Here is a 72,089-nt window from a genome sequence, read left to right on the forward strand (position 1 = left end):
ATGCAGTGCCAGAAATGCTCACTTGTCTATGCCAAAAAATTTGGAAGACAGCTACCTGTCCAACCTGCTGGAAGAGACCCATATTTATGCCTATTCCCAAGGAAGGTGATCCAACCGAATGCCAAAATCATCAAACAATATCATTAATATCACATGCAAACAAAATTTTGCTGAAGCTCATTCAAAAGAGTTTGTAGCAGTATATCAATAGGGGACTGCCTGAAATTTAAGTTGGATTTAGAAGAGGATGTGGAACCAGGGATATCATTGCTGATGTCAGATAAATTCTGGCTGAAAGCAGAGAATACCAGGAAGATGTTTACCTGCATTTTATTGACTATGCAAAGGTCTTGACTGTCTGGATCATAACAAATTATGGGTAATATTGCAGAGAATGGGCATTCTGGAATACTTAGTTGGGCTAATGAGGAATCTGTACATGGATCAAGAGGCAGTCATTCAAACAGAGCAAAGGGGTAATGCATGGTTTAAAGTCAGGAAAAGAGTGTGAAAGGGTTGTATCCTTTCACAATACCTATTCAATCCATATGCTGAGCAAATAATCCAAGAAGCTATAATATATGAAGAAGAACAGGGCATCATTAACAACCTGAGATATGCAGATGGCACAATCTTTCTTGCTGAAAGTGAAAAGGACTTGAAGCACTTACTAATGAAGACCAAAGACCACAGCCTTCAGTATGGATTGCACCTCAACATAAAGAAAACAAAAATCCTCACAGCTGGGTCAGTAAGCAACATCATGATAAATGGATAAAGACAGAATTTGTCAAGGATTTCCTTTTACTTGGATCCACAATCAATGCCCATGGATGCAGCAATCGAGAAATCAAAAGATGCATTGCATTGGGCAAATCTGCTGCAAAAGACCTCTTTAAAGTGTTGAAAAGCAATGATGTCACCTTGAGGACTAAGGTATGCCTGGTCCAAGCCATGGTGTTTTCAATGGCCTCATATGCATGCAAAAGTTGGACAATGAATAAGAAAGAATGAAGAAGAATTAATGCCTTTAAACTGTGATGTCAGCAAAGAATATTGAATATAACATGGACTGCCAAAAGAACGAACTCATCTGTCTTGGAACAAGTACAGCCAGGATGCTCCTTAGAAGCAAGGATGGTGATGCTTCCTCTCACATACTTTGAATTTGTTATCAGGAGGGATCAGTCCCTGGAGAAGGACATCCTGCTTGGTAAAATAGAGGGTCAGTGTAAAAGAGGAAGACCCTCAAAGAGATTGATTGACACAGTGGCTGCAACAATGGGCTTAAGCATAGCAACAATTGTGAGGATGATGCAGGACCTGGCAGTGTTTCCTTCTGTTGGAAGCAACTCAAAGACACATAACAACAATGATATTAATAAGGTGGAATAGACGGCAGTTAGGTTTAAGAGGCAGGACTCAATCTATAAGAGTGAACTGTGTCTTGAGCCAATACCTTTTGAGATATATAATAGAGAAGCGAGCAGAGAGACAGGGGGACCTCATACCACCAAGAAACCTCATACCACCGGGAGCAAAGCACATCCTTTGGACCTGGGCTTCCTGTGGGGAAAAGTTGCAATTCCAGGGGAAGATTGATGAGAAGGACCTTCCTTCAGAACTGACACAGAGAGAAAGCCTTCCCCTGAAGCTGATGCCCTGAATTTGGACTTCTAGTCTACTAGACTGTGAGAAAATAAATTTCCCTTTGTTAAAGCCATCACCTGTGATAGTTCTGTTATAGCAGCACTAGATGGCTAAGACAATGGGTATCAAACTCTATAACTTATAACAAAAATGATGAGCTGGTCCTTTAATCAGCATGCCTTGCATTAGTGAAAACACATAGTATCAACCAAAAAAAATTCAAAGAAGAAAATAATCGGGTCTTGTAAAGGTTAAAATGAGCTAGTGAGTAACATCAGAAGAACATGAATAATTTTCTTAATATACAAACACCCAGGCTTCATCAGTAAACGCCCCAGTTCAGTAGGTCTATGCTATCTGTCCTATACAATCCAAGTTAAAATCTACTACAAAAGCACATAGATTATTTATTATAAAGATGTTATTTTATTTTGGAAATGGAAAGGAAAAGTATAGAAAAAAAATTCCTGATATTTTTTCAGATTATATTTAAAATAAATTTTCATATTTATAATTCTCATTTGATATTCATATACACTTTTCAGTTATGAAAGACAGAGACTAGATTATAATTTCATTTTTACTAGTTACGTAAGAAAGTCCAAGAGGATCTCCCTTGAAACAAAATTTAGGTGACGTTTTTGCAAGGGTATGGTTGAGTTGGAAATCAAGATCATAATTTCCTGGAGTAGTTTACTAATCATCAGGACTAGTAAGTGTTTATCTACAACCTAGATATTGACTAGTTAATTGATTCCTTCATTTGACTCCATTCATTTATTCATTCTTTCAACATGTTGACATTGAGAGCCCACTAGACATTAATCTTGTGTTTTCTACATTATTCTCTTGACTATAATTAAAGGTACTTATGATGAAATATTTAAAATACCTTAAGAAAAAAAAATTTAAACAATGCAATAAATTTTTGATTAGAAGTCATCACTCCTATGATCACATAAGAAAAAAGCTGAACAAACTGAAAATCAGAATCTTTTTCTAAATCTATCAGAGAATTGAAGTCACAGAGTAAACTGCCACCCTCAATACTAGAAAGAAAGGCAACAGAGATAATCACAGAAGAAATCAGCCTACTGGAGCAGAAGCCACTGGAGCCAGTAGCAGGTAGAAATAGTAATTGATGAATTGCAGGAGGCTGAGTGTGGACTAGCTTGAGAATTTAAAAACTCCTGTAGGTCCATTCTTAGGTGAGACCTACATTTTCAAGGTTTTAACTACAGGAACCACAGAGATTCTCGAAATGGACACCAGAAAAAGATCTCTTGTTTCAGAGAGAGTGGGGAAATAACCAATCTCAAACATACCTAGTTGTTTCTCCATAATAAAAGCCTGAATTACAGGAAAACTACTTCACTAGAACCTTATCTGACATCAGGTAAAGGGAAGGCAATTGGATGACTCTAGCCCCATTTAGCCTTCCTGTCTCACAAAAGGAAAAGAAAAAAAAGAAAAAGACTAAGACTAAGAAAATCTTCTGAAAGTCATAACCCAGAGACTCAGGCCTGCTAAAAATTCTGATATATAATCATAAGATTATATAACACTTCCCTTCCCCAATACCTTACAGCCACATTAACAGGGGTCCAGTTATAATAATAGAGGGTAAAAACTGAAGAACTGAAAGACACATTCAATTTAAGAAAGGTTTCTTAAGGAAATCCAAAGAGAATAGGAAGAAAAGCAAACAAACAAAAAACAATGAAACTAGAGGAAACGACGTTCTGGCACCTACAGCTACAGCAAACATTAAACATAGCTTAGCTTCAGTCAGATGAACATAAAACCTTACACTAAAAGACTGAGTACCTGAGTTCTCATTACCAAATACAACCTGTCAAACATTCAACAAAAAAATCACAATGTGTACTAAAAGGTAAAAAAAATATATTACACACACACTTTGAAGAGACAAAGCATCAGAACCAGATTTAGATATGACACAGATTTCAGAATTATTAGACAGGGGACTTAAAATCACTAATATATAAGGGCCCTAGTGGTACAGTGGTTAAAGGGCTCATCTGCTGACTGAAAGGTCTGCAGTTTGAACCCACCAGCTGCTCTGTGAGAGAAACATGTGGCAGTCTGCTTCTGTGAAGACTTATAGCCTTGGAAACCCTATAGGGCATTTCTACTCTGTCCTATAGGACCACTATGAGTGGAAATTGACTTCATGGTAGCGGGTTTTGGGATCATTAGTACATGGAGCTGGGGTAGCACAAGTGATTTGCAATTGGCTATTACCGAACACTTGGCAGTTTGAACCTACCTAGAGGCTCCACTGAAGAAAGTCCTGGAGAACTGCTTCCACAAAGAAAACTCTATGGAGCAATTCTACTCTGTAACACATGGGTCATCATCAGTCAAAATTGACTCAATGACAACAGATTATTTATTTATCTTTTGTTATCATTAATACATTAAAGATTCCAGTGGTAAAAGCTGGCAACATGCAAACACATATATAAGCAGAGGTATAACTCTAAGAAAGAATCAAAAGACAGTTGTAAACATCAAAAACATTGTAACAGAAACAAAGAACACCTTTAATGAACTCATGAGTAGACTATACAAAATTGAGGAAAGAATCACTGAGCTTGAAGATGTGTCAATAACAAAATCTAAAACCAACACACAAAGAGAAAAATAATGAAATAAAAGAATATCAAAGCACTTTGGAACAATTATAAGAGGCATAACATACATGTAATTGGAGTACTAGAAAATGAACAGAGAAAAGAGCATAAAGAATAATTTAAGTCAAAATGGCTGAGGATTTTCCAAAATTACTGACAGACACTTAAACCACAAATCCAGGAAAATTAGAGAACACCAAGGGGAATTAATGCCAAAAATCTAACTGTAGAAAATCTAAGACAAAGACAAAAGTTTTGAGAGTAACCAGAAAAAAAAAGCACCTGGCCTATAGAGGAACCCTGGTGGCATAGTAAAGAGCTACATCTGCTAACCAAAAAGTCAGCAGTTCACATCCACCAGGCACTCCTTGGAAACTCTATGGGGCAGTTCTACTCTGTGCTATAGGATTGCTATGTGTTGGAATCAACTTGATGGCAACAGGTTGGGTTTTTTTTTATTTTATAGAGGAACAGTGAAAGGGATCACAAGGCTATGGACTTCTCCTCAGAAATCATGCACACAAGAAGAGATTGGAGTAAAATACTAAAAGTGTTGAAAGAAAAAAGCACCAACATAGAATTCTGTATCCAGTGAAATTATCCTTTAACATAGTTTAAATACAAAGACAGAGATTGATAAAAAGTAATGAGAAAAATATACTGTGCAAAAACCCATTTAAAAAAGCTGTATATTAATTTCAGGCAAAGTTGATTAAGAACAAAGGGAATTATCAGGAATATATAGTAGAATTGCATAATAACAAAAGAGTAAATTTTCTAAGAAAACACAGCAACACCTAATAGGTAATCATCTAAAACATTTTTAGAAATTAAACTCTTATTTTTGTTGTTGTCTAGTTCCCTGGAGTTGGTTCCAACTCATGGAGACCCTATGTACAACAGAATGACACACTGCCCTGGACTGCACCATTCTCACAATCATTGTTATGTTTGAGCCTATTGCAGCAGCCACTGTGTCAAGCCATCTCATTGAGGGCTTTCCTCTTTTGTGTTGACCTTCTACTTTGCCAAGCATAATTTCCTTCTCCAAGGACTGGTCCCTCCTGGTAACTTGTACAAAGTAAGTAAGATGAAGTGCTGCCGTATTCACTTCCAAGAACACTCTGGCTGCATTTTTTCTAAGATAGATTTGTTAATCTGGCAGTCAATGGCATATTCAATATTCTTTGCCAACAGTATAACTAGAATGCATCAATTCTTTGATCTTCCTTTTTTATTATCCATCTTTCACAAGCATATGAGGCCGCTGAAAATACCATAGCTTGGGTCAGGTGCATCTCAGTCCTCAAAGTAACATTTTTGTTTTTTAACGTTTTAAAGAGGTTGTTTGCAGAAGATTTGCCCAATACAATACCTCCTTTTATTTCCCGACTGCTGCTTCCATGGGCATTGATTGTGAATACAAGTAAAATTAAATCCTTGGCAACATCAATATTATCACCATTTGTCAGGATGTTGCTTATTGGTCCAGTTTTGAGGATTTTTGTTTTCCTTATGCTGAGGTATAATTCATACTGAAGGCTGTAGTCTTTGTTCTTCATCAGTAAGTGCTTCAAATCCTATTCACTTTCAGCAAGCAAGGTTGTGTCATTTGCATATTGCAGGTTGTTAAGACTTCCACTAATCCTGATGCTCCCTTCTTCATATAGTCCAATTTCTCAGATTATTTGCTCAGCATACAGATTGAATAAATATGGTGAAAAGATGCAACACTGACACACACCTTTCCTGATTTTAAACAACGAAGTATCTCTTGCTCTGTTCAAATGACGGCCTCTTGGTCTACGTACAGGTTCCCCATAAGTAGAACTACCTGTTCTGGAATTCCCACCTTCGCAGTGTTATCCATAATTTGTTATGATCCACATAGTTGAATGCCTTTGCATACTCAGTAAAACACAAGTAAACATTTTCTAGTATTCTCTGCTTTCAGCCAAGATCCTTTTGACATCAGCAATGATATTCTTCCTTCCATGTCCTCTTCCGAATCCACGTTGAATTTCTGGCAGTTCTATGTTGATGCAGTCCTGCAAGCACTTTTGAAAGATATTCAACAAAATTTTACTTGCCTATGATATTAATGATACTGTTAAATAATTTTCACATTCAGTTGAATCACCTTTCTTTGGAGTGGCCACAAGTATGGATCTTTTCCACTTTGTTGGTCAGGTAGCTGTCTTCCAAATTTCTTGGCATAGAGAGTGGACACCTCCAGCGCTGCACCAGTTTGTTGAAACATCTCAATTGGTATTTCCTCAATTCCTGGAGCCTTGTTTTTCACCAATTCCTTCAGTGCAGCTTAGACCTCTCCTTTCAGTAACATCAATTTTTGATCATATGCTACTTCCTGAAATGGTTGAAGGTCAACTAATTCTTTTTGGTACCATGACTCTGTGTATTCCTCTCATATTCTGTTAATACTTCCTGCATCATTCAATATTTTGTCCATAGAATCCTTCAGTATTGCAACTTGAGGCTTGAATATTTTCTTCAGATCTTTCAGTTTGAGAAATACTGAGTGTGTTTTCCCTTTTGGGGAAGATCTTTGCACATTTCATTATAATATTTTACTTTGTCTTTTCAAGCCGACCTTTGAAATCTTCTGTTCAGCTCTTTTACTTTATCACTTCTTCCATTTGCTTTAGCTACTCTATGTTCAAGAACAAGTTTCAGAGTCTCTTCTAACATTCATTTTGGTCTTTTCTTTCTTTCCCACCTTTTTAATGCTTTTTTCATGTATGATGTCCTTGATGTCTTTCCATGTCTCATCTGGTCTTTGGTCATTAGTGTTCAATATGTCAAATCTCTTCTTGATAGTCTAAATTCAGGTGGGTTATACTCAAGGTTGTATTTTGGCTCTTGTGGGCTTATTTTAATTTTCTTCAGCTTCACCTTGAACTTGCATAGGAGCAGTTGATGGTCTGTTGCACAGTCAGCCACTGACTTTGTCCTAACCGACGATATTGAGCTTTTCCATCATCTCTTTCCACAGATGTAGTCGATTTGATTCCTGTGCTTCTTCCATCAGGTGAAGGCCACGTGTGTAGCCGTCATTTATATTGTTGCAAAAAGGTATTTGCAGTGAAGAAGTCTTTAGTCTTGCACAATTCTATCATGTGATCTCTATCACCAAAACCATGTTTTCCAACTACCAATCTTTCTTCATGTCCAACTTTCACATTCCAATCATCAGTAATTATCAATGCACATTGATTGAGTGTTTGACCAATTTCAGACTTCAAAAGTTGGTGAAAATCTTCATCCTCATCTGTGGCATTAGTGGTTGATGCATAAATTTGGATAATAATTGTATTAACTAATATTTCTTATAGGTGTCTGGATTGTACTTTAGGATAAATCTTGAAATGTTCTTTTCAACCATGACTACAATGCCATTTCTCTTCAATTGTCATTCCTGGCTTAGCAGACAATATGACTGTCTTATTCAAAATGGCAATAAAGATTGATATCCTAGGCATTAGTGAGTAGAAATGGACTGATATTAGCTATTTTGAAACTCTATTAATAAATACTAAAGGAGACTCAATGGCACTACTACTGCTAATCAGTGGTTCAGTGGTTCAAACCCATCAGCCACTTCATGGGAGAAAAATGTGACAGTCTGAGTCTGTAAAGATTATAGTCTTGGAAACCCTAAGGGACAATTTCACTCTATCCTAAAGTGTCGCTATAAGTTGGAATCAACTTGACAATAGTGGTTTTCTGGGGGGTTATTAATAAATAAATAAATAATTCCTAAAAAATGTGGTAATTTTTTTTGTTCCCATTTTTCTATTGAAAATATAAAATGCTGTCACATGAGTTGAATGTCATTATGCGTTAGACTACTTTCCCTTCAAGCCAACAGACTTATCCAGAATATCATTTCATAGTGTCGTTGCATATACATGTAAACCTAACTATATAAAGTGTTTTACACCATTTACATAGTTTCAAATTTTATATAATGCTACTATGTGCATTTATTCTTCTCTAACATACTGTTTTCATATCCAGAGTTGTATATGCTTATATATGTACATATATGTATATATATATATACCCTCTCTTTGTCTCTGTATATAAAAAAATATATATATTCTTTTTTTAGACTAAACTTCATTGATATATATATCTCGATTTTATTCAATATTACCGGAGTCGATATTTTACTGTATAAACAGATTATGGTTTACAGATCTATTCTCCCATTGATGGATGTATGGAAGTCATATATCTCAATGAGCCTTTTAAAACTCAAAACTTTTGGTTTGTCAGATTAGTTAAAGTTGTAAGGGCAGCAAAAGTTTTATCTCTATCTTTCCATGCTGGTTTTGGCTACCACTTTGTTTTTGGCCCCCCTGTATTTTCCTCACATTAATAGGATTTTACCTGTTTTAAATGCCAGTTTATGTAATTTACCTATCAAACAATATTTTTAATTCTCGGGTCTCATTGATGTTCTGTTGTTGTTGGTAAGTGCCATTGAGTCAGTTCCAATTCATAGTAACCCTATGTACAACAGAATGAAACACTGCCTGGTCCAGCCCCATCCTCATATTCATTGATATGATTGAACAAGTCATTGTTGCAGCCACTGTGTCAATCCATTTCATTGAGGGTCTTCCTCTTTTTTCCTGACCCTCCACCTTACCAAGCATGTTGTCTTTCTCCAGGAACTTGTCCCTCCTCATTACATGTTCAACATATGTGAGACGAGGTCCCACTATCCTCATTTCTAAGGAGTACGGATGTTTTAGACTTCCTTTTGTCATAGCATGCAAACATAAAACCTTACATAGGTTAAGGGTCATTCAAGTGTCTAGGACCAACTCTGAGGTGCAAGCCTGGGAGGCGCAAGTAGCACAAACATCATCTTCTAACCAGAAGTTCGAAGATTGTAATCCACCCACCGGCTCCACAGAAGAAAGGTTGGGCAAACTACTACTGTAAAAATTGTAGCCCAGAGAACCTTATGGAGAAGTTCTACACTGTAACATATTGGATCATCATGAGCTGGGGACTGAATCCACACAGCTAACAAAGGTATGTACTTATACATACAAATATAATAGATTCTGAATATAATATATTTTGATATTTATTTAGGAATATATAATATATTGGAAACCCTGGCAACGTAGTGGTTAAGAGCTAAAGCTGCTAACCAAAAGATCAGCAGTTGAAATTCACCAGGCACTCCTTGGAAACTCTGTGTGGCAGTTCTACCCTGTCCTTTAGGGTCACCATGAGTCAGAATCAACTCAATGGCAACAGGTACGGTATATAATATATATGTTGTTGTTGTTAGGTGCTGTTGAGTCAGTTCTGACTCATAGCGACCCTATGCACAACAGAATGAAACACTGCACAGTCCTGAGCCATCCTTACAATCATTGTTATGCTTGAGTTCATTGTTGCAGCAACTGTGTCAATCCACCTCATTGAGGGTCTTCCTCTTTTCTGCTGACCCTGTACTCTGCCAAACATGATGTCCTTCTCCAGGGACTGATCTGTCCTGACAACATGTCCAAAGTATGTAAGAAGCAGTCTCGTCATTCTTGCCTCTAAAGAGCATTCTGGTTGTACTTCTTCTAAGACAGATTTGTTCGTGCTTTTGGCAGTCCATGGTATATTCAATATTCTTCACCAACACCAAAAATTCAAAGGCGTCAATTCTTCTTCAGTCTTCCTATTCATTGTCCAGCTTTCACATGCATATGATGCGATTGAAAATACCATGGCTTGGGTCAGGCGCACCTTAGTCTTCAAGGTGTCATCTTTGCTTTCCAAAACTTTAAAGAGGTCCTTTGCATCAGATTTGCCCATGGCAATGCGTCTTTTGATTTCTTGACTGCTGTTTCCCTGGGTGTTGATTGTGGTTCCAGGTAACATGAAATCCTTGACAACTTCAATCTTTTCTCCGTTTATCATGATGTTGCTCATTGGTCCAGTTGTGAGGATTTTTGTTTTCCTTATGTTGAGGTGCAATCCACACTGAAGGCTGTGGTCTTTGATCTTCATTAGTAAGCGCTTCAAATCCTCTTCACTTTCAGCAAGCAAGGTTGTGTCATCTGCATAAAGCAGGTTGTTAATGAGTATTCCTCCAATCCTGATGCCCCGTTCTTCTTCATATAGTCCAGCTTCTCAGATTATTTGCTCAGCATACAGATTGAATAGGTGTGGTGAAAGAATACAACCCTGGCGCACACCTTTCCTGACTTTAAACCAATCAGTATCCCCTTGATACCACCTCTTGATCTATGTAAATGTTCCTTATGAGCACAATTAAGTGTTCTGGAATTCCCATTCTTATAATATATATAGTATATAACATTTGCAGCCCTGTTGGCCCAGTGGTTAAGAGCTCAGCTGCTAACTAAAAGGTTAGCAGTTCAAATCCTCCATGGGCTCCTTGGAAACCCTATGGGGCTGTTCTACTCTGTCCTATAGGGTCACTATGAGTCCGAATAGACTCAGTGGCAGTGGGTTTGTTTTTGTTTTTGTTTTTTTTATATAACATTTATATTACAGCATTATTTATAGTATGTGTATTATATTATATACAATTTTATAGAAAACCGAAACCAAATCCATTGTCATTGAGTTGAATTAATGTGAGTTATTGTAAAGTTGCAATATTTGGTATAAGATGGGATTATTCCATACTATTGTTTCTATTTCACATTGTCCTTGAGATCTTGGCCATTAAAAGAAGACACAAATGGCCTATAAGATTTGAAAGGTGTGTCACAATGATTTTTTTTTAAGGTATAATGACTATTTACAAGAAACATTTCAAATAATTTACAGGAACGGTTACAATATATAAGGCATTTTTAGCAAAGTTGTTGCATTCAAGATGAAACAACAAAACTCAATTGAGTTTACATATATCTTTGATAACCAATTAGAAATAATTTAAAAAATCACATACTAAGTTTAAGAAAAATTATGCAAATTCCTCATTGAATAAATTAAAAATATTCAAAAACAATAAATCCATAAAGGGAGAGCTATGTTATAAACAAAGATCGTGAGCATGGCACTGGACCAGGCGGTGTTTCCTCCTATTGTACGTAGGGTTACTATGAGTCAACACTGATATGCTGGCACCTAACAACAACAACATTTTAAGTTCATAAGTGAACAGAATCAATTTGTGAAAGAATATTGATTCTCTCCAAATTAATATAAAAACTAGTTTTGATAAAACTGGATAACGTGATTCTATAATTTTTATTGAAAAGTACAGAATGAGAAATACCCAAAAACATCTGGATGGAGAACAGGATGGGTAGACATAATATGTGTACACAAAGGACTTCAACAAAGTAAGCTGTTTCGTTTTTAAGAAAGATGAAACGGGAAAAAGGAAGGAAGAAAGGAAGGAGGGAGGAAAGAAGGGTGGGAGGAAAGGAGAAAGAAAAAAAGGAGGGAGGGAGAAAGGTGAGAAGGGAGGGAGAAAAGGGATATGGGAAGAAAAATGAAGAGAAGGAGAAAAAGGAAACAGGCGAGTGAAGGGGAGGAGGGAGGAAGAAGTAAATTTATGCTCTTAGGTGTTTCATACATATAACTTGTGCTCTACCATTCCTTGTTATTTTTTTAAATAAAATTTCCACATAGTTTTCTATATTCTTAATACAATGCAATGCTGTAGATTTCCTAAAAATTTATGCAGCAGAACATTTGATAACATCATACTTACCAGAAAAATCTATAGAGTACATTATGCATTTTAGCAAGATTCAGCTTCTGGAAATTTGATGGTGACTCATGGTATTACAAGAAGATATTTGACTGTATAAATTGTTTAAATTACCTAATCTTTAGTTTTTGTATTTTTGAAATATACCTTCCCATCTAATAAAAATCCTATGAATAGTAAATCAAACATATTATTTTTCTTGTAATTTTACGTCCATAAAACAAAAGAGACACAGCTGTCTACTATAGTTTTCTGTTCAAAAAAGGGTGAGAAATGTGCAAGGATCACTATCAAACTTTTTATGGCTTTATTGGAGTAAAATTGCTGTATATATAACAAATTGCATGCATTTAAAATGTACAGTTTGGTGAGTTTTGACATAGGCATACGTCTATGAACCATTCTCCACAATTAAGTATCTTTTAAATGAGTCGTAATAGCTCTCACTTATTATTGCCTTTGTGTGAAGGGGTATACGAAGCAGAAGTATTACATTTCTAAAATACACAACTGCACTACAAAATGATTATTGCCTTCACTATTTTACAAGAGAAGAAACTCTGCCTGAGAAAAGCTTGATAGGTTGTTCCTGGTCAAAAGGCTTTCAGTGTTGGAGCTGTTTCCTACCCAAATTTGTTTTATCTTGAAGCCACTGCTCTTTCAATTACATAAACTATCTCATTCAAGTAACAGTCAAAATTAATACCCAGTTGGTCTAGATAGACACAAATCAGTAAAAAAAACCTTTCATTTAAAAACATTAATTAGCTCTTTTTTCCTGTTTATTTCTTTGAAGTCATATTAAATAGGTGTTTGAAATTCATATTATGCTGTTTATTTTTTTTGCTTGTATCCCTTAATATGGTAGTTTTGAGTGACTATTATTCATTATATAAATTTAAAACTTTTTTGATAGAATATGCATCCAGAGGTAATTAAGTTACGTATTTTTTTTAATAAGAAACAAATGGATCTATACAACGCTTGATAGCTTTTTATCTACATTTCAGTGTGGCTTCATGTAGATTGGTTAACATAAAATTTGTAAAGTTGCAAAAGTTTAAAGCAAAATATAATTTTAAGGGTACAATTATTGACGTTCCAACTATTCAGCATGATAACATGATTAGTTATCATAAAGTGTCTAGGAACTTTTGAAATAGTCTTGTGTATTCATGAGTATCTAAGGATGTTATAGTTGTTAGGTGACATCAGAAAGTTTCTGACTCGTAGAGACCCTATACACGTCAGAAGGAAACATTGTCCCATCCTGTGCCATCCTCACAATCATTGCTATGCTTGAGCTCATTGTTGCAGTCACTGTGACAACCCACCTCGTTGAGGGTCTTCCTCTTTTTCGCTGACCCTCTACTTTACCAAGCATGATGTCCTTCTCCTGGGACTGGCCCTTCCACATGACATACCTAAAGTACATGAGACAAAATCTCACCATCCTCACTTCTAAGGAGCGTTCTGGTCGCACATATTCCAAGAGATATGTTTGTTCTTTTGGAATTCCATGGAATAGCCAATATTCTTCATCAACGCCATAATTCAAATTCATCAACTCTTCTTCACTCATCCTTATTCATTGTTCACCCTTCACATGCATATTAAGCAATTGAAAAAACCATGGCATGGGTCAGGCATACCTTTGTCTTCAATGTGATATCTTTGCTTTTTAAAGAGGTCTTTTGCAGCACATTTGTTCAATATAATACATTGTTTGATTTCTTCCATGGGTGTAGATTGTGTATTGAAGCAAAATGGAATACTTGACAACTTCAATCTTTTCGCCATTATTATGATGTTGTTTGTTGGTCCAGTTGTGAGGATTTCTGTTTTCTTTATGTGGAGGTGTAAACCATGCTGAATGCTGTAGTCTTTGATCTTCATCAGTTTTTCCTTCAAATCCTCTGCTCTCAGCAAACGAAGATGTGTCATCTGCATATCTCAGGTTGTTAATAAGTCTTCTTTCAATACTGGTGCTGTGTTCTTCATATAGTCTACCTTCTCAGGCTATTTGTTCAGCATACAGATTGAATAAGTATGGTGAAAGGATACAACCCTGATGCACGCATTTCCTGACTTTAAACCATGAAGTATCCCTTTGTTCTCTTCGAACAGCTGCTTCTTGGTCTATGTACAGGTTCCTAATGAGCACAGTTAAGTGTTCTGGAATTCCCATTCTTTGAAATGTTATTCAAAATTTCTTATGATCCACAAAGCTGAATGTCTTCACAAAGTCAATAAAACACAGGTAAACATCTTTCTGGCATTCTCTGCCTTCATCCAAGACCCATCTCTCTTCATCAGTGATATTCCTCCTTGGATGTACTCTTCTGAATTTGACTTGAATTTCTAGCAATTCTCTGTGATGTACTGCTGTAGCCATTTTTTAATTACCTTCAGCATAACTGGGTTTTCAACATAACTTTACTTGCATTTGGTATTAATAATATTTTGGGTAATTTCTGCATTTCATTGCATCAGCTTTCTTTGGAGTAGACAACTATATGGATCTCTCCCATTTGGTTGGCCAGGTAGCTATCTTCCAAATTTCTTGGCGTAGATAAGTGAGTGCTTCCAGCACTGCATTCATTTGTTGGAACTTCTCAATTGGTATTCCTTCATCTCCAGAAGCCTTGTTTTTTGTCAATGCCTTCAGTCAGGTTGGATTTCTTATTCTAGTACCATTGGTTCTTGATACCTTCTGAAATGTTTGAATGTCAACCAATTCTTTTTGGTACAGTGACTCTGTGTATTCCTTCCATCTTCTTTTAATGTTTCCTGCATATTTCAATATTTTGCTCACAGAATCCTTCAATACCGCAAACTGAGGCTTGGATTTTTTCTTTAGTTCCTTTAGCTTGAGAAATGCCAAGTGTGTTCTTAATTTTTTTTTTTTTTTTAACTCCAGGTCTTTGCACATTTCATTATAATTCTTTACTTTGTCTCCTGGAGCCACCCTTTGAAATCTTCTGATCAATTCTTTTACATAATCTTCCTTTCACTTTAGCTACTCTAAGTTCTAGAGTATGTTTCAGGTTCTCTTCTGACACCTATTTTAATTTATTTTTCTGCCTATTTAATGATCTTTTGTATTCTTCAAGTATAATGTCACTGATATCATAGCTCAAGTCATTTGGTCTTCAGTCATTCATGTTCAATGTGTCAAATCTATCCTTGTGATGGTTACTAAATTCAGGTGGGATATACTCAATTTCATACTTTAACTCTCATGGACTTCTTTCAATTTTCAGCTTCTACTTGAATTTGCATATGAACTATTGATGTTTATTTCTGCAGTGGGTACCTGGCCTTGTGACTAATGATATTGAGCCTCTCCATCGTCTCTTTCCACAGGTATAGTTAATTTGATTCCTGTGCATTCCGTTTGCCAGAGGTCCATGTGTATAGTTGCTGTTTATGTTGTTGAAAAAAGGTATTTTCAATAAGTAAGTCATACCCACCCAGTGCCGTCGAGTCAATTCCAACTCATAGCGACTCCATAGGATAGGTGTTGCCAAATTCTATCATGTGATCTCTGGCATCATTTCTATCACCAAGGCCATATTTTCCCACTACTGATCTTGAGTTTGGTTTGGGTTTGGGATCCTTCTTTGTTTCAAGTTTTGGCATTCAAAACACCAGTAATTACAAATTGCATCTTGATTGCATGTTTGATCAATTACAAACTTCAGAAGTTGGTACAAATCTCCAATTTCTTCATCTTTGTCCTTAGCAGTAGGTGCTTAAGTTTGAATAATAGGTGTATTAACTTGCCTTCCTTGTAGGCCTACATATATTATCCTTTCACTGACAGAGTTTTATTTCATGATAAATCTTGAAATGTTCTTTTTGCTGATGAATGCAACACTGTTCCTCTTCAACTTGCCATTCCCAGCATAGCAAACTCTGTGATTGTCCAATTCAAAATAGCCAATACCAGTCCATTTCAGCTCACTAATGCCTAGGATATCGATCTTCAATGGTCACATTTCATTTTGGATGACTTCCAAATCTCCTTGATTCATACTTTGCACATTCCACATTCTGATTATTAATGGATGTTTGCAGCTGTTTCTTCCCATTTTGAGTTGTGCCACATCAGCAAATAAAGGCCCCTAAAGCTTACTCCATTCACATCATTAAGGTTGGCTCTACTTTGAGAAGGAAGCTCTTCTCCAATAGTATTTTGAGTGCCTTTCAGCCTGATGAGCTGATCATCTGGCATTATATCTGACAATATTCCCCTGCTATCCATTAGGTTTTCAGTAGCCAATTTTTTTTTTTTTTTTTTCTGTAGTAGATTGCCAGGTTCTTTTTCCCATTCTATCTTTGTCTGGAAGCTCCACTGAAACCTGTCCACCATGGGTGATCCTGCTGGCTTTTGAAATACCAGTGGCAAAGCTACCAGCATCACTGCAACATGCAGGCTACCACAGTTCAACAAAATGACAGATGAGCGGTGGAAGGATATGCTATAACTTCCATTAACACTACAAATCTGTTTCTTTCATTCTGCTCCTACATTCCTCTCTTGTTTACCAGTATTTTGACCTTTGAGTCAAGCACTCTCAGGTAACTAGATGATGAAGCTCTAAGGACAAGTTGCCTACTTGACGTTTTGTTAGTGCTCTGCTTTGGTGCATCATTATGTCTGCTAAAACAGCTCAGTGTTTTATAACATTTTAAATATTAAAACTCTGTTTTGCTGACTCACAGGGAATTCATTGTTCATCGTGAGTATCACATAATAGACAAGTGAAACAGAGCAGAGAGTTCTAAAAAACTATGATGGTAAAACAACCTGCCACGGGAATATCATGCAGAATGTATTTTTACATTCCTCTTCAGACCCAACCCTTGGTTAATACCATTTTGTCTTAGTTATCTAGGGCTGCTATAACAGAAGTACCACATGTGGTTTGCTTTAACAAACAGAAATTTATTTTCTCACACTTTAAGAGGCTAGAAGTCTGAACGCAGGGTACCAGCTCTAGGAGAAGTCTCTTTCTTTGTGTTAGCTCTGGAAGATGGTCCCTTTTTTCTTTTCAGCTTCTATCCCTCAATTATTTGGAGATCTTGTGGCTTGTATATTCCCCATGTCTACTTTTTTGCTTCCTTAATCTATTCTCTTATATCTCAAAAAAAAAAGAAAAAAGACTTAAGACACATTCCACACTAATGCCACCTCATCACTTAACAAAGAAATCCACATTCCCAAATAAGATTATAAACACAGGTATTATAAGACTTACAACACATATTTTTTTTGGGGGGGGGACACAATTCAATGACTAATACATATACAACATTCATGTCTTTTCCTTTTTTTTTTTTTTAGTGTTCTCAACATTCACAGCTTCTGTATGTCCATCTGTCTACTGGAAGCTGGGAAGTATATGAAGTTATAATTGTCCAATTGAATAAGGCTAATAAAAGAAGTAAGTTTCAGAGATACAACCCAAATTAAAAGTTACTAGGAAATTTCCTGCTTGATTTAGACTTACTTCTCAACTAAATTTTGTTTTGCTTTAATATTGTACCAAATGCACTTGAGTAGCTAAAGTGAAAGGAAGATTATGTAAAAGAATTGATCAGAAGATTTCAAAAGCTTTTTATGCAAACAGATTTTACATTCAAAACAGGATTAATAGAAACACTAAGAAAAAATAACAAAAGGCATTTTATCTTAATTATTAGAAGTGTTTATATTTAATTTTTTCTATTTAGGATCCTTTTTATTTACATTAGAAACCGTGGTGGCATTGTGATTAAGAGCTATAGCTGCTAATCAAAAGGTCAGCAGTTTGAATCCACCAGAGACTCCTTGGAAACCCTGTGAGGTGGTTCTCTCTGTACTATAGGATCGCTATGAGTTGGAATGGACTCTGCAGCAATGGGTTTGGGTTTATTTATTTGGTTTATTTACATCATTTTTTCTGATAAAATATTACAACAATACCAAGAAGATAACAAATGCAAAGGTAACTAAAGGTTTAATCATAATAAAACCTTTGTTTTATTTTTACTTTGCCTGTATTTTTTTTTTATTTTGTTGCTGTTGTTATTGAGAATATACACAGCAAAACATACACCAATTCAACAGTTTTTACATGAACAATTAATTGGTACTGATTATATTCTTCTTTGAGTTGTGCAACCATTCTCATCTTCTTTTTTTTTGAGGTGTCGTCCCTCATTAACATAAACTCACTGGCCTGTATATAATCTTTCCAGTTGTTTTCAATTTGATCCCACATCGATAGTTTTTTAAAAGAGCATAATGGTCAAAGCAGACATTTTTTTACTAGCTAATATAAATTATTAGTTGGTTTTAAGAAGATTTCAGGGAATATTTTTTGGTTTAAGGCTTAAAGATTATCTCTGGGCAATAGTTGCAGTGGTTCATTCAACCTCCATGGCTCCAGAAAGTCTGAAGTACATGAGAATTTTCCCACTTTTGATCAGGACTCTTTTACAGAATATTTGAACAAAATGTTCAGTAATTGAATTTATCATTCGATTCTGGTCTCACTGCGACGGAGGCAGTTGTTCTTGGAGATAATTAGCTACACATTCCATTTCCTCCTCCTGTTTCTGATTCTCCTTCTTCCTTTGTTGCTCCAGGCAAATAGAGATCAGTAGTTGTCCCTTGGATGGCTACTTGAAAGCTTATCCCAAAAGACTTGAAAGCAGCATCTGGTAAAGAGAGTTGTACACCAATGTTCATTGCAGCACTATTCGCAATATTCAAAAGGAGGAAACCTAAATACCCACCAACAGTTGACTGAATAAACAAAATGTGGTACATATATACAATGGAATACTACTTAGCCCGTAGGAGAAATGAAGTTTTGATACATGTTGCAGTGTGGAATAAGTCTACCAAAAAAGGACAACTATTATATGAACTCACTTATGTAAAAAGACCAGAAAAAGCAAACGCATAGAGACTAAGGTGTATTTGTGGTTACCAGGGGCAGGAGGGAGGGGAAAATGATGGGTTATGTCTATTGAGTGCTGAATTTCAGTTTTCAGCGATGGAAAAATCACATTGATTAAGGGTAGGGTTGCTTAGGGATTAATGTAATTGCTGTCAATATGTTGTACACCTATAAAATATTGATTGACAAAAGTTATGTGTTAGGCATATTTACAACAATTACAAAAAAAGAGTAGCTACTGTTTTTTTTACTAAGGCTGGTCATGTACAACCAAACACCTCATAGGATTTGGCTCCTTGGTTTGGAAGTTTAGGGTTATGATTTCACGAGACATCACAGTTAATTGGCCTAATAACATGTTTACTGCTTCTGTTCTGCTTCCTAATTCATTGCATAGCTCCTAGGGTCTTAAAAGCTTGCCTGTGTTTTATTTCTGGAAAGCTATCGTATTTGTTCCAGCAATATCGCATTTTTATTTGGCGAGTTTTAACTTTTCTAATCAGATTTGGTGTAGAGGAATGTCATATTGACCTCTATTCATCTCTAAAATAAACTGTATTTAAAATGCTCCAGATCACCCAGTGGAAACACTTAAAGCATTTATTGGCATAGCTACATCTGTCACAACATTACCTAGATCCAGCAGATATTATGTGATTTATCTATCACTTATCTAGTAAGAGATTCTTGTACTCAGTAGAAATCTCTGAGCTTCAGTATCCAGAAGCACGCATCCATACTCTCATTCATTCATCTTTCCTTAACATTTCAGTTAGGCTGGTTTCATTCCTGCAAGGTACTCATTTTAATCCTCTCTAACTAAGAAGCAAACTCTTTACAATACTAAGAAACAAACTCTTTACAATATTGGATTTTGTAAAGCTGAACAAACTTCTGAACATTACCCTTATTAAAATAATGAGAGAATGTTGTGATAAGTGAAAAATAGCAGTAAAAAATAATATGTATATATATATTTAAGAGGTTAATATTTAGCGATATCAAGTCAGCTCCAAAAAAACATTATATCCAAGTAAATAGTCATACCTGCGGCCTTAGAAAATTTTGAGCTCTGAAGTTAAAAGTACACTCAAGGGAAACGCATTCTCTACTACTTAAGATTGAAATTTGGTATCGAGTTATAATGCAGTGTTTTTATTTATCATCATGAGGGAAACCAGATAACCATAATCAAAACCACTTAAAGGAAAAAAAAAAGACATTATTTTTTAACAAACCATATTGGATATGTGAAAATAAAGGACAGCTCCATTAAAAATAATAATAATAATAACAGAGTAAAATCCACTGCTGTCGAGTTGATTTTGACTCATAGCAACCCTAAAGGAAAGAGCAGCACTGCCCCATAGAGTTTCCAAGGAGCACCTGCTGGATTCGAACTGCTGGCATCCTGATTAGCAACTGTAGTGCTTAACCACTACTGCTCCAGGGTTTCCAATAGCAGAATAGAGACTAGGAAATAATCCAGGAGACTTTTCTAGAGGTAAATGAGGGAGGAATTCAGACTGAAAAACAAGAATCAGCAAACACTGCCCAATAACAGAGGAAGAGGAAATAGTGCACAAAGAATTTGTAAAACATGCATCAACATTGAAGAAAAGATCAATTAAACTGCAGAATTTCAGGAACTAAACAAGTTAGATTAAAAAGGGACTTATTTGGTGAACAGGAAACCCTGGTGGCATAGTGGTTAAGTGCTACAGCTGCTAACCAAAGGGTCGGCAGTTAGAATCTGCCAGGCGCTCCTTGGAAACTCTATGGGGGCAATTCTACTCTGTCCTACAGGGTTGCTATGAGTTGGAATCAACTCCATGGCACTGGGTTTGGTTTTTCTGGAGAACAATTCCACAAAAGGTACCTTGCTGCACACGATACAGTTGCCCTCTTCTCAAGAAACACTGACAATCACCCATCTGAAAGAAGATTGCATTCATTGCTCTATAATAAATGGAACTTTAGACATACATCCAAGAGCAGGGTTCTTTATAGGGGAAAATACCTCCTGGTGTTGAGTAAAAGTGGAACTAAAATAGATGAAGATATGAACTAAGCCTACCTGATGGCACAAGGGTTAGGGGCTAGGCTGTTGACCAAAAGGTTGGCTGTTGGAACCTACCCAGCGTTCCACAGGAGAAAGACCTGGAGATCTGCACTTGTAAAGATTATAGCCTAAAAAAGCCCTGGGGGTAGTTCTACGCTACCACATGTGATCTCTATGAGTCAAAAGAGACAGGATGGCAGCTAACAATCACAACAATAACCCTTGGATAAGAAGAGTCAAGCATGGAGGTAGGGAAAAAAAAATTTGGAACTTCTAGTGTAAAAGGGCATTAATGATTATAAATCACAGATTCTCACTCTCAGATTATTTAAAACTTCTGTTACAGTTTTGGTTGTTATTATTTTAGTGAAATTTTTTATTGATCAACAGAAAAATGCTTCAAATGAAAAAGAAAGCCCCCCCCCATACACACAAACACAAGCAAAAACATCGTGTGTACTTTTTCCCAGTCTGTCAAGAAAGAAAGTCTTGAAGGAAGCGTATACCATTCTACCTCTGGTTTCGGGTAATTTGAGAGAAAAAACACATGGGTAGATACAGCAAGTGGAATCAGCTCCTTGGATGGGAGGTAGTCAAACTGAGGTTCTGAGACTTGCTTCAGTAATGAAGACTAAAGAAAAATCTAAAGAATATAGGATAAATGTGATAGATGTGTGTGCTTTGGTTTACTAGTGCTGATGTTAAAAAAAAAAGTGGCTTTAAACAACAGAAATTTATTTTTTCACAGTTCTAGAGGCCAAAAGTTCAAATGTAGGGTGTCAGCTCTAGGAGATGACCCTCCTTTGTCTCTTTCAGTTCTAGCCAAAAAAAAAAAAAGAGAGAGAGAAGAAACATTGCATTCGAGTCAATTCCAACTCATAGTGACCCATAGGACAGAATAGAACTACCCCACAGAGTTTCCAAGGAGCCCCTGGTGGATTCAAACTACTGACATTTTGGTTAGCAGCTGGGACACCTAACCATTGCACCACCAGGGTTTCCCAGCTTCTAGTAGCTGCTGGTAAGCCTTGGTTTCCCTGGACTTGTAGATTCATCTGCCTCCATCTTCACATGGCCTCTTCACCAGTGTGTCTGCATCAATTCTGCACTTTTTATAAGACATCACTCAGAAGGAATTAGATTTAGGACTCACCCTGCTCTGTATGACCACATTAACATAACAAAAGATGATCTCTATTTCCAAATAAGATCATATTGATAGGGACTGGGGTGAGCTTCAACATAACATTTTGGAAGATGCAATTCAATCCATAACTTGCGTAATGGAGTGGTACCATTTGGATCTCTCTTCAAGAAAGAATTTTCCAACCAACTGCAAAGAGTGCATTAGTCAACAGCCTACTACTATAGAACCTTGACAGTCCACTGCAGTGTTTAATCTGAGATCATGTTATTCCCAAATAGACCTAAGGCAATGACTGCTCAAGATGATGTTACTAGGGTCTTGACATTTTTCCCTAGTGTGATACTCCTCTAAGGCAATCTTTACACCAAACATAAAATGATCATAGAAACAAACACCTTTTCCAAATGCAAGCAGTTATGCTTCTAATCCAAGCCAGAACCAGGAAATACAAAGACATATGAATAAAGCAGAAAAGTAATGAAGAAAGTTAACCAAACTTTGAGGTTCTCAAACTTGATTTAGGTCACCCTTGAATTTTAGAAGAATAATTGAATCACAATTCATCTAAATTAGGTTATTTATCCCTAGTGACGTGTCTCAAAAATTAGCATTGACTTTCAAGTAACTGAAAATGTTCCCATGAAACTTTTGAAGAGGTTCAGAGAACTAAATATCTGACTTCTAATTTAAATAAGAATTAGAAGACTGTATTCCAGGGATTAAAAAAAAAAAAAAGTCTTTTGTATATATGTCAAAGTGTAATAATTTCATTAATCACACAATGAAATTAATGCTTAGTACTCTGAATTATATTGCTATATTTATTAGGATCTTGTTTTAAAATGGGGTAAATTATGCTTCTTCTCTTCACCTTTATTTTAGGGAGCAATGATTTTTTTTCAAACCCCTCATGCTGCTAATATATTGTGGGAACACTTAAACAAGTGTTTTCATGTTTCTATGTAATAGTACCCTCCTGGCTTTTCACCCACTCCTCACTAACTCTGCTACCAGAGAGGAGAAACAATTTGTCTCATTGGTGAATTTGGGAGAGGACACTGAGGCTAGTATCCATTCCCTTACCATGCTGTTGAGGTAAGTCAGCTTGCACAGGGGGAAGTCTATTCAGCTCTACAGTGGGTTAGGCTTAGTGGGGAGACACTCTTGCTATAAACAGAAATCTAGCTGTCCAGTTCCGTGTCTGATTATGTGTGAGAATCTCTCTACTTTAGATGGAAAATTCAGAGAAGTTTATTTTACTGCATAAGTACAACCATATTTTCCAAAGCTAATATCTTGACGTCAATTTGTTGTTCCAGCATTATTGTTCACACGGTTTTGAAATCAGGTTGGAAAAAAGATGCAGATCTTCACAAACACCAGGAATACAGAATAATTTTAGGGAAAAGGAAAATGTGATAGGGAGAAGGGATGGATTACCCAATAAGCAAAGGAAGCACTGCATAGGGAATCTCAACAAAACAGGCACGCCAGTTGTCCAAAGCGAAGACCTATAGACACCAAGCAGACAGGACACAAGAAAAAGTGAGTGCCACAGTGGAAGGAAGCTGGCAAGGTACTAAATAAGTTGATAACAGCTCCAGTGTGTGAGAATGTGCTGGCTGGAAATAAAGTTCACACAGGTCACGAGGGCACCCATGTGCAAGGTTGTTTAAGATATGAGGCCTCTATCACATCAAAATCTTCACTGATACCTGTCTCCTATGGTCCTCTCCTGTGTAATTGAAACTCCTTATCTTGGTTGGTCTTTTGGGAACATACTATTTCTTTCTAATAAACGAGAAATGGGGGTGGACCATAGTCTAACTCTTGCTACTACCACCCAACATGCAACTGAATCCAACATGAGCAATTACTGAGCAAGGACAGATTGTAGTAATAGATAATAGGCCTCTGATCCATTCTGAGAGAACCATGTTGTACATCCACTTCTGCTGATCCAGCAACTTCATCAAGGAAGGCTGCAATGTTCTTTGCTGTGAAACAAACACAAGAGTATGCTCTTGCACACACCCTGGTAAACATCCAATGGGAACTCCAATCCCAAATGACACACAAAAGTGAGGACACTCAAATAGGCAGACCAGTGCAAAGAATTCTGCTGAATTACTTTTTAACTGTATAGCGCTTATGTACAGTTACGTCCTAAGTTTTGTAAACAGTGATATTTATAACTTTAACTTTAAAATATGTTTGACATACATTTGAATGTAATCTAGCATGCATTTAATATAATACCAACACGGGTAATAATTTAATGTAATACTAACATGGCAAATGTTCAAAAAATACTGGAAATATTAATATTTAACAGGAAGAGTTTTACCCCTTGTATCCAGTGAATTTCTTTTTTTTTTTTTTTTGGTCTGTTGCGCAGTACACAGTGCTTGATATTACTCTATACATGCTAATAAATGAGGTATTAGGCACATTAAGAGGATAAAAAATTCGACATTTATTTATCATACCAAATACGTTTCTGTTTTGCAACAAGCGTGTGCCTAAATTCTTCTTCCAAGAAAGCAAAAACGGGCATTTATCAGAAAATTACTTTTATAATTTATCAGAATATGTATTTCTATGTATGGAAATTGGACAATTCCTTGACAAAATAAATTAATATTTACATAATAATTATTGTATAAATGTATTTTATTTCCCATTTCTTTCCAGATTGACTTTAAGAAATTGATATTGTTATGACTCAAAACACAAACTTGCTTGTCCAGAAGTGGAGCTATTATTACATCAATTATGTATGTATCTCCGAATATTGGAGTTGAATAATTTCACAAAGAAATAAAAAGTAAATTTTAAAAATTTTGTGTAACAATTATATTCTTTTTTTTCATTTCAGACAAAATAGGTGTAACCTCACATTTAGTGCTCTCTCATCAACCACATAAGAATGGGCCAGTGGCACTATAATCACATAACTCATGATGTATCTGGTCTTGTCCTGTACAAGCGAACCAAAGCACTTCTTCAGATTGAGCATACACTTGTATTTGTATCATGCTCTTTACCATCACTCCTGCCCCTGTCAGTTATCAGCAGTAGTTCAATGAACTGTGAAGACACAGTATCAAAGTAAAGAAAGTGAATGCCCAAGTTTTTAAGTATTATTTCAAGATGAAAAACACTCATAGAGATCTTCGAAGGGCCACCAGCAAACATTGCGTGACGAACAAATGAAGTTATTTCTGACTGTCTCATAAGTACTATTTCTTTTGACCCTTGCAGAACTGAAGAACAAAATCACAGGTTCAAAATCATTTTTTTTTTTTTTTTTTACTTACTGATTTTGAAATATATAAATATACCATGGACAGCCAGAAGAATGAACAAATCTGTTCTGGAAGAAGTACAACCGGGATGCTCCTTAGAAGCAAGGATGGCAACACTATGTCTCACATACATTGGACATGTTACCAGGAGGGATCAGTCCCTGGAGAAGGACATCATGCTTGTTAAAGTACAGGGTCAGTGAAAAAGAGGTAGACCCTCAACAAGCTGGATTGACATAGTGGCTGCAACAATGGGTTCAAGCATAAGAAGATTGTAAGGATAGTCCAGGATTGGGCAATATTTAGTTCTCTTGTACATAAAGCTGCTATGAGTTGGAACAACTTGGTGGTACCTGACAACAACAGCAACAATTTTCAAATATAAATTTTGTATTAATGTCCAAATTCGAAAGTAAACTTTATTTCATAAATTTTACCTGTTTCATAAATTTTATTTCTTTTTAATTATTCAAATGTGTTTGCTAGAGTAGAACCAAATTTAAAAAGTGACATAATTTTATATCCAGGTAAAATGAAATGGTAACAACAAAGTGGAGCACAAAAACAAAATCGCCCAGAAGATAAAAAGAAAAGGATTTGTAAATCCCTAAAGACAATTCAAAATTAATTTCTTTTTAAAAAAATTAATGAATCAGAAGAGACTTATTCAGTTGAATGCTCAAGTTTAATGGGTGCAAGTCACTGCATTAGTACCTCTAGTGCTGAAATTACTAATTGAAATACAAATATAACAGAATTAGTTCCAAATTTTGCATTCATTACTTGCTGTAGTGAAAAAAAAATTAATGGTGTAGAAAATGAAACTGTTTTAGAATCTGAAAATTTCCCATATACAGATGCCATAAGTAACAGAAATACAATTTTTCTTCTAATGATGTAAATTATTGGATCAGAAGTAGGCCAATTGATTGTCAAAATAACAGTGAACCACTTCACAATTTGTGTCGAAAACTAATGGATGGCAAGCAACTGGCTGGAAGAGATTCACATTTTGCCCATTCCAAAGTAAGGTGATCCAAGAGAATGTGGAAATTATAAAAAAATATATCATTAATATCACAAACAAGTAAATTTTTGCTGAAGCTTATTCAAAAGCAGTTCTAGCAGTACATCGACAGGGAATTAGCAGAAGGTCAAGCTGGAACAAAGAATATCATTTCTGATGAAAGATGGATCTTGGTTGAAAGCAGAGAATACCATAAAGTGTTTACCTATGTTTTATTGATTATGCAAAGTCATTTGACTGTGTAGAGCATAACTAATTATGGATAACATTGTAAAGAATGAGAATTCTAGGACACTTCATTGTTCTCATGAGTAACCTGTACATAGACCAAGAGGCAGTCATTTGAACAGAACAATGAAATACTACCTGGTTTTTAAAGTATGCATCAGGGTTGTATTCAGTATGAATTGCACCTCAACGTAAAGAAAACAAGAAATCCTCACAACTGGACCAATAAACAACATCATGATAAATGGAGAAAATGTCAAAGTTGTCAAGGATTTCTTTTTACTTGAATCTGCAATCAACATCCATGGCAGCAGCAGTCAGGAAATCAAAAGATGCATTGCATAGGGCGAATGCGCTGCAAAAGTCCTCTTTAAAATGTTAAAAACAAAGATGCCATTTTGGGGACTAAGGAACGACTGAACTAATTTTTGGTCTTTTCAATTGCCTCATATACATCTGAAAGCTGGATAATGAAAAATGAAGGCTGGAGGAGAATTGAGGCCTTTCAATTATGAATTTGGCAAAGAATATTGAATATACCGTGGACTGCAGAAGGACAAACAAACCTGGTCTTAGAAGTGCAGCCAGAATACTCCTTAGAAAAGAGGACGGCCAGACTTCATATTTCACAGGGCCTGCAACAATGGGCTCAGGTATGCTGTGATAATGGCTTAGGACCAGGCAGTGTTTACTTCTGTTGTACAAAATGTCCCTGTGAGTAGGAAGCAACTCACCGGCACATAATAACAACAACAAACAAGATATATTCTGTAGCCAGAATATATTTCTAGGGTGCAAAGCTAACGGTAAAATTAAAAGAGCAAGTGGCTACTATATTCTCCTTCAGTTGGCTCTGTATATCATTGTGTTTGCAAACTATTCAGTCCTAAATAATTTTATTCTTGATTTGCAATGGATGGATTTAGTGATAGGCACAACTTGAATATGACTGATAAATATGAAAACAGTTCAATTCACAGAAATTATATGTTGCCATATTTAAACTAAAGACTTAGTTTTAGCTTAGCTCATGAACTGCAAGCAAATTAAGAAAGACAGTGTTGGAAAGCTGTTTTGCTGTGTATTGTTGCTGTGATTATAACAGTCAATAGAAACAGGCTATCTTTTCCAGGAAGAAACGAAGTGTTTAGGTCTCCACAAAATGGAAATTTGAGGGGTTTACTTGAACTTGTTGCTCAGTTTAGTCCATTTTTTTACAGACCACATCTCAAAATATGAAAACACAGGAAAGAGCAACCCATCGTAGTTGTCTAAAAAATATGTGAAGAATTAATAAACTTAATGAGTGATGAAGCTCAATCAACTATTTTCAGTGAAATAAGTATAGCTTGATATTTAAGGTTGTCTTTAAATTCTTTTTTTTTTTTTTTAATTCAACTCCTGGTATTTCTCATACAGATTAGCTAAATATTGTTTTAAGATATGTCTCTCCAACAGAAAGAAAACCTGTAGAGTAATTTATCACATTTACTAGCTTAAAAAATAATACTGGTGAAGAACTTGCAAATCAAGTGCCTCACTATTTACATGAAGTTTGCAAAACTAATTATTCTGAGTGTAGAAGCTAGTCCTATGACAATGCTGACAATGTGTCAGGGCATTGTAAAGGCATCCAACAGAAAATTTTAGGATAAAATGAATATGCCATTTTCATACTATGTGCTGTACATTCACTTAATCTTATAGGATGTAGTACAGTGAATTCTTGTCCAGAAGCAGTTCATTTTTTTTCTATTGTTCAGTTACACATTTTTTGGCACCTCTGATTACTGATGGGAATGGGCAGTTCTTAGAACATGTTTAGGCAATGATTGAGCATTAAAATGCCTTTCTAATACACACTGGGAAGTGCCTGCTGTGGCAGAAATTGCAATCTTGGAATCATACACCTAGATTCTAGATACCTTAGAAAATATTTCTGAAGACCAGACACAAAAAGGAGATACCAAAAGAGAAGCTGAAAACATCACCAACAAATGCAAATACTAGAGTGTATATTTATTTTGGTTATGTGGAATAATACATTGCAGCATTTTTATCACATGAGTCAAGCTCTCCAAGATTCAGAAGTAAATTTAAGACATGACTGATCTCTACCAGTCATTAACAGGGTATTTACATAATTTAAGATATTTTTAAAATACAACAAAACAAATACCTCTGCTCCTCACTTATCAACTGTCTTGTCATTCAACATTTTTCATTTACAATAGTGAAAAATCTGCTATCCTACTATTTCATGCATCAACGAGGAGGTGGGCATGACAGCAATGGCTGCAAAACATCCCATCCCTAGAGGAGGGTCACCAGACAGCCTCTGAAAGCTGAGACACACTGCCCGGAGCCCTCTGTTCCTTCCTGCAGGTGGGGGTGCTGTGTCCAGCTGTCACCAGGGGCCAACCTCCTCCATGGCCATGACCTCCTGGTGGATGCACAGGCAATACTGAGCCATCAGGTGCCTGCTCTAGGTTCCCAGGTCCTATTCAGTCTGAGGCCCTGTAGCTCAAAATTTCTGTGGGGTAGGAAGTGAGAAAATAAATAGGCATTGGAGAAGGTCTTTGTAAGAAATTGCATGTGAGTTTAATGACTTCCCAAAGTGAGTCGAACTAGGCCTGAAGCCTTGGTGGGGCTGGGTGCACAGACAGGCTCCCAGAGCCCTCACAGGATGCCTTAATTGTCTATGACTTGCCTGGCCCAAAGGGCAGAGCAAGCTCTGGGATCATTAACACAGGGCTTGCAGAGGTGGGAGTGGAGTACTGGAGGTGGACCTGCAACGGAAGCTCTGACCCAGCACAGGAGGAAGGTGAAGTGGTTAAGCCATGGGCCCTCCAGCCACACAGCCCGGCTTTATGCAGCTTTGCCTTCTCCAAGTCTCCCTCTTTACAGAGGTATAATCCAAAACTGGACTTGTCACAGTGATAAGCACATCAGTAAATCTAAGTTGTTATTATTTCTATGATAATATTTTTTAAATACAAAAAAATCGGACAATGAAAACAGAAAAAAAAAAATCCTTCATTTTTTGCATAAAGACCCAGTCTTTGGAACCTAACCACATCTGTAAATGAGGAGTGGGTGTACTGCCAAATACTGATTATCAAGCAGTTCATCATCGTAGAAGCATTAAAAAGAAACAAATAAATGATGGAAGTGCTTCAGAAGTCTTGTTGAGTGCCAGGGATCAATTTTGCATAACCACGTATTATACCATCATTGACACATTTGAATTTTGCATGAAAAGAAGGGCAAAAGTATATAAAGTTCTTTCAAATAGATCTTACTTCTTAAACAATGTGAATATACCTGATGAAGAATGCATGAGGCTTCTAAGAAATGAGTGCAAGCTTATTCTGATGACTTAAACACAGACCTTTACAGAGAAGTGTAAACATTTCATTCTTCCATGAGAACTAAGTTTACAGATTCAGGGCATCAGGACTGGAGGTAGGCTCATTAACAACCTGCGTTATGCAGATAATACAACCTTGCTTGCTGAAAGTGAAAAGGACTTGAAGCACTTACTAATGAAGGTCAAAGACCACAGACTTCAGTATGGATTGTACCTCAACATAAAGAAAACAAAAATCCTCACAACTGGACCAATGGACAACATCATGATAAATGGAGAAAAGGTTGAAGTAGTCAAGGATTTCATTTTACTTGGACCCGCAATCAACAGCCATGGAAGCAGCAGTCAAGAAATCAAAAGATGCATTGCATTGGGCAAATCTACTGCAAAGGACCTCTTCAAAGTGTTGAAGAGCAAAGATGTCAGATGCTCCTGACCCAAGCCATGGTATTTTGAATCACATCATATGCGTGTGAAAGCTGGACATGAATAAGGAAGACCGAAGAAGAATTGATGCCTTTAAATTGTGGTGTTGGCAAAGAATATTGAATATACCATGGGCTGCCAAAAGAATGAACAAATCTGTCTTGGAAGAAGTACAACCAGAATGCTCCTTAGAAGCAAGGATGGTGAGGCTGTGCCTTACATACTTCGGACATGTTGTCAGGAGGGATCCGTCCCTGCAGAAGGGCATCATGCTTGGCAGAGTACAGGGTCAGCGGAAAAGAGGAAGACCCTCAACGAGGTCAATTGGCACAGTGGCTGAAACAATGAGCTCAAGCATAACAATGGTTTTAAGGATGGCACAGGACCAGGCAGTGTTTCGTTCTGTTGTGCATAGGGTCACTATGAGTTGGAACTGACTCAATGGCACCTAACAACAACAACAACATGCTAATGAGGCAGAACTCAATCTATAAGATTAGGTTGTATTTTGAGTCAATTTCTTTACAGATATAAAAGAGAGAAGTGAGCAAAGAGACAGGGGGACCTCCTTACCACCAGGCAAGAAGATCCAGTTTTGCACATCCTTTGGACCCAGAGTCTCTGAGCTACAAAGCTCCTAGACCAGGAGAAGATTGATGACAATAACCTTCCCCAGAGCTGACAGAGAAAGAAAGCTTTCCCCTGGAGCTGGCACCCTGAATTTGGACTTTGGTCTCCTAGATTCTGAGAGAATAAATTTCTTTTGTTAAAGCTGTCCACTTATGGTATTTCTGTTATAGCAGTATTAGATAGCTAAGACACCTACTATTACATAGTTAATTAGAGGGAATTGTATACAAGAATCAAGGTGTGTATGTTGAATCCAAAAAAAGCTATCTCATTTTTCCTATAAAGGTCGTTATATAAATGTGACTTGCAGAACCAAGTAAGTAAAATGGCCAGTAAAATGGATTTCTGATGACACCAAACGCTTTTCCCTTCTTTCACACCTGCTTCCCACTCCCAGGCATTCCACATACTTTTGCTCGCGTAAAAAATAAATAAATAAATTTTCTTTTTTTTTTCCATACTTATGAAAAAAATTAATGCCTCAGTGAAAGAGGTGAAAAAGTCATTTGAAGATGTCAATATTTAGGTTTTAGTTTGTTACCTCTATTATGAGCATTTGCTCTGTATGTTCTAAGGCTGGAAACCCTGGCGATGTAGTGGTTAAGTGCTACGGGTGCTAACCAAATGGTTGGCAGTTCAAATCCACCAGGTACTCCTTGGAAACTCTAGTGGTCAGTTCCGCTCTGTCCTACAGGGTCACTATGAGTCGGAATTGACTCGATGGCACTGGGTTTGGTTTGGTTTTGGGATCTAAGGCTTATAAAAAGTCCCTGGGTGGTGCAAACTGTTCATGCTTGACTACTAAACTGAAGGTTAGGGGTTCAAACCAACCCAGCATTACTTGGGAAGGAAGGTCTGATGATCTGGTCCCATTAAGGCTACAGCCAAGAAAATCATATAGAGCAGTTCTGTAACACATGGGGCTGCCATGAGTCAAAATAGACTGAACAGAAAAGGGTTTATAAATTTTAACACAGTTGACTGATTGCTCGATCTTCATTAAAAAATTGTTTTCCGAAAGAAAAACAAAATTTCACCAGCTTCTTACACCCTTCTTCTCTTCAAGTTGACTGCCTCCCATGTTGTTTTGGCAGCTGTCATCAAGTCAGTTTCAACTCATAGTGATTCTATGTACATCAGAAAGAAACACTGCCTGTTCCTGTCATCCTCACAATCATTGCTATGTGTAAGCCCGTTGTTGCAGCCACTGTGTAAATCCATCATGTTGGCAGTAGTCTTTTTTTTTTTTTGCTGACCCTCTGCCTTACCAAATGTGAGAGATGTCCTTCTCGAGAGACAAGTCCCTCCTGATAACACGTCCAAAGTTCATGAGACAAAGTCTCACCATCCATTATCCCTTCCAAGGAGCATTCTAACTGCGTTTCTTCCAAGGCAAACTTGTTCATTCTTCTAGCAGTTCATGGTACATTCGATAGTCTTGGCCAACACCATAATTCAAAGGCATCAATTCTTTGGTCTTCCTTGTTCGTTTTCCAACTTTTGCATGCATATGAGGTGATTGAAAATATCATGGATTGGGTCAGGTGCACCTTAGTCTTCAAGGTGACATCTTTGCTTTTTAACACTTTAAAGAGGTCTTTTGCTGCAGATTTGCCAAATGCAATATAACGTTTGATTTCTTTTCTGCTGCTTTTGTTGGCATTGATTGTCAATCCAAGCAGAATGAAATCCTTCGCAACTTGCATTTCTTCACCATTTATCATCACATTGTTTATTGGTCCAGTTGTAAGTATTTTCATTTTCTTTACATTCAGATAAAATCCGTACTGAAGGTTGTAGTCTTTTAGCTTTATCAATAAGTGCTTCAAATCCTCCTAACTTTTGGAAAGCAAGGGTGTGTCATCTTTCTATCTCAGGTTGTTAATAACTCTTACTTCAATCCTGATGCCATGTTCTTCTTCATATAGCCCAGGTACTGGGATTATTTTTTCACCACATAAATTGAATAAGTAAGGTGAAATCACACAACCCTGCTGCATATCTTTTCCAATTTTAAGGCTCATAGTATTCCCTTGTTCTATTCTAATGACTGCCTCTTGATCTATGTAAAGGTTCCTCATGAGCACAATTAAGTGTTCTGGAATTCCCATTCTTCACAATGTTATCCATAATTTGTTATGATCCACACAGTCGAATGCTTTTGCATAGTCAATAAAACACAAGTAAACATCCTTCTGGTATTCTCTGCTTTCAGCCAGGATCCATCTGATGTCAGCAATGATATCTCTGGTTCCACGTCCTTGTCTGAAACTGGCCTGAATTTCTGGCAGTTCCCTGCCGATATACTGCTGCAGCCTTTTTTGAATGATCCTCAGCAAACTTTTGCTTGCATGTGATATTAATTATATTGTTCTATAATTTCCACATTCGCTTGGATCAACTTTCTTGCTTTTAACCCTGCCTCATTAACATCATAGAGGTAGGATTTACAACACATAGGAAAATCATATCATATGACAAAACGGTGGACAATTGTGCAATACTGCGAATCACGGCCTAGCCAAGTTGACAAATGTTTTTGGGGAACACAATTCAATCCACAACAGTAGATAAGTGTTATCTCAGTGTGAGGATAAAATTACCTATCTAATGATATTTATATTTGTGTGCATGTGATGTCATAGTGCTCAGAGCCCTCAGCTACTAACTATAAGGTGGTTGGAATGCACCAGACGCTCAGTGGGAGAATGATGTGGCAGTCTGCTTCCATAAAGATTTACAGCTGTGGAACCCTATAGGGCAGTTCTACTCTGTTCTATAAGTTCAGTATGAGTTGGAATTGACTTGACTGCAATGTGTTTGGTTGTGTGTGTGTCTGTGCACAAACTCTTACCATGGGACTAAAAGCCAGATGTTATCCTACACATTAAGGTCCATATTGTAGGTGAAGAACACTGAAAAAATGCCTGTGGCTGTTTATCTGCATGCTGCCCCACTTCCCTCCTGAAAGGAAGGAGAAAAACTCTTCCTCCTTGTTCATGTCATGGAAGATTAAGATGGTGTTTTCCGAGTATGGGTCACAGTAGCCAGCTATAGCCCATTCAGCAAAGAGCTGTTGTTCCTTGTTAGTTGCCATCAGGTCTATTTCAGCTAATGGTGGCTCCATGTGTGCAGAGTAGAACTGCTCCATAGGGTGTTCAAGACTGAACTTCTGAAAGCAGATTATCAGGCATTTCTTTTGAGGAGCCTTCGAGTAGGACTGAACTGGCAACATTTCGGCTAGCGGTTGAACACTTAACAGTTTGTTCCACCCTTTAATATGGGAGTCCACCAGGACCTCTGCACGTCCTTGGCCATAGTCAGCCACCTGTTCTTTACCAGGGCAAAATACCAGCAGCAAACAGGCCATCTTAGATTCACAAGCTCCCTCTAGAGGGACTGGTAGAGGTGATCAGTGTTTTCCTAAAGCCAGACCGGTAGATGGCACATGCCATTTGTGCCATAGAGTTAGCACCCAGGTAGACCCTATTCCAGCACATGGTGGAGTGTCTTTTCTCCCACTTGGAGTAGGTTATAGGTATTGAGCGATATGATGTGGGCCTCACGGAAGTCCTTGACAGTGAGGCTGCAGTACACGCAGTCGTAAGATGTGAGATTAAGTTGGTGAATGGACTCCCTCTTCTTGATGATCTGAATGATGGTGATGATCATGCTCTCTTTGGTCACCTTGTAGACTTGAACTCCCTGTCATTCCTGCTCTCTGCTTCTCTGCGATCAAGCCCAACTGCATGGTGATCTTTCTATGAGATATCTATCTACATCACATTAAATAACTTCCGGATTTCCTCTTGATGTACACCTAGGTTGCCTCCACCTTCTTGGGCAGTCAGGTGTACTCTGCCTCCTTCAGGGCTAGCCCAGTGCTCATGGCAGAACCAATGATGTGCCTGTTGCCTACAAAAAGGCCACAGCCACCTCCGGCAGGTCTTTCCTCAGGAACTAATAGCTGTTCAGCATTTGTTCCATTTCCTCCAGTAACAAGTCCTCAATAACAGCACGCTGTGGGTCCACACTAATCACCTCACACAAGGAACACTAAGTGACTACAGCTGCAAAGTAGAGGTTTTGGTCAATGACCTTGCTTTCAAGCAGTTTATTAACAAACAACAGGGCACACAGGCCATTAAAGCAAAGCTGAATCTTCCGCTAGTACTCCTGGACCACAGTGATGACAAACACAATGCCCCTCAAACCAAAGGCCTATTTAACATCATCTTTCTTTAGTAGCTTGTTATTTTAAAAAGCAAAAGCAACCACAAATGACGAAACACAACATAATGGATTAAATTGTGTTTCCTCAAAATATGTTTTGGAATCCAAACCCCTATATCTGTGCGTGTAATTCTGTTTGGGCATAGGGTTTTCTTTGTTATTTTAATCAGATCACACCCAAGTGGTATACTTAAATCTAATCACTTCTGAGTTATAAAAGGAGCAGATTAGATACAGAGATTCACATACATGTGCAAAGACAGACACCTTTGAGTGTTGTCAATACGCTAAGGAACTATCTAAAAGGAAGAGAGCACACTGTAGAGACCCTCCCTGAATTGGACATTCAGCCTCCAGAACTGTGACGAAATAAATTTCTATTTTTTAAAGCCAGACTGCTTATGGTATTCGTGTTACAGCATCACTAGGAAACTTAGACAGACAGCAGCAAAACAAACACACACATCTTCTCCTTCTAGAAAGAAGCAAACACACCAATGCTTTCCTTCTTCTAGAAATAGACATTCAAATAGGTTTTCAACTAATTACTTTTGGTAAAGACAAGATATTAAAACAAAACAAAATAGGGAAAACAAAAACAACCTTGTTAAAATTGGAAACACTTTCTGCTATTTTGTATGAAGCTGAGTTTCTTCATGCATAGAACCAAATACATTTTGAATCTGAATGTCTGTGTATAAAGGCCTGAAAAAGAGATAGAATAGAACCAAACACAAAAATCGTATTTTAATGATAGAACATTTTTTTTATTTATATTTTTCCAAGGTAATGAATTTCCTACAATTTCAAAAGAGACTGAAAGGTTACTTTTGCTTTCTTTCAACTGCATTTTCTCCACAAGTCACAATTACAGTGTTTGTAATTTGTAGCAGAGATTTGATTTTGAAAATGGGACCTGACTTATGGGGAGTTTTATGCAGCAAAAGTAGGGTGATGTTCAAACTGAAAAAAATATATATTTATATATACACACACATACTAAAAAGATGAGAAAAATAAAGCATTCTACATTTTTAAGGTTTTCAGAAAAGCAGAATCAAATGTATCCCATCTCAATCTAAGTAAAATGAATTGTTGTGGAATCCCAAGAAATAGTCTCCACAACAACTCTATAAATGATGGAGGGCAGCTATCACATTACACAAATGGAACAGCTGAGGATTACAAAGGACACATGAATTGGGTTAGTAAAAGCTGGAGCTAATAATAAGTGCCTGAGGGATTCATGATTGAGTCATCTGAGTAGCTCTTTGCGACAGAATCCTTTTTCAAGGGACAAAGATACACCTCAAATTCATGTAAGAAAATAAAGAAAACTATTATTTTATATAAATAAGAATTCTAGGTCCAGATTTCTCACGTGGCTGTATCTGGTTGTAAAAACAGCATGGGGGCAGTGTCTGATGTCCCCTAACTTCACGAGAGGGAAGGAGAACCAAGATCAATAGCCCAAGATTGATTCCCAGGAGGCAGGGTTCAGACATACCTCCTCTCGCCACTATCTTTACCAATTCTGACATCAACCATCCCTCCACAGCACTGTCTACTGGGCTCAGTAATTCATTGCAGTGGCCACACAGAACTCAGAGCCAAAACTCATGATTATGGGGTTTATTAGGGAAGTAATACAGTTACAAATAGGCTCAGGAACACTCAAGGGTACAGTTTTTTCATCAAGACAGCCTCTTCCCAGCCATGTTCACAGGCATGCCTCTCTCCCTGGCTCTTGGTTTCTGCCCAGAGGCACTCAGCTTTCCTGCCCTGTGAGCCAGGAAGCCTTCTGGTGGCATGATGGTTAAGTGCTACAGCTGCTAACCAAAGGGTCGGCAGTTTGAATCCGCCAGGTGCTCCTTGGAAACTCTGTGGGGCAGTTTTACTCTGTTTATAGGGTCGCAATGAGTCGGAATCGACTCGACGGCACTGGGTTTCTGGTTTACTGGGTAATTCTGTTCATTGCAAAATACCCTTTCTTTAGCAACATACACATACATACTTACATATCCATGAATGTGCATACATATATGTTTGAAATCATTAACAAGCTTCAATGTCTCCACAATGATTAGATTTCTGGATAGTCTTTCTAAACCACTAGCCTCCTTTGTAAGGAAAATGAAAATGAGAAATAAAATTTGAAGGACAGAGCAAAGTAAATATAAGACAACCTCAAAGTAACTTTTTAAAAAACAGAATATGCTAATACTTCTCTGGTAATTTTATTTTATTAGTGTCTTTGAAAATTATCTTTCTCCCCATGCTTTCTTTCAAAAGCTGCTCTTATAATATTTTAACACATCACATTCATATGTTGTTTATCATTTGTCTGCTTTCTGCAAGAGAACTACTAGTTGTGCAGATAATGCTTCAAATAGAGAGCAGCAACAAGAACTAGTAGTTTTTTTTTCTTTTATCTCCCCAAAAAACCTTTTAATTTTCTTAGCATCCTATATCTCTCTATCCAGAATTAATCTCCCTTTCACACCTCAAAATGTCAACACTGTCTGTTTTAAGAGCTGATGCAACACTAAAAAAAAAAAAAGTTTATTTTATTGTTTTTTTGTTTCTTCTAGGCAGAGAATGAATTTAGGCCTTTCAGAAGAAGAATGTTTGTTTGTTTTTTTTTTTTATAATAACTTTTATTAAGCTTCAAGTGAACGTTTACAAATCCAATCAGTCTGTCACATATAAGTTTACATACATCTCACTCCCTACTCCCACTTACTCTCCCCGTCTTGAGTCAGCCCTTTCAGTCTCTCCTTTCTTGACAATTTTGCCGGCTTCCCTCTCTCTCTATCCTCCCATCCCCCCTCCAGACAAGAGTTGCCAACACAATCTTAAGTGTCCACCTGATATAATTAGCTCACTCTTCATCAGCGTCTCTCTCCCACCCGCTGACCAGTCCCTTTCATGTCTGATGAGTTGTCTTCGGGGATGGTTCCTGTCCTGTGTCAACAGAAGGTCTGGAGAGCATGGCCGCCGGGATTCCTCCAGTCTCAGTCAGACCATTAAGTTTGGTCTTCTTATGAGAATTTGGGGTCTGCATCCCACTGATCTCCTGCTCCCTCAGGGGTCCTCTGCTGAGCTCCCTGTCAGGGCAGTCATCGATTGTGGCCGGGCACCAACTAGTTCTTCTGGTCTCAGGATGATGTAGGTCTCTGGTTCATGTGGCCCTTTCTGTCTCTTGGGCTCTTAGTTGTCATGTGGGCTTGGTGTTCTTCATTTTCCTTTGCTCCAGGTGGGTTGAGACCAATTGCTGCATCTTAGATGGCTGCTTGTTAGCATTTAAGACCCCAGACGCCACATTTCAAAGTGGGATGTAGAATGATTTCATAATGGAATTATTTTGCCAATTGACTTAGAAGTCCCTGCAAACCATGTTCCCCAGACCCCCGCGCTTGCTCCGCTGAGCTTTGAAGCATTCATTTTATCCCGGAAACTTCTTTGCTTTTGGTCCAGTCCAATTGAGCTGACCTTCCATGTATTGAGTGTTGTCTTTCCCTTCACCTAAAGCAGTTCTTATCTACTGATTAATCAATAAAAAAACCCTCTCCCACCCTCCCTACCTCCCCCCCTCGTAACCACAAAAGTATGTGTTCTTCTCAGGTGTACTATTTCTCAAGATCTTATAATAGTGGTCTTATACAATATTTGTCCTTTTGCCTCTGACTAATTTCACTCAGCATAATGCCTTCCAGGTTCCTCCATGTTATGAAATGTTTCAGAGATTCGTCACTGTTCTTTATCGATGCGTAGTATTCCATTGTGTGAATATACCACAATTTATTTACCCATTCATCTGTTGATGGACACCTTGGTTGCTTCCAACTTTTTGCTATTGTAAACAGAGCTGCAATAAACATGGGTGTGCATATATCTGTTTGTATGAAGGCTCTTGTATCTCTAGGGTATATTCCTAGGAGTGGGATTTCTGGGTTGTATGGTAGTTCTATTTCTAACTGTTTAAGATAACGCCAGATAGATTTCCAAAGTGGTTGTACCATTTTACATTCCCACCAGCAGTGTATAAGAGTTCCAATCTCTCCGCAGCCTCTCCAACATTTATTATTTTGTGTTTTTTGGATTAATGCCAGCCTTGCTGGTGTGAGATGGAATCTCATCGTAGTTTTAATTTGCATTTCTCTAATGGCTAATGATCGAGAGCATTTTCTCATGTATCTGTTGGCTGCCTGAATATCTTCTTTAGAGAAATGTGTGTTCATATCCTTTGCCCACTTCTTGATTGGGTTGTTTGTCTTTTTGTGGTTGAGTTTTGACAGAATCATGTAGATTTTAGAGATCAGGCGCTGGTCGGAGATGTCATAGCTGAAAATTCTTTCCCAATCTGTAGGTGGTCTTTTTACTCTTTTGGTGAAGTCTTTAGATGAGCATAGGTGTTTGATTTTTAGGAGCTCCCAGTTATCGGGTTTCTCTTTATCATTTTTGGTAATGTTTTGTATTCTGTTTATACCTTGTATTAGGGCTCCTAGGGTTGTCCCAATTTTTTCTTCCATGATCTTTATCGTTTTAGTCTTTATGTTTAGGTCTTTGATCCACTTGGAGTTAGTTTTTGTGCATGGTGTGAGGTATGGGTCCTGTTTCATTTTTTTGCAAATGGATATCCAGTTATGCCAGCACCATTTGTTAAAAAGGCTATCTTTTCCCCAGTTAATTGACACTGGTCCTTTGTCAAATATCAGCTGCTCATACGTGGATGGATCTATGTCTGGGTTCTCAATTCTGTTCCATTGGTCTATGTGTCTGTTGTTGTACCAATACCAGGCTGTTTTGACTACTGTGGCTGTATAGTAGGTTCTGAAGTCAGGTAAGGTGAGGCCTCCCACTTTCTTCTTCTTTTTCAGTAGTGTTTTGCTTATCCGGGGCTTCTTTCCCTTCCATATGAAATTGGTGATTTGTTTCTCTATCCCCTTAAAATATGACATTGGAATTTGGATCGGAAGTGTGTTAAATGTATAGATGGCTTTTGGTAGAATAGACATTTTTACTATGTTAAGTCTTCCTATCCATGAGCAAGGTATGTTTTTCCACTTAAGTATGTCCTTTTGAATTTCTTGTAGTAGAGCTTTGTAGTTTTCTTTGTATAGGTCTTTTACATCCTTGGTAAGATTTATTCCTAAGTATCTTATCTTCTTGGGGGCTACTATGAATGGTATTGATTTGGTTATTTCCTCTTCGGTGTTCTTTTTGTTGATGTAGAGGAATCCAAGTGATTTTTGTATGTTTATTTTATAACCTGAGACTCTGCCAAACTCTTCTATTAGTTTCAGTAGTTTTCTGGAGGATTCCTTAGGGTTTTCTGTGTATATAATCATGTCATCTGCAAATAGTGATAACTTTACTTCTTCCTTGCCAATTCGGATACCTTTTATTTCTTTGTCTAGCCTGATTGCCCTGGCTAAGACTTCCAACACGATGTTGAATAAGAGCGGTGATAAAGGGCATCCTTGTCTGGTTCCCGTTCTCAAGGGAAATGCTTTCAGGTTCTCTCCATTTAGAGTGATATTGGCTGTTGGCTTTGCATAGATGCCCTTTATTATGTTGAGGAATTTTCCTTCAATTCCTATTTTGGTAAGAGTTTTTATCATGAATGGGTGTTGGACTTTGTCAAATGCCTTTTCTGCATCAATTGATAAGATCATGTGGTTTTTGTCTTTTGTTTTATTTATGTGATGGATTACATTAATGGTTTTTCTGATATTAAACCAGCCTTGCATACCTGGTATAAATCCCACTTGATCAGGGTGAATTATTTTTTTGATGTGTCGTTGGATTCTATTGGCTAGAATTTTGTTGAGGATTTTTGTATCAATGTTCATGAGGGATATAGGTCTATAATTTTCTTTTTTTGTAATGTCTTTACCTGGTTTTGGTATCAGGGAGATGGTGGCTTCATAGAATGAGTTGGGTAGTATTCCGTCATTTTCTATGCTTTGGAATACCTTTAGTAGTAGTGGTGTTAACTCTTCTCTGAAAATTTGGTAGAACTCTGCAGTGAAGCCGTCCGGGCCAGGACTTTTTTTTGTTGGGAGTTTTTTGATTACCGTTTCAATCTCTTTTTTTGTTATGGGTCTATTTAGTTGTTCTACTTCTGAATGTGTTAGTTTAGGTAGGTAGTGTTTTTCCAGGAATTCATCCATTTCTTCTAGGTTTTCAAATTTGTTAGAGTACAATTTTTCATAATAATCTGAAATGATTCTTTTAATTTCATTTGGTTCTGTTGTGATGTGGTCCTTCTCATTTCTTATTCGGGTTATTTGTTTCCTTTCCTGTATTTCTTTAGTCAGTCTAGCCAATGGTTTATCAATTTTGTTAATTTTTTCAAAGAACCAGCTTTTGGCTTTGTTAATTCTTTCGATTGTTTTTCTGTTCTCTAATTCATTTAGTTCAGCTCTAATTTTTATTATTTGTTTTCTTCTGGTGTCTGATGGATTCTTTTGTTGCTCACTTTCTATTTGTTCAAGTTGTAGGGACAGTTCTCTGCTTTTGGCTCTTTCTTCTTTTTGTATGTGTGCATTTATTGATATAAATTGGTCTCTGAGCACTGCTTTTGCTGTGTCCCAGAGGTTTTGATAGGAAGCATTTTCATTCTCGTTGCTTTCTATGAATTTCCTTATTCCCTCCTTGATGTCTTCTATAACCCAGTCTTTTTTCAGGAGGGTATTGTTCATTTTCCAAGTATTTGATTTCTTTTCCCTCGTTTTTCTGTTATTGATCTCTAGTTTTATTGCCTTGTGGTCTGAGAAGATGCTTTGTAATATTTCGATGTTTTGGACTCTGCAAAGGTTTGTTTTATGACCTAATATGTGGTCTATTCTAGAGAATGTTCCATGTGCGCTAGAAAAAAAAGTATATTTTGCAGCAGTTGGGTGGAGAGTTCTGTATAAGTCAATGAGGTCAAGTTGGTTGATTGTTGTAATTAGATCTTCCGTGTCTCTGTTGAGCTTCTTACTGGATGTCCTGTCCTTCTCCGAAAGTGGTGTGTTGAAGTCTCCTACTATAATTGTGGAGGTATCTATCTCGCTTTTCAGTTCTGTTAAAATTTGATTTATGTATCTTGCAGCCCTGTCATTGGGTGCATAAATATTTAATATGGTTATGTCTTCCTGATCAATTGTCCCTTTTATCATTATATAGTGTCCTTCTTTATCCTTTGTGGTGGATTTAAGTCTAAAGTCTATTTTGTCAGAAATTAATATTGCTACTCCTCTTCTTTTTTGCTTATTGTTTGCTTGATATACTTTTTTCCATCCTTTGAGTTTTAGTTTGTTTGTGTCTCTAAGTCTAAGGTGTGTCTCTTGTAGGCAGCATATAGATGGATCGTGTTTCTTTATCCAGTCTGTGACTCTCTGTCTCTTTATTGGTGCATTTAGTCCATTTACATTCAGTGTAATTATAGATAAATAAGTTTTTAGTACTGTCATTTTGATGCCTTTTTATGTGTGTTGTTGACAATTTCATTTTTCCACATACTTTTTTGTGCTGAGGCGTTTTTCTTAGTAAATTGTGAGATCCTCATTTTCATAGTGTTTGACTTTATGTTAGTTGAGTCGTTACGTTTTTCTTGGTTTTTATCTTGAGTTATAGAGTTGTTATACCTTTTTGTGGTTACCTCATTATATACCCCTATTTTTCTAAGTAAAAACCTAACTTGTATTGTTCTATATCGCCTTGTATCACTCTCCATATGGCAGTTCAATGCCTCCTGTCTTTAGTCCCTCTTTTTGATTATTGTGATCTTTTACCTATTGACTTCCATGATTCCCTGTTATGTGTATTTTTTTTTTAAATTAATCTTAATTTGTTTGTTTTTGTGATTTCCCTATTTGAGTTGATATCAGGACGTTCTGTTTTGTGACCTTGTGTTGTGCTGATATCTGATATTATTGGTTCTCTGACCAAACAATATCCTTTAGTATTTCTTGTAGCTTTGGTTTGGTTTTTGCAAATTCTCTAAACTTGTGTTTGTCTGTAAATATCTTAATTTCGCCTTCATATTTCAGAGAGAGTTTTGCTGGATATATGATCCTTGGTTGGCAGTTTTTCTCCTTCAGTGTTCTGTATATGTCGTCCCATTCCCTTCTTGCCTGCATGGTTTCTGCTGAGTAGTCAGAACATATTCTTATTGATTCTCCCTTGAAGGAAACCTTTCTTTTCTCCCTGGCTGCTTTTAAAATTTTCTGTTTATCTTTGGTTTTGGTGAGTTTGATGATAATATGTCTTGGTGTTTTTCTTTTTGTATCAATCTTAAATGGGGTTCGATGAGCATCTTGGATAGATATCCTTTCGTCTTTCATGATGTCAGGGAAGTTTTCTGTCAGGAGTTCTTCAACTATTTTCTCTGTGTTTTCTGTCCCCCCTCCCTGTTCTGGGACTCCAATCACCCGCAGGTTATCCTTCTTGATAGAGTCCCACATAATTCTTAGGGTTTCTTCATTTTTTTTAATTCTTTTATCTGATTTTTTTTCAGCTATGTTGGTGTTGATTCCCTGGTCCTCCAGATGTCCCAGTCTGCATTCTAATTGCTCGAGTCTGCTCCTCTGACTTCCTAGTGTGTTGTCTAATTCTGTTATTTTATTGTTAATCTTTTGGATTTCTACATGTTGTCTCTCTATGGATTCTTGCAACTTATTAATTTTTCCAGTATGTTCTTGAATAATCTTTTTGAGTTCTTCAACAGTTTTATCAGTGTGTTCCTTGGCTTTTTCTGCAGATATCCTAATTTCATTTGTGATATCATTAAGCATTCTGTAAATTAGTTTTTTATATTCTGTATCTGATAATTCCAAAATTGTATCTTCATTTGGGAAAGATTTTGATTCTTTTGTTTGGGGGGTTGGAGAAGCTGTCACGGTCTGTTTCTTTAAGTGGTTTGATATGGATTGTTTTCTCCGAGCCATCACTGGGAAACTAGTTTTTCCAGAAAATCCACTAAAAAAAACTGCAGTCAGATCCCTATCAGAGTTCTCCCTCTGGCTCAGGCTCTTCAGATGTTAATGAAACCGCCTGCGTGCAGTCCAAATCCCTGCGGGACGGTTCCCTGGCTCAGATGCTGCTCTTTCTGCTCCAAGATCAGTCACTGCCTCCCGGGGACTTCTCCTACCGGCTGCGTCCCACGCCGCCCGTGGAACCGGCTGGTCCCCCTCCCGGGGTTAGTTCAGGGGGGTGGAGCAGGTCTCTGTGCTTGTGCCGTACCTGACTGGTACGCTGGCTCCAGGCTCTGGAAACAATCGCTGCTTCCCCGTATTAGTTCGTTCTCCGTCTCTAAATCTGTGTTTGTTGTTCAGGGTTCGTAGATTGTTATGTATGTGATCGATTCACTTGTTTTTCCGTGTCTTTGTTGTAAGAGGGATCCGAGGTAACGTCTGCCTAGTCCGCCATCTTGGCTCCGCCTCTCCAGAATGTTTGTTTTGATGTCTACTTCCTGTCTCTGTATTTCTGGCATTTGATATCTAATTTAAAATAGAAGTTGGCTAAATTTAAATTTCTTTTTTTGAGTAATATCCATGCCATTTTTTCTTTTCTGGTACTTTACACACAACAATCCTTGTTTACTCAGATCCTCCCCTGCAATCATGCCAAGTCTTTAAATCTTAGCTATACACTTAATGTTGAACCAGACAATGAGAAAATAACTTACAGAAGACACTCAGTATATTGGAGGAGTCAACAATGAACACTAAAGGCTAGGTAGAGTGAGACTGACCTATGAAATATTAAGTGGAGTAAAAACACTATGTTCTAAGCCCACCTGCTTAGAGATCATCTCTTCAAATTAAAAAAAAAAAAAATCCTACAGAAGAAAGTATACTGGATGAAATTAAAGAGTCTATATGAGTAAAGATAAACCTAAGACTTTAAGTCCAAATTCATTATGTAATGTATAAACAAATCAAAACAAAATATAATGCAGTGATGATGTCTAATATTATTTAACAATGCTTTGTTGAGAAGAATGGGATACATATATATGCTAGTTAGGTTTAAGTAACAACCTGTTAGCATTTGAAGTACTTTAATCAGGAATTCACTTTCCAGGGATGATTGGTTAGCATTTGAAAGACTCCAACTGGGAATCCATATTCCAGCCCTTTGCCTTCAACTCAGTTCAAACTCACCCCGCATAAGACACAGTAGGATTTCCAAGGCTATAAATCTTTATGAGAGCAGACTGCCACATCTTTCTCCAGTGGTGCAGCTGGTGGGTTCAAACCACCAATTTTTGGTTAGCATACGAGCGCTTAACCACTGCACAACCAGGGCTCCTTCCATACTCCAAAGGTTACGGCAAATCCCTCAAATAGCTTCATTTAACTGCACAGCAGAACCCTGGAGGTGCAGTGACTAAGAGCTATGGCTGCTAACCAACAGGTCAGCAGTTTGAATCCACCAGCCGCTCCTTGGAAATTCTATGGGGGCAGTTCTACTGTGTCCTATTGGGTCAGTATGAGTCAGAATCCACTCAAGGGCAATGGGTTTGGTTTTAACTGCACAGTGCATTCAGTAATTAGCATATGTAATGTTGGTCATGCTTTTTCATTGGTGAAATAAATTCACCAAAATAATTAATTACAAAATCCATATGAACCCTGCCACTTTTGTCTAAAAGGGCATAAGAACCTAGCAAACCCAGCAGATTGGAAATTATGAAACAAATCTCTAGGTTAAGATATCTGATTGGTTCGGTATCTACCTTCCCCATTTTAGTGGAAGATTGCATTGCCTGACCCTACCAGTTATTTGTGTGATATGCCATTAGAATACGGTTCTTTCTGACTCAGACTGACATAATGCTTTCAAAGTACTTGTCAGAATGCCTGAGGACAGAGAGTAGATGAAGCTGAAGGAAACTTATTGTGATGGATTTGTGTTTTGTTTTGTTTTCCGCTAGGAGTGTTTATTTATGCATTGATATCAATTTGGGACTTGTTTCCATGTAAAACTATCACCTGGTTAGGAGGAGATTTGTCCCATCTCCATCTAATTGTAGGAAACCCTGGTGGCATAGTGATTAAGAGCTATGGCTGCTAACCAAAAGGTTGGCAGTTCGAATCCACCACACGCTCTTTGTAAACCCTATAAGGCAGAGTAGAACTCTGTCCTATAGGGTCACTCTGAGTTGGCATCTACTGGGCAGCAATGGGTTTGATTTTGGTTTTTTTATATCTAATTGCAGGAAGTGATGATATTTACCAATAGGACCATATACTTGTTTATACGATTATTTAACTTAGTCATTTTAAAATTATTTGTAGAGTATTTAAAAGTGAAATATGTTTCATGTTTTGCTTTGTTTACATCAATCTTGTTTAATCTTTTTCAAAAATGTAATGATCTAAGTTTATTACCTTATAAGAAGACAAAATGTGCTCAACAACTAAGGAGATGATTTTATTTGGACTATCTTAAAAGAGGTAATCGTAGTTCAGTGGTAAAATTCCCACTTCTCAGGCTGGAATTGAGAATTTTCAATCCAGGCCAATGAAAGCCACCACCAGTCTGTCAGTGAAGGTTTGCATGTTGCTATGATGCTGAACAGGTTTCATCAGAGTTTCCGGACTAAGATAGATGTTAAAGAAAATACTGCCTCCCCCGCCATTTAAATTTAACCCTTCCCAGAATTTAAAAACTGCTCATAAAGACAGTTCTAGGAATAGTTTAAATAATTAGATAAACTATAACCAGGTTATAGAATGTCATCACACAAACTTAATAAAACGATCCAAGCAGCTTCCTGCTGATTAAGTGAATACTGACCAATGATTTTAAATTTCCCTTTTGGGAAATCCTCTAACAGTTGGTACTGTATGGCAATATGACAAGTTCATCTCTCTGGAGCTGTGCTCCCTGCTCCTGAACAGTTTTTACAACCCAATAAAATCTTTTAACTCTGATTTACTGACCAGATTTTTCTTTCCATACAGACTAGGAAGAAAGGCTGGCAATATACTTCTGAAAATCAGCCAAAGATAAAGCCCTATAGATCATAATGTTGCAATTTCCAACCCATCATGGAGATAGTGCAGGATGGGGCAGGGTTTTCTTACATTGTGCATGTTGTCACCATGAATGGGGCACCAATTGAAAAGAAGATAACAACAACAATTGCAAAAGGAAGAATGTTCATTAACGAGGAAATTCTCAAAGAAAAGAAATGTGGTCTGCGGTTTTATAAAGTTAGGTAAACAAGTGAGTCATCCTGGAGATTTATCAGAGTCATGTGGAAGTATGGAAAAGAGTCCTTGGAGAACAGTTGAAATGGGTTTTCTCTTGGAAGATGCAGAGCTAGGATATTCCTTTCTGGGACACACATGCACACATAAAATTTTGCCTTTGAGTGGATTTAGACACATACAGACACTACAGGACAGAGTAGAACCGTCCCAGAGGGTTTCCAAAGCTGTAATTTTTATGGAAGTAGACTGCCAGATCTTTATCGCACAGAGTAGTTGATGAGGTAGATTCGAACGACCCACCTTTCGGTTAGCAGCTAAGCCCTTAACCGCTGTGCAACCAGGGCTCTTTGTGGAACACAGAAGCTTGGTAGATTTTAACTGTCCCTGCTTTTTTCTGTTTTCTAGGAGTACAATCCTCAGGTAATGTTCAATTTTGTCAAATTTCATGGAGAAATGCCAAAAGCAATTCAGACTTACGTAAGGAGATACGTACATGAAACAATTATATTAGGATAGAGAGCTGTTGCAATAAGTGGAGGGAGACTATGACAATAGTGAGAACTCTCTGACTATAAGATTTGCAAGTGTATCAAAGATAGGCAAAAATAACTTTTCTTAGGTAGGGGTGATCTGGGTGTGGGAAACTGAGTTGAATAGGATTAATAGGTGGAAATGGCAGTGATTGGACAGTAGATAAGAAAATGTTTTACCTGAGGTCAGCCTGTTCTAGTGAGAAACAGTTTTAATTCTCCTGCAGTCCAGGTTTCTGGAGTATATGAAGTTGGGGTAACCAACCTAGGCCACGGCCCTTAGTTGTTCTTCTGAATTTTGAGTCTTAAAGAAACTAGTTTCTCCAAAAGAGACTTACATAACTGGAAAAACGTACCTTGCTCATGGATAGGAAGACTTAACATTATAAAAATGTCTATTCTACCAAAAGCGATCTATACATTTAATGCAATTCTGATCCAAATCCCAACGACATTCTTTAATGAGATGGAGAAACAAATCACCAACTTCATATGGAAGGGAAAGAGGCCCCAGATAAATAAGGCATTACTAAAAAAGAAGAACAAAGTGGGACGCCTTACTTTACCTGATTTTAGAACCTATTATACCGCCATAGTAGTCAAAACAGCCTGGTACTGGTACGACAACAGATACATAGACCAATGGAACAGAATTGAGAATCCAGACATAAATCCATCCACATATGAGCAAAGGATATTTGACAAAGGCCCCAAAACAGTTAAATGGGGAAAAGAAATCTTTTTAATAAATGGTGCTGACATAACTGGATATCCACCTGCAAAAAAATGAAACAAGACCCATACCTCACTCCATGCACAAAAATGAGGTCAAAATGGATCAAAGACCTAAACATAAAATCTAAAATGATAAAGATCATGGAAGAAAAAATAGGGACAATGTTAGAAGCCCTAATACATGGCATAGACAGTATACAAAACATTATTAAGAATGCAGAGGAAAAACTAGATAACTGGGAGCTCTTAAAATCAAACACCTGTGCTCATCCAAAAACTTCACCAAAAGAGTAAAAAGACTACCTACAGACTGGGAAAAAGTTTTTAGCTATGACATTTCTGATCGGTGCCTGGTCTCTAAAATCTACGTGATACTGCAAAAACTCAACTGCCAAAAGACAAATAACCCTATTAAAAAATGGGCAAAAGATATAAATAGACACTTCACTGAAGAAGACATTCAGGTAGCTAACAGATACATGAGGAAATGTTCACGACCATTTGCCATTAGAGGAATGCAGATCAAAACTGCAATGAGATTTCATCTCACTCCAACAAGCCTGGCATTAATGCAAAAAACACAAAAGAATAAATGTTGGAGAGGCTGTGGAGAGATTGGAACACTTCTACACTGCTGGTGGGAATGTGAAATGGTACAACCACTTTGCAAATCAATTTGGTGCTTCCTTAAAAATCTAGAAATAGAACTACCGTACGACCCAGCAATCCCACTCCTCAAAATATATCCTAGAGAAATAAGAGCCTTTACCTGAACAGATATATGCACACCCATGTTTATTGTGGTACTGTTTACAACAGCAAAAAGATGGAAGCAACCAAGGTGCCCATCAACAGATGAATGGATAAATAAATTATGGTGTAGTCACACAATGGAATACTACACATCGATAAAGAACAGTGATGAATCTGTGAAACATTTCATAACATGGAGGAACCTGGAAGGCATTATGCTCAGTGAAATTAGTTGCAAAAGGGCAAATATTGTATAAGACCACTATTACAAGAACTTGAGAAATAGTTTAAACTGAGAAGAAAACATTCTTTTGTGGTTATGAGAGCAGGGATGTTGGGAGGGTGGGAGAGAGGTATTCATTAATTAGTTGGTACATAAGAACTACTTTAGGTGACGGGAAAGACAGTTCACAATACAGGGGAAGTCAGTACAATTGGGCTAAATCAAAAGCAAAGAAGTTTCCTGAATAAACTGAATGCTTCGAAGGTCAGTGTAGCAGGGGCAGGGGTTTGGGGACCGTGATTTCAGGGGACATCCAAGTCAATTGGCATAATAAAATCTATTAAGAAAACATTCTGCATACCACTGGGGTCTTAAATGCTAGGAAGCAGCCATCTAAGATGCATCAATTGGTCTCAACCCACCTGGATCAAAGGAGAATGAAGAACACCAAGGACACAAGGTAATTATGAGCCCAAGAGACAGAAAGGGCCACATGAACCAGAGACTACATCATCCCGAGGCTAGAAGAACTAGATGGTGCCCGGCTACAACCGATGACTGCCCTGATGGGTGAGGGAGCAGGAGAGCAGTGGGATGCAGACCCCAAATTCTCATAAAAAGACCAGACTTAATGGTCTGACTGAGACTGGAAGGACCCTGGTGGTCATGGGCCCCAGACCTTCTGTTGGCCCAGGACAGGAACCATTCCCGAAGCCAACTCTTCAGACATGGATTGGACTGGACAATGGGTTGGAGAGGGATGCTGGTGAGGAGTGAGCTTCTTGGATCAGGTGGACACTTGAGACTATGTTGGCATCTCCTGCTTGGAGGGGAGATGAGAGGGTAGAGGGGGTTAGAAGCGGATGAAATGGGCATAAAAAGAGAGAGTGGAGGGAAAGTGCAGGTTGTCTCATTGAGGGAGAGTAATTGGGAGTATGTAGCAAGGTGTACAAAAAATTTCATGTGAGAGACTGACTTGATTTGTAAACTTTCACTTAAAGATGATAAAAAAAAAAAAGCTGGTTTCTAAAAGTCACCTTTAAGTCAGACAATGATCTAGATAAACTAGTAAAGACCATTGTGCCTTAGATAGTATGCTCTTTGAAGAATTATCTATTTGCAGTCACACAGGGAAACAGAAACTCCAAAGGTCACACCAGAGCTATGTGTTAGGTTTATCAGTAGTTATTTTAATCGTTCTTTAAGACAACGTTGTATAAAATTTTCCAGACCACAATTGTTTTATCAGCTTTGTTCTGGCCCTTCTTCCACGGCAATGTAGATAAGATGGGATATAAGAATCTTTAGAGGCTTTGTCATCTTCAGAACACTTTTGCCTCCCTAGTTGAAACATTACCCCTATTCTCAAATCATACATTAAATAAAGTTCAATCAGCTTCTATTGTTGTCTTAATATGACTTTTGTTTTAACAGTAGGAAGGGGGTCAGTAGTGAAGGGTTGTATGCTGGCTCAGGCTGAGGGTGGACCAAAGTTCGTTCATCTGGAAAAAAAAAAAATCTTAACAAAAGCATGGTTAGCAACCACTTCGTTTCCACGGATCAGTGGGTACAAACCAATTCAGCTCTTTATTTATTTTGCAAAGAATGGGAATTTATAGGATGAGTTTTGGTAGAGTGACAGATAAGCAAGAGAAGAATCTTTAAAGCCTTATCTAAATCATATGGGGAAATACTGCCCTTTGAAATAAACTATTTCCTGGAACTCAGAAGGTTGCTGAGGTGGGGTGGAGGGGGGAGATTTTTAACCATTGCTATTTTCAAGGATCACAAACTTAGGGCAAAGTTCATTGTCAAAAGAAAACTGAGACTTATGCTTGTTAGAATCGTCTCAAAGGTTTATAGATATCGAATGGAATAATTATTTGAACCCTAACCACTATACTCTACTACTGTTTTCATCAGTAAGAAAGATGGGAATGAATTTTTATCATTTAATGGCAAGACCGTATGGAACAGACAAATAGCCAAAATAAGTATTCTTTTGGTAGCATAGATGCAATCTCTCAATCACAATGGTGATACAGTCAGGAACAAGTTTTTTTCCTATCTTTTACTGTCCGTATATCTTTAAGACACAGGAGTGGATTAATCAGTAAGCACAGTACCCACTGGTTTACAGTAAACAAGGTATGCATAGGCTTACAATAAGGAAGTATGCATGGGCTTAATTCTATTTACTTAGTAATCTGTAGTGTGTAGTTCCGCACGGGTTTCATCACATCTTCCATGTGGTAAAAAAACAGGTGAAGTTATGCACTACAGAGGCAGTGCATACTCATGTGTTCCTTGCTTATTGGGTAATCTGTCCCTATTAAGACATATCACTTTAATAGTTTATTATGCTGTCTTGTTTAGATGTCACATTTCTTCTTATAAAGTTTGAAATCTTCAAATATAGGAGCTTTATCAAATTCTTTTCATACCTCAGCATGATTTGTAGGGCACTGAGTGAATAAAACCTTTGCACAGATGCCCACAGTCAAAGGGAAGTTGACTAGTCCCGGTACTTCCCAGTTCTTGGACTCTATGATTTCCCAAGATTCTGATAGACAGTTTTACTACCTCATGGAAATCTGCCTACAATTTGTGAGAGGGAAACAAACTTTCAGTCCTTTAAAGTCCCTAGCGTATTTTCTGTTCCTGTAGTTTAGTATTTATGAGACTCTGTACCAGTAAGGGAACCCTGGTGGTATAGTGGTTAAGTGCTACGGTTGCTAACCAAGAGGTTGGCTGTTCGAATCCGCCAGGAGCTCCTTGGAAACTCTGTGGTGCAGTTCTACTCTGTCTTATAGGGTTGTTATGAGTCAGAATTAACTCGACGGCAGTGGGTTTGGTTTTTTGGGGGGCTACCTGTAAAGTTTGATGTGTTTCTCTCCCAACTAGGTTTTGAGTTATTATAGAACAGAGATTATATATATATATTTTTTTAAAGAATGTCTTGATGAAAAGCTCTCATTAAGTCCACAACTTCAGCAAAGGCTTCAGCACTGCCAGTTCTTATTTTCGTCAGTCAGGTACCTTTCTTTCTCCTCAGTAACAGTGCAAAATCTTCAAAATTCTTGACTCCTATATCATCACTTCTACATCTCTCTTTGATTAACATCTCCTCTTCAGCTTTACTGAGAACATTGTGATCCTTCATCTTTTACAAACGTCTGTTTATGTGCATACACACATACCCCTTTCTTTTATATAGCTCTGTATTTCTATCCTAAAAAATAAAAATAAATAAATAAATGATAATTATGCTTTTCATTTTCTCTCACCTACTGTATTATTAGCCCAATATCTCTTCTCAACAAATATTTCTCAAAAGGAAGTGAGTGAGAGAGTGAGTGAGGGAGGGAGGAAGTAGAGAGAGAGAAGAGCAGAGCACTAATGTCATGACACATTAAGTCTACAATAGAAGAAAGACTCAGAAAAGGCACTTTTTATAAAATGGATAGAATTTCAACAAGAATATTGGCAGATGAAAATTTTATAAAAATAATAACAAAAAAGAAGAAATAATAATAACTATGATAATATTTCTCCAACATTGAGAACCTATCTATGATCAAGGAGTCAGGCAAGCACCCTGTTGAGTACTTAGCTTACATTAACACACAGGTGGCAGCTGACAGTTAATTGACAATAGAATTCATAAAAATTGGCTACATATTTTTTAACCAGAACTCTGAGAGATGAAAGAGAATGTTAGGCTGTTTCTGCCCCCCAGAAACTATAATCTATTTAGGGAGACACAACTAATATTTCAGAAACAAATATAGACGGCTGTGAACTTTAGTAATTCATCTGGAATTTCTTGGACCAGATTCCAGTTTCTATAGAGTACTTGGGGATGTAGCAGACAATAGAATAGACAGAAGCAATTTCACTAGAAATAAGATAAATGATTTTGATGAATTAATGTGATTTACTTAGACAATTTTAGAGAAAATTCAAGATGAACACAAAGCTTGAGTTTGAAAATGAAAGCAGGAATGAATCATCAGAACCTACCATCTTTGAGTTGGGTGTTAGCCTATCTGAAGCTGAGGCATTTGAATGAAGGTGAGTGAGGCCAGACTGTAAAGACATTTAAAAATGCACATAACATTTATTGCTTATGGATGTCAGACAAAACATCAAGACTTGTGAACTTGTTTTCAGACAAGCTAGAACTAACTTGTGTCAATTGGAAATAGTGCCAAGATACGATTCATAGATTTTCAATAAAATATGGCTGGAAAATAACAAATAGGAAGAACTCAGAACACAGTTTTTTAATTTGTCAAAAGAAAAGAAACATGGGAAAGAATTTTTATTTAGTAAATCAGATTTTTATGATTTTATTACCTACCAGACAAGTACACTACATTTTTCAATAAAATATAACTTAAATTATAAATGATCTTAAGTTTTGCTTCCCTAGAGTAACTAGGAATCAACTCGATGGCAATGGGTTTGTTTTTGTTTTTATTTTTTTGGGACAGTAAGTACAGATGTCAGTATGGAACTGCATTGTGGGTCATATACATATTTTAAAAAAATTAGTAGGTCTTTGGTATTTCCAGCTTATGTAATATAAGAAGACTAGCAACAAAAATAATTTTTGAATTTTCTTGGTTATATTTACCTTTCCTTATTTTAAGGAATACGAAAGGGAAAGATTAAATTATAATTAATTATTTAGATCAGTGGGGATAAGAATTAATTATAAAGAATCAACTATAAAACAAGGCATCTGACACATTTAATATTTAAATTATACTTTAATTTTTTTAAATACTTAAAAATTAATTCTACAGCCTAACCAGCCTAGTCAAAATTGAATGTGTAACCTGAGATAAACAAATAAATGGATATATTTTTTTCTTTCAAAATAATTTTGTGGCTTTTAACTAAATACTAAACTAATTTTGAAACTGATAAATGACATTAATCCTTATGCAATCTACTGCATAAGCTATATTCTATAAATTGAATGTCTTATTGTTGAGAGATCACTTTAATCAACAAATAATGTTACTAAAATAACCCTTTTCAAAGATGGCACCAAAGAAGAATACTATTATATACTTGGAATTGCCTAAACATATGCAGGTTATTAGTATTCTCTTCCTTCCAGGGCATAATTTATATAAATATATGTATCAAAGTATGGCTATGAGGGTTGAAACAATAGATAAAAATTCTTTAAATTTCCTTACTGCTTTTTTTGACACTGTTAGAAAATAGGCAATAAGAACATATACCTTCATGCACCACCCTGACCTCTCTCATCCTTCTTATTGCTATGCTACCATACAAAACCTTTAGAGTAACTTGTGCACATGAGATATAGAGTGGATTCAAAATCTTCAGATGCTTTCAGGTAGAAAAAGTAGGAGTCAGGGGATCTAGAAAAAGCTAAGAAAGGTTGAGATTGGAGAATGATTGAGTATGTTGGGAAAATTAATGAGAGACTATTACTTGTACAGTTTTGATATAATACTAAAGAATAAAGCTCTCCTGTTTCCAAACACATATGTGTATGAGGCCAGATTTTCTTAATATATTCCCACCAATATAACATATCACAACAAACTGAAGGCAGAACTAACCAGGGTAATCCAGCTTCCTCTATTATAATACAAACATTACATAGATTTGCTAAACTGTAAAATCACATCATCCTTCTCACTATATTTGTTCCAGAAAATACAATTGTTATTGATAAAAGTAAATCTTCATGTTAACATGCAATCATGCAAACTGTTTTATTATTATTTTAATTAATTAATAAATGTTTATCAAATGTCTAACTTTTAATTTCTAATACAGTAAAGTTCTAATTCTTGAACATGACCCGTATATGTATATATGTGTAAGTGTTTTTAAATATATATGCATTTATTTAAATATATATTTATGTGGTTTTTTATGCATATGTACCAGTATAAGTCAAAAAGTACTACTGCAAAATCATAGAAACCTTTATTAAACAAAAATATCAAAATATGAAGCTGTTGTTTCTCGACATGTCCTCTGTCTAGGTCTATACACTTCTGAAGGTGGTGTTTCTATCTCTCTAACACTTCTCTGAAGAATTCTGTGCTCTTCATTTCATACCAGGTCAAAACAGTGGTTTTAACATCCTCTAGGAACTTAGATCATGTTCCTTGTAAATGTTCTTTGAGTTTTGGGAAAAAAAGAAGTCTGAAGGAGGAGTAAGATCAGGGCTGTAGGGTGAATGTGGTAAGGTTGCCCAAGGAGATTCTTGTAAGATAGCCACTGCTACCTGTGAAGAACGAGCAGGTACATTTTGGAGATGGAAAAAAATTCCTTGGCTCAAATTTCCTGGCCTTTTTCTTACCAAAGCAGTTTTCAATTTTCTTAAAACGTCTTCATAATAAGCCACCATGATCGTCCTGTGCCCTTTGAGAAAATCTATCAAGATTCCCCCTTGGGAATCCCCAAAAGCAGTTGCCATAATCTCCTGAGCGGCCTTCCCTCTCTTGGCTCATCTTTGAGTTCTTCCGGCTTTCCTTAAAATGATTGAGTCATCTAAAAACTGTTCTATATGGTGCTGTATTCCCATAAACTTGTTGCAGAGCTTCAGTGATTTGGGAAGATGTTCACTTGAGTTTGGTTAAAAATTTGATATTAGCCCTGACCTCAAAATGGTTTTTTTGTTTTGTTTTGTTCCCGTGGCACAAAGAGTATCCTGGTCTTTGTTTTTGTTTTTTGAAGGCACCCTAAGGAGACTAAGACAAGCGTATTACTGAGAGAACTTGTCTCCAGCCATCCACTGGTCGCAGACACATATTTAAACACATTTGTTCGGAATACACTCGTGAACGTGTGAACTGGAACCCTAGTAACAATACAATACTTTTTGACTTAGCGTGTTATGACACATATTTATTAATTATATGAGATAATGAAAAACAACAATTGAACCACAGCATTTTGATGCGAAATAATGTATATGTCATCTTAGGCTATACCTCATGCAGACAAACACATAATTTAAGAAAATAATGTATCAGTTAATACATCTGTGGCAACTGACAACAACATTAGATAATGTGTGTGCGAGTGGGAGTTTACAGTATTATTTTAATTTAAGAATTTTTAACTGAAAAGTTATTTTTTTTTGCTGAAGTATGGCACATATTAAAATTACCTCTTGATTTTAATTTTCAAGTTTCTTTAAACATCTTAGGACAATTGATGAAAAGGAGGGGATAGGAATTTAAGAAATGATAAGTCAAATGGGAATTGGCGATTATTACATCAGCTTCTTAATTATGTTGATGAGAAAATCTGGTGATAGACAATTCTTAAAAAGACTTAAATAGAATCAAAATCCAGAATCAGCATGAGAATCTAGTCCTCCAGTTAGCCAGTAAAATAGTACTTTCCTAGAAGAGCAAAATTTTCTTTGTTATGGGGGTAGGGAGCCCTGGTGGCATAGTCGTTAAAAGTTATGGCTGCTAGTCTAAAGGTCCACAGTTTGAATCATCTCCTGGCACTCCTTGTTGTTGTTGTGCCATCGAGTTGGTTCCGACTCATAGAAAGCCCATGTAACACAGAACTAAACACTGCTGGTCCTGTGCCACGCTCACAATGCTGTTATATTTGAGCCTGTTGTTGCACTACTGTGTTAATACATGTCATTGAGGGTCTTCCTCTTTTCTGCTGACCCTCTACTTTTGCAAGCATGATGTCCTTCTCCAGAGACTGATTCCTCCGGAAAACACATCCAAAGTATGGGAGATGTAGTTTCGCCATCCTTGCTTCTAAGGAGCAGTCCGGTTGCACTTCTAAGACAGATTTGTTTGCTCTTTTGGCAGTCCATGGTATATTCAATATTCTTTGCCAACACCACAATTCAAAGGTGTTAATTCTTCTTCAGTCTTCCTTATTCATTGCCCACCTTTCACATGCATATGATGTGATTGAAAACACCATGGCTTGGGATCAGCTGCACCTTAGTCCTTAAGTTGACATCTTTGCTTTTTAACACTTTAAAGAGCTCTCTTGCAGCTGATTTGCCCAATGCAATGTGTCTTTTCATTTCTTGACTGCGGCCTCCATGGATGTTGATTGTGGATCCAAGTAAAATGAAATCCTTGACAACCTTAATGTTTTCCCTGTTTATCATAATGCTGCTTATTGGTCCAGTTGTGAGAATTTTTGTTTTCTTCATGTTAAGGTGTAATCCGTACTGAAAGCTGTGGTCTTTGATCTTCCCCAGTAAGTGCTTCAAGTCCTCTTCACTTTCAGCAAGCAAAGTTGTATCATCAGCATAACACAGCTTGTTAATGAGTCTTCCTCCAATCCTGATGCCCCATTTTTCTTCATATAGTGCAGCTTCTTGAATTATTTGCTCAGCATACAGATTGAATAGGTATAGTGAGATGATACAACCCTGAAGCACACATTTCCTGACTTTAAACCCTGCAGTATCCCCTTGTTCTGTTTGAATGACTGCCTTTTGATGCACGTACAGATTCCTCATGAGCACAATTAAGTGTTTCGAATTCCCATTCTCTGCAATATTATCCATAATTTGTTAAGGTCCACACAGTTGAATGCCTTAGCATAGTCAATAAAACACAAGTAAACATCCTTCTGGTATTCTCTGCTTTCAGCAGGGATCCATCTGACATCAGCAATGATATCCCCGGTTCCAAGTCCTCTTCTAAATCGGGCTTGAATTTCTGACAGTTCCCTGTTGATATGCTGCTGCAGCTGCTTTTGCATGATCTTCGGCCACTCCTCGGAAACCCTAATTGGGCAGTTCTGGCTGCTAACCAAAAGGTCGGCAGTTCTAATCCACCAGGTGCTTCTTGGAAACCCTATGGGGCAGTCCTACTCTGTCCTATAGCGTCGCTATGAGTCATAATCGACTCAACAGCAAAAAGTTTGGATTTTTGGTTTAGGGAGTAAGTGTAGGGTTGAAATGAGAAGACTACTAAAGCAAATATTGACTACCATTGTTGTGTGATAAACTTACGGGTTAGTGGTAAGTATTATTTAGAATTTTATGATGGTGAATCAAGTTTTAGAGGGGCTATTTAAATTGACCAATATGTTAAATCGGTTAGGTATAAGGGCTGTTTAATACTATTGTCTCTATTCTATGATACAGAGCTTCCATAAGGTAGCATTTTAAAAATGGTCATATTAACAAATTGTACATCAAGAATATGTAAAGTAAGAGTTCATAATTAGTTTTTCAAATAAAACATGTCCATGTCTATACAAAAACAGCTGTGCCAGAAAATTCAACATTTCTGCATTTTAGCAGGTTGATTTTTGTGCCAAATCTAGCTGTAGACATACTGAATTATCTCAATGACTACAAGGAAAGGCATTGGATTTTTTTTTCTATTAGTCATCAATATAGATAAATACCCTGTATTTCATAATTTCTGTTTTTACCTGGTATTTGGTATTTCCCAGTAGAAATCCCCTTCTACTCCCTACCCCATTCCCTCGACTATGTACGTTCCATTAATCCTTTCGTCAACCAGCAATGAAGAACTACACTGAAATTGTACAACAGGTGTCCAAAAATTTACTTTGAACCTGTTCCTGTTTTCTTGGGTAAAAGGTCGTTTGTATTTCTTATTCATAAGAAAGGAGGCAGAGTTGAGCGAGTTATAGGGATTTTATGAGTTAAGACTTCTCTACAGCTTAAGCCAAGGGATTCTGTGGGTGGATACATTTGGGTGTCTGAATAATTAGAAATTGAGAGTAAGATTTTTCCCTAGAAGTTCATAATAGACAAAAACCTGAAATGGCAGCATTTATATATCGACTGAGTGAGTACACAGGAGAAGTTATACAATGTCTGCAAGTACTGCCTATAGGAAACTTTTTTTTTTTAACTTCCTAGAACTGTTTACAAACATTTTATATGTATAAAAAAGAAGAGATCTATCTTCCCATGATTTCTCCGCTCACATTTTTTTTTTTAGTGTAAGAATATTCAATCTGACATATGTCAGAGGCAATTAGCAGTCTCTGCTAACAAAATACCTGCCTTACATAGCAGGCATTTCTTGTTCCTCATTAACCAAATCATGTTCAGGTCATATATCATATCTCTGACAATAATGCCACTTTCATGCTTAATTGATTAAATAAATGTGTAATTATGGAAGTATGCTGAGATACTCCTGTAAATTCTTGTAACTATAGCATTCGTCTAATATAGATGGGGATGCTATTTGATCTAGTGCAAGATTTAATAACCCTAAAACTTACTGTAGCATTTGTTCAATATCTATGTAGACCCCTCCAGATGTTAATAACATTTTAGATAAAATATTGAAAAACTCAATCAACATTACTCAGAATATTCTATTAAATGAAAGAAAAGTATTTTTATAAGAAATGTTATCCATGGCATTAAGCACAGACAAATAAACTGACAACTTGTTACTAAATGGAGAGATGGAAAACTTGACATACGGTAATTAATAGAATTTATATCTTGCTGGGGGATATTTACAATAATGACTACATGCTCAGAATACTTTTGGATCACAGCAAATATTGGCTTATTAGAAAATCATGTTAGTGGAAAAGGAAGGAGATTAATAGTTTTCTTATAATGCTGTCTTTAACGTCTGTGTTTTTCTTCTAATTAGCACTTTTTTGATGAGCACTAACAAAATGGGAATTTGATATAAACTACCAAAGAAGTTCGTAAAATTTCTCCAAAAGTAAAATAATGACATATGGAAAAATGTTGACACAGTAAATGTTTCAATGTATTAGTTTTTCAGTATAAGTTGTTTCTTTTTTTTTTTAATATTAGGGTCAAGTGTGTACTAAAAGATTTATCACTAAGAACTTGAACAAATTGGGAGCCCTGGTAGCACAATGGTTAAGAGTTCAGCTGCTAACCAAAATGTTGGCAGTTCGAATCCACTAGCTGCTACTTGGAAACCCTATGGGGCTGTTCAACTCTGCCTATAGGGTTGCTATGAGTCAGAATCGACTCTTTGGCAATGGATTTGGTCTTTTGCTTGAACAAATTAGAATTGTGTTTCTTATTCACTTGAAAGGATACTAGAGACAAGTAGTCTGGGACTGGTGTAGAAGCTCTACAATAGCCAGGGACACAAACTCATTCGCTTTTTTCTTCTATCACTCTAGAACCACCCCCTCAAAAAAAAGAAAAAAAAGTTACCATTTAGTTAGTTCCTATTCATGGAGATCCCATGTGTTTCAGAGTAGAACTGTGCTGTATAGGGTTTTCAATGGCTGATTTTTCAGCAATAGATTGCCAGGCCTTTTTCTGAGGAGCCTCTAGGTGGGCTCGAACCTCCTGTCTTTCAGTTAACAATGAGTGCATTAGCCCTTTGCTCCACCCAGGGACCTTCTTCTAGAACAAACATAGGGAAATGATATCTTAAATAGCCAGATTGGAAATATTTTAGGCTTGTAGAGCATTCAATCTCTACCAAAATTACTGAACTATGTTTTCGTCATAGAAACTCAATTCTGCCTTTGTAACATAAAAGCAGCCATAAACAACAGTTCAATGACTAGGTGTGACTTCTTTCCAATAAAACTTTATATACTAAAACAGATGGTAGGCTGTATTTAGTCCATGAATTGTAGTTTAGTGAGCCCGCCTCTAGAGAGTGGCTTTCATCCTCAGGGTCAGCTCATCAGTCAAGTCACCTGATAGAGCTCTGGACATAATATTCAAGGCAGAGGCCAGAAGAAAAGGAAAACGTAGGCCAAGTAGGTTTTCTTCTTACTAGAATCAGCATATTTTAAGTTGATTTTAAAGAAGCCACACTTAACATCTTCACTTAACTCTCGTTGGCCAGAATTTAGTCATTTAGCCACATTAGATTCAAATAAGACATTTAACAAATGTCTATCACACCATATTTAGTTAAAGAGAAATGTCTAAATATCCAATACCTTTGAGCTAAATGTTCTGGACTCTAGCTTGAACTACGTGGCCCATCTTCCTTTAAAAGACTAGTGGAATCAGTTCCATAATGCCCCACTTTTCTGTTTGCCTCACTTACCACAGGAGCACCAAAATTACATTGCTGTTAGGTACCACGGGATCAGTTCTGACTCATAGCAACCCTATGTACAACAGAAAGAAACACTGCCTGATCCTGTGCCATTCTCACTATCGTTGCTATCCTTGAGACCATAGTTAGCCACCGTGTCAATCCATCTCACTGAGTGCCTTTTTCCTTTTTGCTAACACTCTGCTTTACCAAGCATGATGTCCCTCTCCAGGGACTGGTCCCTCCTGATAACATGTTCAAAGTACATGAGACAAAGCCTCTCCTTCCTTGTTTCTAAGGGACATTCTTGGCTGTACATCTTCCAAAACATATTTGGTTGTTCTTCTGGCAGTCTATGGTATATATTCAGTACTCTTCTCCAAAACATGATTCTAAGACATAATTTCTTCCTTGGACTTCCTCATTCATTGTCCAGGTTGCACATGCTTATGTAAAAAAAAAAAAAAAATTTTTTTTTTTTTTTTTTTGTTATGTGTAGTGATTAAAAATACCATGGCTTGCATCAGGCACACCTTAGTCCTCAAAGTGATGTCTTTGCTTTTTAACAATTTCAATAGGTCTTTTACAGCAGATTTTCCCTATGCAATTTGCCATTTGACTTCTTGGCAGCTGCTTCCATGGGTATTGATTGTGGATCCAAGTAAAATCAAATTCTTGAAAACTTCAAAACTGCATAAACCAAAAAAAAAAAAAAAGAAACATTGCTGTGGAGTCAATTCACACTTATAATAATCCTGTAGGAGAGAGTAGAACTGCCCCACGGAGTTTCCAAAGAGTGCCTGGTGGTTTCAAACTGCTAACCTTTTGGTTAGCAGCTGTAGCTCTTAACCACTACACCACAAGGGTTTCCTAAAAGCTACATCCAAGGTCAAAAACCAAACCCATTGCCGTCCAGTCGATTCTGATTCATCTAATAACACCTAGCACTCACATCTCTTCATAAGTTAGTTTCAAAAACAGAAGAAAATTCCTCATTTTCCTACTCTCATGCCTAAGAGTCAAATTCCGTCTATGTTGCTGTTATTGCTAGATACCATCAAGTCATTTCCGAATCACAGCAACCATATGTACAACAGAACAAAACACAGCCCGGTTCTGCGCCATCCTTATAATCATTCTTATGCTTAAGTCCATTGTTGCAGCCACGGTATCAATCCATCTCCTTGATGGTCTTCCTCCTCCAGGGACTGGATCATCCTGATAACATGTCCAAAGTATGTGAGATGAAGTCTCGCCATCCTCACTTCCAAAAAGCATTATGCCTGTACTTTTTCCATGACAAATTTGTTCATCTGGCAGCCCATGGTATTCAATATTCTTCACCAATGCCATGATTCAAAGGCATTGATTCCTCTACTGTCTCCCTTATACATTGTGCACCTTTTACATGCATATGAGGCAATTGAAAACACCATGGCTTGGGCCTGGTACACCTTAATCCTTAAAGTGACATCTTTGTTTTTTTTAAACAATTTAAAGAGATATTTTGCAGCAGGTTTGCCCAGTGCAATGTGTCTTTTAATTTTTTAACTGCTGCTTCCACGGTTGTTGATTGTCAATCCAAGTAAAATGAAATCCTTGACAACTTCAGTCTTTTATCATGATGTTGTTTATTTGTCCAGTTGCAAGGATTTTGTTTTCTTTATGCTGAGATGTAATCCATACTGAAGGCTGTGGTCTTTGGTCTTCATCAGTAAGTGCTTCAAGTCCTCTTCACTTTTGGCAAGCAAGGCTGTGTCTTCTGCATATCAAAGGTTATTAACGAGTCATCCTCCAATTCTGATGCCACATTCTTCTTCATATTGTCCAGTTTCTCAGATTATTTGCTCAGCATAGAGATTGAATAACTACGTTGAAAAGATTCAACCATGACTCACACCTTTCCTGGCTTTAAAACACTCAATATCCCCTTGTTCTGTTTGAATGACTGCCCCTTGGTCTAAGTAGAGGTTTTCATGAGCACAATTAAATGATCTAGAATTCCCATTCTTTGCAATATTACCCATAATTTGTTATGACCTGCACAGTCAAATGTCTTTGCATAGTCAATAAAACACAGGTAAATATCTTTCTGGTATTTTCTGCTTTCAGCCAGGATCCATCTGACATCAGCAATGATATCCCTCATTCCACGTCCTCCCTGAATCCAGTTTGAATTACTGGCAGTTCCTTGTTTATGTACTGCTACAATTGCTTTTGAATGATCTTCAGCAAAATTTTACTTGGTGTGATACTAAAGATGTTGTTTGATAAGTTCCTCATTCTGTTGGATCGCTTTTCTCTGGAATGGGTACAAATATGGATTTCTTCTTGTGATTGGCCAGGTAGCTGTGTTCCAAATTTCTTGGCATAGACCAGTGAGCACATCCAGTGCTACATCCATTTGTTGAAACATCTCAGTTGGTATTCCATCAATTCCTGGAGCCTAGTTCCTTAGGTTCAGTGCAGCCTGGACCTCTTCCTTCAGTACCATTGGTTCTTGATCATACACAACCTCCTGAAATGGTCGAACGTGTGGGCTATTTCTTTTTGGTGCAGTGACTCTGTGTATTCCCTCCATTTTCTTTTGATTTTTCCTGCATTGTTCAATATTTTCCCCAGAGAATGCTTCAATATTGCAACAGGAGGCTTGAATTCTTTCTTCAGTTCTTTTAGCTTGAGAAATGCCGAGTGTGTTCTTCCTTTCGGCTTTCTATCTCCACCTCTTTGCACATATTATAATATTGTACTTTGTCTTCTCTAGCCACCCTTTGAAATCTTCTGTTCAGATCTTACTTCATCATTTCTTTCATTCACTTAAGCTATTCTATGTTCAAGAGCAACATTCAGAGTCTCTTCTGACATTCATTTTGGTCTTTTCTTTCTTTCCTACCTTTTTAGTGACCTCTTGCTTTCTTCATGTGTGATATCCTTGATGTCATTCCACAACTTTTCTGGTCTTTGGTCTTTAGTCTTCTAAGCATCATATCTATTCTTGAGATTGTCTCTAAATTAAGGTGGGATATACTCAAGGTCATACTTTGGCTCTCATGGACTTGTAATTTTCTTCAACTTCAACTTGAACTTGCTTATTAGCAACTGATGGTCTGTTCCACAGTTGGCTTCTTGACTTGTTCTGACTGATGATATTGAGCTTTTCCATAGTCTTTTTCCACAGATGTTGTTGATTTGATTCCTGAGTATTACATCTGGGGAGGTCCATGTGTATAGTCACTGTTTATGTTGTTGAAAAATGGTCTTTAAAATGCAGAAGTCCTTTGTCTTGCAAACTTCTATAATGAATTTCTAGTGTCATTTCTATCACCAGTGCAATATTTTCCAGCTACCAATCCTTCTTTGTTTCCAAATTTTGCATTCCAATCTCCAGTAATTATCAATGCTTCTTGATTACACGTTTGATCAATTTCAGACTGCAGAAGTTGGTAAAAATCTCCTATTTCTTCATCTTTGGCCTTAAAGGTTCGTGCGTAAATATCAGTAGTATTAACTGGTCTTCCTTGTAGGCCTATGAATATTATCTTATCATTGATAGTGTTGTACTTCAGGATAGATCTTGAAATGTTCCTTTTGATGGTGTCTTTCCTCTTCAATTTCTCATTACAGGCATAGAATTGGCCAATACCAGTCCATTTTAGCTCACTAATGCCTAGGATATTAATGTTTATGTGTTTCATTTCATTTTCAATGATTTCCAGTTCTTAGATTTATACTTCGTATATTCCATGTTACGATTATTAATGGATATTTGTAGCTGTTTCTTTTCATTTTGAGTTGTGTCACACCAACAAATGAAGGTCTCAAAAGCTTGATTCCATCCATACCATTAAGATCTACTCTACTTTGAGGCAGGTAGCTCTTCCCCAGTCATTTCTGAGTGCCTTCCAACTTGAGGGGCTCATCTGTCACCACTGTATCAGGCAATGTTCTGCTGCTATTCATAAGGTTTTCGCTGGCTAATTTTTTTTCAGAAGTAGACCGCCAGGTTCTTCTTCCTACTCTGTCTAGTCTGGAAGCTCAGATGCAACCTGTCCACCCTGGGTAACCCTGCTGGTATTTGAATACTGGTGGCATAGTTTCTGTATCACAGCAACACGCAAGCCTCCACTGTATGACAAACTGATAGACGCATAGAGGAATTCCATCTATACTCATATTCTATGTGGTAAAATAAGTTCTTTTATGTTGTCTTTTTCCTTGGTTCTGTGAAGAGGAAAGAAATGAAAACAGCTTGGGAGGTTTTTTTTCCCTGGGCCCTGAGGATTTGTTAGACGCGTCCTTGTTAAAAATGAGCTAGTTCTTTGGAGAAGCTCCTTACATTTATCCAGTGAAGAGGTTAGTCCCTGCCAGCAGAAAATTTCAGTTATTATGCAGATATATGGAGCTACTTGCAAGGAAATTTATCGGTTCAGTCCATTGTGGAGAATCATCATTTTACTAAGCAAAAAAAAAAAAAACACCTGATGCTGCGGAGTCAATTCTGACTCATAGCAACCTATAGGGCAGAGTAGAACTGCCCCACAGGGTTTCCAGGGAGAGGCTGGTAGATTCGAACTGCCAACTTTTAGGTTAGCAGCCAAACTCTTAACCACTGTACCACCAGGGCTCCACTATGCAAATAGAATAAGTAAAACCCTCCCAATAAGACTGAGTCACTTGCCTATATAAGCTGCATCATTCAGAGTTTGAGGCAGGACCTGTCTGCCACCAAGAAGAACAGCCTAGAGAAGAAGGCATCCTTTGGATATGGGGACCCTGTGCAGAGAATCACCTAAACGCAAAAAACAGAGAGAGCTGTAATGCTGGAGATGACATGAGATAGCAAGAAGTGGTGGCAAGCACAGTAGAGTACAGAGAGAGAAACAGTGACAGCAGAACCAGAAAACTGATATAAAATGGCACAGTGGACTTCTCAGCCCATGGATCGAGGTAGCTACAGAGCAAGAGCTGAGAGTCTTCAGGCAAAGGCTTGCCAGCAGAGTGGGGTGCTTCCAGCGACTAGTCAGTTTAGCTAAAAAAGATGTTACAATTGCCTGAACAGGGCAAGGTTAGACAGCAGGCCTGCCTAAGGAGCTGTACACAGTGAGAGAGAGAGAGACAGAGACTGAGAAAGAGAGCTGCCCTACACTAAAGAAGGCAGGGATATGTTCTTCACTTTGGGGAAATTTCTAGACCTTGCCTTTGTGTTTCCTGACATTGATCCTGTTCCTGTTACTTTCAAGTTAATCCTGATCCCATGTTACATCCCTAATAATCCACATAACTGCATGAGTATGGTCTGTGAATTCTATGTGGCCATTGGAATGGATTATCAAACCCAGCAGAGAAGTAGAGAGTGTCATGGGGAGGATGGGTGGTGTTAGAATTGGTGAAGGTTGGAGAGTAAAGTTATGGCCTCATTTCCCTACAATCATGTCTAAAATCCAAATTTCATCTGTATGTATATTTTCTGCCTTTCTTTCTGTTACATAAGAAACATAGGAAGTTGTTCTATCAAAGGAAAAGCCCTCTACTTGGAGGGCTACATCCATTGTACCATGTTTCTGGATTCCATCCCTTGTAACTTGTGCCTTTGTGACTTTGTTTTGCAATTAAGGTATGTTTTTCCCTTATTACAGTGATATCTTGGCATATCTCCCGTAAGACAAAATAAATCTAACTAGAACGGTGACCCTTAAGCCTGTATCTCAATTTAATTACATTATAAGTCCTCTGGTTTCCCTCGTAGCAAAAATTCTCAACATATTTGCCTAGACTTAAAGCTTGCCTTTGTTTTTCCCCTTTTACTATGGTTTCTATTCATACCAGTCCATCAAACTGCTCTTGTTAAGGTCATAAAGTGATCTCCCATTATACCAAAAGTAAAGAGAACTACTCTTCATATCTGAAAATTCATCAGCTTATAAAAAAGTTGAACAAGCCCCTGCCCTTACTTAAACACTTTTTTCTCTTACCTTGCACATCATTTTTTTTTTTTCTTTAACTTTACTGATCGCTCTTATCAGTCTACATTGATGCTGTATGTAATTTCCTTGCCTACATATTCCATGGACGCTGGGGAAACCCGAATGATTGGTCCCTAATGTGTTTCTATAATCACTATACACATGTTTCCAATGGCGTTTTATCCAGGCCTCTTGCTCTGAATAAAACCCCTGAACAGATGATTATCCACTTTCTACTGTAGCCTTGTTTTCTCCCCAGACTTGAACCTGATTCCCAGCTGCCTATTTTCAATCTTTCTTTGGAAGAGTAATAGGCATTTCAAACTTTGCATGTGCAGGAATGAAATTCTTAATAACCCCCTCACAAAGTTATTCCTTTTCTTGCCTTCTTTATCTCAAGGACATCAGCATCATACTCTCAGATGGCTAAACCCCAAACCTCAGAGCTGTACTCAATTTTTCTTTTTTCCTTACTTCTCACATCCAGTGACTACCAAGACCTGTTGAAATAAGGACAAAAAATTGAATGTTCCTGTTCTCCTCATCTTTACTGCCACTATAGTAGTCCAAGCTACTTTATGTCTTGCTTGAGTACTAGAATAGAATCCCTGCTTGCATTTATTCAGTCCTATTCAAATCCACCAGTCACTCCTTGGAAGCCCTGTGGGGCAGTTCTACACACCCTTATAGGGTCTCTATAAGTTAGAATCGACTTGACGGCACCACAACTACCAACAACAAATAAATCTATTCTATGTAATTTGTCCTTTTAAATATTAAATAACAATATGTTATTTCTTTTATTAAAATCCAGTAATAACTCGTCCTCGTACTGCTTGCATAAAATCAACTTTCCTTTTTTATGTTAGAGTAAGATCTACATGTCAGACTTATGCTTAACCTGCTTACCTTACTGGTCTTTTTATTGTCTCTATTACTTTCCATGGAAACCCTGGTGGTGTAGTGGTTAAGCGCTACGGCTACTAACCAAAGGGTCGACAGTTTGAATCTGCCAGGTGCTCCTTGGAAACTCTATGGGGCAGTTCTACTCTGGCTATAGGGTTGCTATGAGTAGGAATCGACTTGATGGCACTAGGTTTGGTTTGGTTTTTTATTACTTTCCATATTCAAGCCACAGCAGCCTTTCTGTTCTCTGAATATGTCAGGCCATTTATGTTTCAGAGCTTCTGCAGCTGATATGCCTTCTGTCTGAGAGATTCTCCGGTTCCCCACATGCCTAGATCCTCATCAGTATTCCAGTCTCAGCTCAAAGGTCAGAGCCTCTGAGAGGCCTCCCCTGACCAACTCATTTAAAATAGTACAACCTTGCTCCCATCACTTTGCAATGCATCATCTCATTTTATTGCCTTCTTATCATTAAGCTTGTCAGTTTTACTTCTTTATTTTCTCTCTCCAATAGGGAAAAAAAATAATTGAGAATCAGTCAGGATCTTGTTCAAATGCAGATTCTGAGCTAGTAGGTCTGTGGTTAGATCTGAGATTCTGCATTGCTAACAAGCTACCAGGTGAAGTATATGTGTCTAGGAATTTTATGTCTCCCATTCTGATCATCCACTTTCTACTGGTAGCCCTGTTTTCTCCTCAAACTTGAACCTTATTCCCAGCTGCCTATTTTCTGTCTTCCTTTGGAAGTGTAATAGACATCTGAAACTTTGCATGTGCAGGAATGAAATTCTTAATAACCCACACACAATGTGTATGTATCTTCCCATAGAAGGTTATCGTAGTTTACCAGCCAAGATTTAGTTGCAGGATATAACTAGTTTAAAAAGTGTGATAAAATTGCCTTAACAGATTCATTTACCGTAAATCAACAAACCTTAGACAGAACCTCCAGGACTGGCTTTTAGAAGATCACCTAAGAGGCAAACTCCCCAAGGAAACTTCCTATATTGCTAAAATCATGATGTTATCTATGGAAAGAGGCAGTCACCACTACGGTATTTCAGAGCCATACCATTCTGGTAGCATCTGAAAAATGGGGAAGTCACAACCACAACTTCTGGCAACACGGCAGTGTTTGACATCCAGGTGATGGATAACTTATAACTCAGGCTCTGCTGCTCCACCCATCAGATTCATTTTCAAAATCAAGACCAAGGTATGTTTAAATCACATTCAGACTTCTAGTTTTAAGGAAGTCAGAAAATGTGGCTTTTTAGTTTTATAAGCTCTGAGCATTATAAGAGAATTCGACTTATCTACTCCAAATTGTCCCAAGGCAGTGCTATTTATATGTCAGGGCCCTGTTATTGTTGTGTGCCCTCAAATCAATTTGGACTCAGAGTGACCCCATAGGGCAGAATAGAACTGCCCCATAGGGTTCGTAGGCTGTCACCTTTATGGGGACGGATTGCCAAATCTTTTCCACCACAGAGTCATTGGTGGATTAGAGCTACTGACCTTTCTATTATCAGTGAGCGTTTAACCATTGTGCCAAAAGGACTCCTTCTCAGGGCTTTAGTGGTCTTTGTTAAAATGTCTCTTCCAGCTATTATTTGCCATGCCTCCATTTTTCTCCCTCTGGTCTCTATGTGACTCAGGTGAGAATCTAATATGGGTCTGTGCTGGGGGAAAAAAAAGGAGAGTGAAACAGCATGCTCTAGTCTGAGTACACCCTTTTCTTTCTTTGTCCAAAGGTTTGATATGGTAAGGTTAGAATTATTTCCCAGGAGAATCCCCCATTCTCTATATTTTTCTAACCACCTAAAAAAAACCACCTAGATCCACAAATTTATCAATCAAATGCCACTATCTTACTCCTAGTGTTACTGCAACAAAATAAACAAGTGGATGGCTTTAAAGAACATAAATTTATTTCCTCACAGTTCTGGAAACCTGAAGTCCAAATCAGGGTATTGATCATGTACATTTCCTCCCTGTAGGTAGGTGGCTTAGTTATCTAGTGCTGCTATAACAGAAATGCCACAAGTGGATGACTTTAACAAAGAGAAATTTATTTTCTCACAGTCTGGTAGGCTAGAAGTTCAAATTCAGGGTGTCAGCTCCCAGGGAAGGTTACCTCTCTCTTTCAGCTCTGGAGGAATGTCTTTCTCATCAATCTTCTCCTGGGCTAGGAGCTTCTCCTCACAGGAACCCCAGGTCCATAGGACTTGCTCTGCTTCCGGCACTGCTTTCTTGGTGGCATGAGGTTCCCCCTGTCTCTCCGCTTGCTTCTCTCTTTTAAATCTCAAAAGAGAAGGGCTCAAGATACAATCCTGCCTCATTAACATAACTGTCACCTATCCCACCTCAGCAACATCGTAGAGGTAGAATTTACAACAAGTAGGATTTTTTTTTTTTAGGAAAATCACATCAGGTGACAAAATGGTGGAATATCACACAATATTGGTAATCATGGCTTAGCCAAATTGATACACATATTTTTGAGAGATACAATTCAATCCATGGCCATAGGCTTTGGCACTCTTTAGTTTCTCGGTAGTTTTCACATGACTTTTGTCTTCCCCTCATACGTGGGTATCTCTGTGTCTAATCTGCTCTTTTTGTAACTCAGAAGTGATTAGATTTAGAACTCACCTGACTCCAGTACAATGCAATTAACAAGATTAAAAAAAAAAAATTTACAAGCAGGATTATATCTAAAGATATGTTGTTGTGTGCCTTTGAGTTGATTCGGACTCATAGCAACTCTATAGGACTGCATAGAACTGTCCCAGAGAGTTTTCTAGGCTATAATCTTTATGCGAGCAGCTTGCCAGGTCTTTTCGATCTTTTCTTCCACAAAGAACTTGCTGGGTTCAAACTGCTTACATTTTGATTACAGAGGTTAGGATTCCAACATGTTTTTTTTTTTTGGGGGGGGGGACCCAATGTAACCCATAAAGTCATATTTTCTGTATAGCCTCTTCTAACCCTTTTTTGTAATCTCTAGGGAGAATTTATCATGCCCTTCTCTGTATAACCAAAGTGCAATGCATTATTCTTTTATTTTAGACAAAATAATATAAAACCAACAGTCCAATAGTTTTTCCTTCACATCTCTGTCTTGACGGCCAGATAGCTCACAGAAAGTAATACCTACTCTGTCTTGGTGTTCTCAGGAACTGATATGGTACTTGACACATAAAAGAATCTCTCTATTTCTCTCCGTAGGAATATATATATATATGTGTGTGTGTGTGTGTGTTTGTGTGTAGGTAGATTCAAGTAATTTCATCACTCCCACAT

The sequence above is a fragment of the Loxodonta africana genome, chromosome 5, assembly GCF_030014295.1.
Source record: "Loxodonta africana isolate mLoxAfr1 chromosome 5, mLoxAfr1.hap2, whole genome shotgun sequence".
In the NCBI taxonomy this organism is placed as follows: Eukaryota; Metazoa; Chordata; class Mammalia; order Proboscidea; family Elephantidae; genus Loxodonta; species Loxodonta africana.